At 47.5% G+C, this 72,089-nt stretch overlaps 1 long non-coding RNA gene across 1 annotated transcript; it reads right to left on the bottom strand.

Annotated features, from left to right (window-relative positions):
- Window positions 1-2,045: 2,045 nt before the first annotated feature.
- Window positions 2,046-32,225, bottom strand: LOC119963711. The gene is made up of 3 exons (XR_005460135.1): window positions 32,162-32,225; window positions 3,570-3,660; window positions 2,046-2,147 (listed from the first exon to the last, which is right to left on the bottom strand). It is a non-coding gene; the product is annotated as an uncharacterized LOC119963711 (long non-coding RNA).
- Between the last annotated feature and the right edge of the window lie 39,864 nt (window positions 32,226-72,089).

The raw sequence follows: 72,089 nt of genomic DNA on the forward strand, positions 1-72,089 counted from the left end.
ATGGGGCTCACACTCAACACTCAGAAGACCAAAGTTTTCCATTAGCAAGCTCCAAATATACACAACCTATCCACATTGATTTGGATTCATGATGTGTGCCTGGAAAATGTGGAACATTCCACTATCTTTAAATTTATCTTTCAGAGAAAGCTGACATTGATGAAGAAATCCAGCATCACCTGAAAGCTGTCGGTGTAGCTTTTGGTCACCCAGGGAAGTGACTGAAGATTGCAGGATCAAAACTGAAACAAAACTCATGGGGCTGAATTTTCCGCCGTCTCCCACCACATATCTACTCTGACATCATTTCCGGATGTCCTTTGCCTGCACACTCTTAGGGGTGGGTAATTTATTCATTTCTTTGCCAGGCAGAGATGATGTCTGACTCTTCTCTCATGATCCTTGATCTACATCGAAGCCTTGAAAGAAGTTCAAGGATTTTAAGAAGCGAAGCTATAAGTGTGATGTCCCAGGGGAGGTGAACTACAGATTTTGAATCTGCACTGGATCCTGCAATACCTGCCAGAGAGATAGTTCACATTAGCCTACAGGAGGCTTGCATATATCAACTAAGGCATTGAACTTTGTTAAAGCATTTGAAGCATTCAGTGAGGCTTGGAAGGATGAACATTATACCAGGGAGACTCTTAAACAACATAGCTTAAAATACATTGCAAAATACTTTAGCTCTGAATCAGCTGGGAGGACAGGCATGCCAACATGTGCTCTTGAAGGTGTCAATAGTGCCTGTATCATGGCCATGATCATCCAAAACCAACTCTGCTGGGCTGCCCATATGCTTTGCATGTCAGAGTCCCGACTGCCAAAGCATGTCTCCTTCACCCATCTCAAGAAAGGATCACGAACAAGAGGAAGACTTCAAAGACACTTTAAAGGCTTACCTCAAGAAATGGAAACTAGACGTCCATGCCTGGGAGATCTTTGCTCAGAAGAGATCTACTTGGCGGAACCTCCTGATTGAAGGGTCACAACTCTTCGAGAACAACCCACGGCAAGAGGAGGCCTGAAGAAGGAGGCTGAGAAAGGAATACCCATGACCTAGAGCTGGAAGACCGATCCCAACTTTTGGAAACTCCTGCCACGTGAGTGATTGAAAATGTGGCTCTAGGATCAGGCTCATCAGCCACCCAAAGACCCACAGAGCCTGTGACTAGTAACACGGAGTATCTTAGGTGGACAATCATACTCCTTAGGGAGTGATCACTGCATTCTATCCATTATAGCCCCTTTAATGTAATAACATCCTTATGACAAACCAAAGTTTAAAAAAAATCTTTATTTCACTTTCTGTGACTCCAAACTCACTTTATACAGTAAAGTACCTTTTTAATGGAATTAACAGCCATATGACAAACCAACATTTAGAAACAAATCTTCCTTTCACTTTATTTGCATTTAAACATATTTCAATGCCAAAAACGAATAATATAAAGCATTAACCTATCAAACACAAGGCTCCCGATATCTCCTGCCTCTACTTGATGATCCTGGACCCAGAAATAAAAGTGCAAATAATAAAGTGTAAAAACTGGCCTAACATCGGGGCAAATCAACCATGTTAGTGCTGTCCCTTTAATTTGCATTCAGCCAGTTCAGCGCAGTGCTTCACTCAATGTGTCAAAAAAACCGGGCCGGGCGTTTAAACGCCACGTGCTTACAGTGTGCATGTCTGTGTGTCCGCACTTCCAGGTCATCGCGCCGCACATGTGCAGTGGACCAGCGACTTTAAGTCAGGGATCCAAAAGGAAGTTATGGGTCATTTCTTCGAACACATGTAGATCTTCTGATGTAAGTGCCATTTAGATTTTCAGTAATTGTACCTTGCTTAACCCGCCTATATTCCTTTGTAGCCTCTTTGTGTTCTCCTCACAGTTTACTGTCTCACCTAGATTTTATAGTCAGCAAACTTGGATATATTTTTCTCAGTATCTTAATCGATGTAATTAAAACATTATGGTCTTTTATTAAGTCCAATAAAACATGGTATTCAGCCCAAATGGCTATTATATAATGGTGACGTTAAACTGTGCATATCATCAATCCAAGTAACGACGGACCTACGCCCTCAATAAAGAAAAACTGTAGAGGATTCCTGTGATGTTGCTGAGCCCTCAATAATGGTTACACTGTGGAAAAAGCATAAACACGTATTTATTACCTGCATCATCAGCATGCAGTCACACCATTGTGCGAGCTGCATTACCACATCGATTGCAATGGCTTAAGGGGAGGTCCCAAACATGTTTTTAGGGCCACCACTGGTGGGTAAACATTGCCTTCCAACATCACAATGTTCCAAGAACAGTGAAGACCATACTATCTGTTCGGTTTTCTTTATACTGAATTTATAAAAAGCTGATTATAAAACATTTATACAATTTTTATTCCTGATTAACATGAAGCATGACTACATTGTGTAAATGTCCATACATTTTTGGAGTCCTTCAGATCATCCAATGTTGACACATAGTCACAATGATAGGACTTTGGCCTAGTTAAACCACGAAGGCACACTGTGCCCTTTCATGCTGATGAACGACATGCTTTTTTAAAATTAAGTTATGTGTAAGTACATCTGAAACTGAGCACAGTTTGCGTGAAGTAAACAGGAACATTTTAAGAGTGGAAATGTACCTTACCTTCTGGAGGACATGGGTACTTTCGCTTCATCTAACTGAATCAGATTTCAGTTTATTCTGAGAATGTAGCTAACTTGAATATAATTTGTGATTTATTCTTTGGTATCTCTACTTTTACAATCACAACTTCTACCTGTTTATGAGATGCTTCGGTGACATCAAAGAATGACTGTTACATCCCGCACGGGTCTCATGGGGTAGGGATGACTCACCACCCCATGGAGCTTGCAGGGTATGAACTCCCCCAATAAGGGGGTGGGGGACCCTGAACACGGTTCATGTGACTTTGTACAAATAGAGTCGGCCAGTCAGGCACCGACTAGAGAAGGGAACAACAAGGGACCAGTAGGGAACAACTGGAGCTGTACATAATAGTTAACGTGTTAAATAAAGTAAGTTTTGTTTTTCTCTACAACTCGGTGTGGACTCTTGTTAGCCCTTGCAAAAATGATTATTTTGGTTCATGGAATTGGTGCCTGATGAACACAAGACCTTGAACTTATATAGCACTTTTAACATAGAAATCCTGTTCAGGTCATCGAGTCATTGATGTTTACAGCATGGAAAAGGCCCAACGGCCCAGCTTGTCCATGCTGCTCAGTTTCTAGAGAAAGGAGTGGGGAAGGTAACATTTTTCTTCAGGGTACTTTGGAAGTATTAGTGTGGGGGTGAAAGAGAAGCCATTTCAAAAAATGTTCTGGCTGCAACGTGATAGAGTGCCAAATCACTGAATAGTGCTGAATATGTTCCAGTTTCTGAATGATACATTGCTCTCTACTGATAGAGTCAGCGCCAGCAAAGAGAGTGACGTAATGTGTTTTCTAATGCATGTAGTTTAATATACTAATTTCTCCACATGATATTCCATCTGCAAACTTCCTGTCTACTCACTCGTGGGAGGAACCTTACCATATTTTTTCAAAGTGTCAGGCTCCGACTTCAACCAGCACACAGCTATCCAGCTGCACAGGCCAGTATTCTCTCCAGATCTACAACCTCTCTGCGAAAAAAAAACAGTGAGTGAGGCCTGATAGAGTTGGCACCTGGCTCCACAGAGATTGGGGTGCCATCTTTAAAGGGCAGCCCAATCAGCACAGAAATTGAGGTATCAGGTGCTCCCCCCTCCCCACCACACCTCAATGCCTACAATCATTGGGAGTTCCCCGCTCCCCCACAATCAATCATTGGGCTCCACCTACCCCCAACCCTGGACAATCATCGGGGGTCTCACCCCTCCAGCCATCGTGGACATATTGCTGACACTACCCTCTCTCAGTGCCCGCTCCCCCCACACCGTGTCTGCAAGATCCCCCCTCATTGCCTGCATTCCCGGCCCTACCTCACATAATCTGAACCGTGCCCCTTCCATGGGTTCTCTGCCCCTAGAAGGGCCCCTTGGCACCGGTTGGCACTGCCAGGTTGACACTGCAAGGTTGGCACCGTGCTAACTTGGCAATGCCAACTTGTGACAGGGAGCCTGGATATGTCCCTCTCCACCAGGAGCTATACTCATCCCTTTGTTCCCTCGACTGAATCGTATTCTTAAAAAGCTGTTATAAACCTCACCAATGTTACATTATGAATATTCAGTGAGGGGGATGGGATCATGTAGTGGGGGTACTGGGTAATGATGTTCAAATGTAATTAAATCCACTAAAATGTGACTTTCGCCCTTTGTGGGCATGAACTTGTGACATCACCATCGAGGGGCGAGGAAAATCGGAAAAAGCGATCTCCCTGGAGAGAATATTTAGCTGCTTCATCAATACCCTTCCTTTCAACATAAGGTTAGACGTGGGGATCTCTGCTGATGATTACACTATGTTCATGACCATTCATGGCTCCTGAAGCAGTCCATGTCCAAATGCACCAAGACCTGAGCAATATCCAGACTTGGGTGACAAGTGACAAGTAACATTTACACCACACAAGTGCCAGACAATGACCATTGTCAATAAAAGAGAATCAAACCATTGCCCCATGGCATTCAATGGCATTACCATCATTAAATCCCACTAACCCTAACCCTAATCCTGTGGTTTACCATTGACCAAAAACTGAACTGGGCTAAACAAATACTGTGGCTGCAAGAGCAGGTCAGAGGCTAGGACGGGTGGGCAGCACAGTAGCACAGTGGGTAACAATGTTGCTTCACAGCTCCAGGGTCCAGGTTTGATCCCAGCTTGGGTCACTGTCTGTGTGGAGTCTGCACGTTCTTCCCGTGTCTGCGTGGGTTTCCTCCGGTGCTCCGGTTTCCTCCCACATGTCCCGAAAGACGCGCTGTTCGGTAACTTGACATTCTGAATTCTCTGAATTCACAGTAACTTAATTACAGTGTTAATGTCAACCTACTTCTGACAATAAAGATCATGGGCGGCATTCTCCCCTACCCGGCGTGACGGAGGGTCCCGGAGTAGGGGAGTGGCGCCAACCACTCAGGGGTCGGGCCTCCCCAAATGTGGGGAATTCTCCCCACCTTTGGGGGCCAGCCCCGCGCCGGAGCGGTTTGCACCAGAAGACTGGCGCAAAAAACCAGCGCCCCCGGCAGCGGGGCTGGCCGAAAGGCTTTCGCCGGTCGGCGCATGCGCCGGCAGTGACGTCAGCAGCAGCTGGCCGCTGACGTCACTGCCGGCGCATGCGCGATGTGGGGTTCTCTTTCGCTTCCGCTATGGCGGAGGCCGTGGCGGCCGCGGAGGAAAATAGTGCACCCAGGGCACTGGCCCGGAGTCTGAGCGGGGGGCCCCGATCGCGGGCCAGGCCACCGTGGGGCCACCCCCCGGGGTTTGATCACCCCCGCCCCCCCCCCCAGGACCCCGGACCCACTCGCGCCGCTGATCCCGCCGTTCCAGAGGTGGTTCAAACCTCGGCGGCGGGAGAGGCCTCCCAGCGGCGGGACTTCAGTCCATCCGGGCCAGAGAATCACCGCAGGGGCCTCTCCGATCGGAGTGGCGAGATTCCGCCGCCGCCACTTCCCGGGTGGCGGAGAATCTCTGCCACGGCGGGGGCGGGATTTTAGGCGGCCCCAGGCGATTCTCCGACCTTGCTGGGGGTCGGAGAATTTCGCCCCATTATTGTAAGGAATCCTGTGGTGAGTAACTCACCTCCTGGCTCCCAAAAGCCTGTCCCCCATCTACAAAGCACAAGTCAGGAGTGTAATGGAATACTCCCCACTTGCGTGGATGAGTGAAGCCCCTCCCAAGTCACCCACCACCCTGACTTGGAAATTATTGCCATTTCCTCACTGTTGCTGGGTCAAAATCCTGGAACTCCCTCTTTATCAGCACAGTGGGTGTATGTACATCACATGGACTGCATTGATTCAAGAAGGCAGCTGATAACTATCTTTTCAATGGTAATTAGGGGTGGGCGACCAATATTGGCCCAGTCAGCGAAGCCCACATCCCGTAAAAAATGAAATTTTAAAAATTCCCATTCCGCCCTACAATATATTAGTGGCATGATTTTAAGAGAAAGCAGTTGTATGAATGAAATGTGGTTAGATATATTTGGACTCATCACTGGCCTACACCAGGAGGTTCTTTAATGTTCTACACTTGTCAAGTGATTGTTAAATGCAATATCCTATTTTTTCTAGAATGACATCTATCTACCATACGTCAGCGAACTATATAATTGGTTTAATCTCTTTACGGTCAGAAATTCCTATCCTACTCATAATTTTCCCATGTAGCTTCTTGTTAGCAGTACAGTTAGAATTACTACTCCAGACATCCTGTTAACTATTACTCATAAAGAGCAAGGATTCTGTGACAGATTTTCATGGAACTTTACCAGACACTTTGTGGCTAATAATCTGACCCTTCTGACTACTGCGGTAACAGTAGTTGAACAGCTCTGAAAAGGGTGCAAATATGTTTGAAGCCCTGCACCCAATCAATCCAAATGACGTTGAGATCCGAATATGTTGTCTGAAAGTTTCAGAGGGCTAAACCTCCATCCAGTCCAAACGTGGTCCTTGATGTCTGTGGTGATTGTAGATCTGTATAGATGCAATACAACTGAGCAAGCACAAGAGGGAGCACGAGAGAGCTATAAATACAGAGGAACAGGAAGTGAGGACACAGAAGGGAGAACTGGGAGCAAGACACAGGGAGCAAGACACAGGCAGGCAGCATTTGAGGTAGCTGTAAGTTAAGCTCTGAAGACAGAACAAATTCACAATAAAGCATCTACTCCAACTTTGAGGCTACGAGCTTTATTAAGACACAAGGAACAACACAATGTCAGTATGAATGTAGCTTGGGGGGGTGGGGAAGGCAGGGAGGGGAGAATTTCTTAGTGCCCTGCCTGGATTATACTGGGAACTTGGCATACTCATCTTACTTTCCTCCACTTAAGCTAATTGAAGGAAAACCTGGCAGGTTACTTTGAGATACACTCCAACTGTTAGGTGAACGAGTGTGTAATGGGGTGCATTGCAGGAAATGTTCCTTTACAAATGGTTTGTTTACAAAATTCTAAAAAGGTGTTTTTCATATTGAATCATAGAGCACAGAAGAAGGTCATTCAGCTCATCTTGTCTGTGCTGGCTTTGAATGAGCGACCCAGATAGTCACATATCCCCATTCCTTAAACAAAGCCCTGCAAATTTTCCCTTTTTAACTTTAAAATTGTCTGTCCTTTTGAAAGATGGTATTAGATCTGCGCTCACCATTCTTTTAGGTCGCGCTTCCTGGATAATAACAACTTGCTGCACAAAAATCTCCCCTTCTTCTCCTACATTTGACCATTATCTTATATCTGTTAACATGGATGACCTACAGCTATTAGTTGAAAGTTTCTCCTACTTTAATTCTCCTCATAACAAACTAAGTTATCAAAGTATTTAACTAGATTCGATTCCAGGAGGACCATCCTTTCACAGAGAGTTGTTGAGCTGGGTAATAAATTGCCATCACGTGCACCGAGACAGAATTTGCTGCTCACAAACGAAAGGACAATGAATGAGTTCCTGATTATGGAAATTATTAATACTTGCACATTTGGAGGGTATAACTTAAATTATCCAATTGCACTTGTGTTACTCAGTGACCTGTATTCCTGGAACTTGTCTGAATGTCTTTGAAGGTGATGAGTAAAAACAGTGAGTAGCAGGGCCGATTCAGGATAGTATTCTTTTTTCAATGTACCAGTATCTAAATCATATTCATTCTAGGTTTGAATGTTAAACTTCTTTTGAAACTTATTCTAATGTTCCAACAATAACTTTAATTGATACAGTACTTCAGTCAAAGTAAGTGCACTTCACAGAGAATAATAAAACAAAGAGTATTAATCAGAATGGAAGAAGAACTGCGAGCCAGTGATAGAAGGCACAGGGCAAGATTCACCGATATCATAATCGGCGATTGGGCGGAGAATCCCTTCCAACGCCGAAGTTGGGGGCGGCGCAGGTTTGACGCCGGTTGTCTACCCTCCACCCCCTCCAAAATGGCGTCATCGCGTTGCACATCGCACGCCGTTGGAACAGCGTTGGTGCATCACCTGAAGGCCTTCCCACAATGCTCCGCCCCCATGGGCCAAGTTCCCGACTGTGCATGGGACGTGTGGTCTTAGCGGTCGGGTATCCGGCTTGGCAGCTGCGGACTGTGTCCAGAGCCGCCACAGTCAGCCGTGAGCCGTGCGGCTGGCTGGGTGCTTCCATGAGAACTGGGGGGGGGGGGGGGGGGGGGGGGGGGGGGGGACGGGGGGACGACTGGTGGGGGGTGTCCAGGGCATGGTCAGAGAGGCACTATTTCGAAGGTCAGGTCCGTGCACGGCCGGCACCATGTTTTACAGCGTGACCTCTGCAGGTCGTTGCCGTGCGCATTTGCGGCCACGGACCCGGCCATTCCCCAGCCGTTTATATCATGGGAGCCGGGATTTTTACTCAGCATGGCTGCAAGCCTCTCACCGGTTGTAGCACGTGAATCCAGCCCACAGGCTTTGAAAGTATTCTGCAGGAAGCTGAGGATTTTTGACACAGTGTTCAGTATGTGAACATATAAACATATGGATCAAACCTGCTGCCCCATCAGGTCTATCCTGAGCTGGCCATAATGACAACTTGCAGTTATATCGAGTCATTAATGTCACAAGGTACATTGCAAGCTCACATTATCGGCACTCTGCCTCCCCCACCAAGCCTTCAGAACCCTACAATTTCCTAGGAGTGACAAAAACTCTTAGGTCAATTTAGAAAGCGAATCTGGAAAAATATTTTCAACTGTAGCTGTCGTCTTATATCATGCGATAAATTGGGAGCATTCATCCAGTTTTATAGCTTAGTGATTAATCTCTGGTTTCCAACTGCGTTTTAGGTTAGACAAGACACAAAAGCTTAGAAAAACAGATCTGTGTTCTTGTTACGTCTACAGACCCCAGTTACCTACAGTATCTGACTGCAGGAGTTTTGCTTCAGTGAACACAAAAATTACTGTAATTAAAAATGACCTTTCAGCCTATCCACCGTTATAATTAGGGTGGAGGAGTCTTTTCTGCATCATGAATAATTCTCACAAAAAAGCAACAAGATATAAACACACAAGATGAAGTGAAAAAACAAGAATGCCCATTAATGTTATCATCAAAACATGGACTGAAAGCAGAAGTCAAACTTTTGGTGCAGAAGCAGTTTTACACGATGAAAACGGCAAGCAATTGCAAAGAAGAAAATAAATTTCCATTGAAATTAAGGCTGCGCCTCATTCACATCTGTGTCCAGCTATACAGTTGGCATGGGCAGAAAGAAGCAGTTGGCAGATGTAGACAGGACAAGCCAGAGGCAGCACACCAGCACTCAAGTAAGCCACAGGTCTGGAGGAGGAGGTCGTCAGCAGAAACGCAGTCTTTCCTTGCATGTGGAGGACCTCTCCTGCTACTCCTGGCTCCCACGAGAGATACTTAAATGCTTAAATTATAGGGCATCGCCGATCTGCTGAACAGAATTAGAAAAATGAGATAGGTGACCACGGTGAATTCATGACTTAATCAGCAGTTAAAATATTGCCGGGGTTGGAGTGGCATCAACGGACTGGGATTTGTGTATTAATGAAACTCCTACCTGAGTTAATCAACTGATCTTTCCAACTAAAAAAATGTTGTGGTCACATCAGATAAGATTGAAGCGGCAACAAGGCGATAAGTTGCAGTTTGAGCTGTATTGGTTCTCCATCTTTGCCAGTCGGAGGAGGTAAAAGCACAGCATCATAAAATCATAAACAGAGACGAGGCCATTTGGCCCACTGTGCCTGTGTTGACTATTTGAAAGAACTAACTGATTAAGGGGAAATAGTGGCATGGTGGTAATATCACTGAAACTATCAATCCAGAGGCCCAGGCTAATGTTCTTGGGACACTTGTTCAAAATCCCACCATCGCTGCTGGTAGAATTTAAATGACATTAATATATCTGGAATGTAAAGCTGGTCTCCACAATGAAGATCATTGATTGTTGTAAAAACCCAATTGATTCCCTTTAGGGAAGGATATCTGCCATTGTTATCCTGTCTGGTCTATATGTGACTCCAGGTCAACATCAATGTGGTCGATTCTTAACTGCCCTGTGAAATGGCCGAGCAAGCCATTCAGTTCAAGGACAATTAGGGACTGACAACAAATGCTGGCCCTGCCAGTAACACCCACATCCCATGAACGAATTTTTTAAAAAACCCAATCGCCTAACTCTTTTCCCATAGCCCTACATTTTCTTTATCCGAATTCTCTTTGAAAGTTAATGTTGATTCATTGTTCTAGATCATAATTTAAAAAATCCTCATTTCCTTTCTGTTTTTTTTGCCAATAACTTGAATCCTCTGGATCGGCAATGGAAATTCTTTATTTACGCTTTCAAACTCTTAAAAATTTTGTACAGATTTATTAAGTCTGCCCTGATCTTGCTCTTCTCTGTGGGGAAGAACCACAGCAACACCTACCCAAATTTCATAAAATAAACTGCATTTAATTTTTAGAAATGTTTTTTTTTTGGAGAGTTTATTTTACATGTCAACTCGCGTGCATTTTACAACTAAGAGGTATGTGAATATATCAGCTTTAATTGGTAGCAATTTTAAGATGAGATATTTCTCTTCATTGTGAATCATGGCTTCAATATTTGGTTCAGTGCCAAAATAACATCAGTAGTGCCTGCACACACCTCTCTGCAAGCAGAATGCCATTTTGAGTAGGTCGACACCACAAACATGTAGTTTAGACAGAGTGTGAATTGGGACAGCATCTCATGCTGCTTTCCTGCCAGTGGAGCAAGTTTTAATCATAAGGTTCCAGTTAACACCAGGGCCAGAATTTTATGCTTCTCGGGCGGGCGTACGCCTGACCCGAAAGCATGCAAAATCATTGGACACTCGAGGAATATTTTAGTTGGCAGGCACGTACGCGAGTCGGAAGTGATGCCGCTGACAATCAAGCAGACAATTTAGCCCACCAAGGGGGAAGGCAATCTTATGTGGCCCATCAGCTTTTGCAGTCGGCGTGGTTGGCCAATTGGCCAACAGCCTTTCCATTTCAGCTCCGACTTCCATCCAGGGCGGGCCGAAATGTCCATGGAATAAAATTTAAAACATTGTCTGGGGATTGAGATTTGTGTTTGAATGTGATGCCAAGGCACTCTGCATAGTTTTTCCATTGTTAATGATTCTTTACAGGTCTAGAGCTAGCCAAGGAAGCTCCACAGTGGCTATTCCCCTGAGGGAGAACATTGGAAGTGCCGGCCTGCACACTGCCTTTTCTCAGTGCCCACCCTCTATGACAGCAGTCAGCCTTTTCCAGCGCGCGCCCATTAATTGGCCAGACAATGTGAAATGGCGTTCTGTGGTTGATTGAAGCCAGAAGCACATTTTGCATCCTCTTCCAAGCCGGCTAAGACGTGCACTTGATGGAGACGAATTCAGGCACATCACTTAAATATGCACAGCTGAACAGGAATGATGTCCCCACACAGCATCCTGGTCCTGCTTTGAGGCCATTTTTCATTCGGCCAGGTCAGGGACAAGATCTGCTTGCTCGTGGTGGGTAGCCAATTGAGCAATTGAATCCATTAATGGGCCTTTTAAGGACCTTCTCCCACACTGACTGGAATTTGCCAGTCAGCAAGTGGTAGTGTAGTGAAAGGACGCTGACTTTTGTGGCAGACAAGGGAGGCCAGAGCTTTGTTGCATTATTTACTATTCCCCCCACAGACATAGTCTGGCATCTGTGGCCATTTATATTCTAGAATAATAAAATTGCTGAGTGGAAGCCTCCGTGATGCCAACTCTCTAGCCTACTTGTATTGGGAGACTGCAGCTCTCACATTGTTGGAGGGCCTTCTATCATCCTCCAATATGGAAACACATCTGGCACCATTAATTGGGACCTGGAAATATCCAACCCTGTCCCACCTCAAACCAGAAATCCTGTCCAATGTTAATTTTCGAAAATGCGGAATTGACTCTAGCTCTTCAGAAAGATTTCAACAACCATAAATTGAGTTCCTCAAGTGTTAACCTTGAAAAATTAATAAAAGCCATCCAAGAGAACAATTTACCTCGTCCTGGCTCTTACTGATTTGTCAATTTGTACTCATGTTGTCATTGGAGCCTCTTTGAAACAAATAAAATACAAAAGTCTGAGATGGAATAGATGCTTTGCCAAATGAAAAGAATATCTACACGTATTCTATGTGGATTAATATTATTCTCACAATAATTTAAATATTTAATATTTCATGATTTTATTTGTGCTCATCTAATTGTTCTCCACTGTCACAAGGCACTCTGTTTTAATGAGCATGAGTAACTGAACAAGGACACAGCATTCCACTGATAATTATATGTTCAACAAGGAGGATGTTTCAAGTCTTCAGTGACAATTTTGGATTAAATCAGCATCAACTCGATTGATTTTAGCAGTATCAGACATAGTGAAGCAGTGTAAGCAATTTTGACTTTGGAAAATAATTTGATAAGGGCTCATTAAGCATCTCTTTCATATTTTGTATTAATCTAGAGTACTTTAACAGAAGTGAAAATCAAGAGCAATGTTTAACATGTCATGAGATGTTTTTTGTTTGCAATGTTGTGAAGTAGGGCGGACGGTGGCACAATGGTTAGCACTGCTGCCGCACAACACCATGGATCTGGGTTCAATTCTGGCCTTGGTCACTTTCTGTGTAGAGTTTGCATCTTCTCCCTGTGTCTGCGTGGGATTCCTCCCACAGACCAAAGAAGTGCAGGTTAGGTGGATTGACCATGCTAAAATCGCCTCTCAGTGTCTAGGGATGTGGGGTTACGGGGATAAGGCAGGGGAATGGGCTTAGGTAGGGTGCTCTTTCAGAGGGTCAGTGCAGACTTGATGGGCTGAATGACCTCCTTCTGCACTGTAGATATTCTGTAAGTGCCCAAATTTCCCCTTAGTTGTGCGTAGAGAAACAAATAAGGAATATATTGGAAACAAAGCTCTCTCAATTTATTTTCATACCTTTTTCTTCCCAAGTGATCAAATGCTGCAGAGTTTGTTTCTTAACCTGATTGTATTTTTAAAAATGTTCACTTATTTTTGGATGGCCCCATAAGAATCATTTGCTGATTGACCCCAGGATGAGAGTTGCAATTTTCCTTACTTTTTGCAATAGTCCCCTCAAACCAATGCTTCCGAAACATTCTCCTGGTGTGACTCCATTTTACTGCCTCAGAATCGGTGCGAACCCAACGTGAAAATTTGGGGAGGAGGAGAGTTATTGATCAGGGCCGGGCAGGGGAGGGGTGGGAGTGGAGGTATGTGGGTAGCGGTCCTCAGAGGGAGAGGGTGACCTTCAGTCGTTCAACGGGGAAGGAAAAACAGCAGGATAGTAGCCTTCAATATTTCATTATTAAAGCTCATACAAGGACTGGAGGATGGTTCCGCCTTCTTAAACTGAAATTCTTGCAACAAACATTCCTCATTCTAACCTTGAAAAATAATTATGACTTCCTGATATTTTCCATGTGAATTGTCTCCAAATACTGCTTCATCATACTTAACTTTGTGCTTTCACTGGACAGCACTTGTAGACAAATGAGGAAGTTTTGGCTTTTCTTCAGATGATAGCCTGATTATATTTACAAAAATGTTTCCAAAGGAGTCAGAATTTTATACACACTGAAGCTACTTCCTGGTCCCACCTCTCATCCCAAAACTCCAATCGCAGCATGACCTTCCTCTCCCAATTACTGATCTCCTAATTGGGAGTCCCATTGAATAATGTGAATCTATCATGCATAGAGTTGAAGGTTCATTCCCTTCCCCTCCGCTGCCGATAAACTACCGGTCAGAAAAAAAACACGGGGAGGCGCTTGTCATAATATACACACAAGTATATGATGGTGCACAGACAGACATTGATTGACACACAGGATGACCAATTAACACACAGAACAGAGCAGCCAATCACCAGACAGGACACAGCCACTATAAAGCCAGAGGGCACTAGTTTTCCCGCTCTCTTGGGATGCAGCCTCTGAGACAGCCAGAGCGTGTGAGGAACAACACGAACATCTACCATGTCGTAGCAAGATAGCCTGTTCAGGTTAGCCTCAGGTCTCCAGTCAACTCAGCATAGTGTCAACCCACAGTTCAAGTATGTTTAATAGTTAAGAGTTCAATAAAATAGAGTTGCATTTCTCCAAGTGTTGGAAGCCTGTCTCTCTCACTGCTATGGTAAACGCAGTCCTCGCAGACCCAGCATACCCAACACATCAGCGCTGAGTCTACTTGGGCAAAGTTTATTCCCACGAGACCTTCCGCTTCCCCCCCCCCCCCCCCCCCTGCATAAAGTGAGCTAGAAAAAAAAGGTATGCACACTGCCCCTCACCCTCTCAGCTGATGAATCAGTACTCCTCCTTGTTGAACATTACTTGAAGGAAGCATTGAGGGTGGCATGGGCACAGAAGGTTCACTGGGTGGGGGACTTCAATGGAGATCACCAAGAATGGCTTGTTCGGACCAATACTGACCAAGCTGGCTGGGTCCTAAAGGACATAGCTGATAGATTGGGTCTGCTGCAGGTGGTGAGAAAACCAGGAAGAGGGAAAAACATACATGACCTCAGCCTCACCAATCTGCCTGCCACAGATGCATCTGTGCATAACAGTATTGGTCGGAGCGACCACTGCACAGTCCTTGTGGAGACGAGGTCCTGTCTTCATTTTAAGGATTCCCCCCATTGTGTTGTTTGGCACTACCATGGTGCTAAATGGGATAGATTCAGAACAAATCTAGCAACTCAATTCAAGGCATCATGAGGTGCTGTGGGCCATCAGCAGCGGCAGAATTGTATTCAACCACAATCTACAATCTCATGGCCCGGCTCTATCCCCCACTCAACCATTACCACCAAGCCAGGGGATGAACCCTGGTCCAGTGAAGAGTGCTGGAGAGCATGCCAGGAGCCACATCAGGCATACCAAAAAATGAGGGGTCCACTTGGGAAACTACAACACAGGACTGCTTGTGTGCATAAGCAGCAAGTAATAGACAGAGCTAAGCGATTCCACAATGAACTTATCAGATTTAGGCTCTGTAGTCCTGCACATCCAGCCGTGAATGGTGGTGGACAATTAAACAACTCACTGGAGGAGGAGGCTCCACAAATACCCCCATCCTCAATGATGGAGGAGCCCAGCACATATGTACGAAAGACAAGGCTGAGGCATTCACTACAGTTTTCAGCCAGAAGTGTTGAGTGGATGATCCATCTTGGTCTCCTCCGGAGGTCCCCAGCAACACAGATGTCAGTCTTCAGCCAATACGATTCACTGACGCATAGATACATAGAGAAATGCAGCACAGAACATGCCCTTCAGCCCACGATGTTGTGACAAAATTTGTCCTAGGTTAATCATAGATCATAGAATTTTGGACAAGAAGGGCAATTTCTCATGGCCAATCCACCCAACCTGCACATCTTTGAACTGTGGGAGGAAACCGGAGTACCCGGAGGAAACCCACGTACACACGGGGAGGATGTGCAGACTCCACACAGACAGTGACCCAAGCTGAAATCGAACCTGGGACCCTGGAGCTGTGAAGCAATCATGCTATCCACAATGCTACCGTGCTGCCCTTAAGAACAAATTAATCTACACTCCATTATTCTACCTTAATCCATGTACCTATCCAATAGCTGCTTGAAGGTCCCTAACGTTTCCGACTCAACTACTTCCACAGGCAGTGCATTCCATGCCCCCACTACTCTCTGGGTAAAGAACCTACCTCTGACATCCCCCCTATATCTTCCACCATTTACCTTAAATTTATGTCCCCTTGTAATGGTTTGTTCCACCCGGGGGAAAAGTCTCTGACTGTCTACTCTATCTATTCCCCTGATCATCTTCGATCAAGTCGTCCCTCATCCTTCTCCGTTCTAATGAGAAAAGGCCTAGCTCCCTTAACCTTTCCTCGTAAGACCTACTCTCCATTCCAGGCAACATTCTGGTAAATCTCCTTTGCACCTTTTCCAAAGCTTCCACATCCTTCCTAAAATGAGGTGAACAGAACTGCACACAGTACCCCAAATGTGGCCTTACCAAGGTTTTGTGTAGCTGCATCATCACCTCACGCCTCTTAAATTCAATCCCTCTGCCAATGAACGCTAGCACACCATAGGCCTTCTTCACAGCTCTATCCACTTGAGTGGAAACTTTCAAAGATCTATGAACATAGACCCTAAGACCTCTCTGCTCCCCTACATTGCCAAGAACCCTACCGTTAACCCTGTATTCCGCATTCATATTTGTCCTTCCAAAATGGACAACCTCACACTTGTCAGGGTTAAACTCCATCTGCCACTTCTCAGCCTAGCTCTGCATCCTATCTATGTCTCTTTGCAGCCGACAACAACCCTCCTCACTATCCACAACTCCACCAATCTTCGTTTCATCTACAAATTTACTGACCCACCCTTCAACTCCCTCATCCAAGTCATTAATAAAAATCATAAACAGCAGAGGACCCAGAACTGATCCCTGCGGTACGCTCCAGGCTGAATATTTGCCATCCAACACCACTCTGACTTCTATCGGTTTGCCAGTTCATTATTCAACTGGCCAAATTTCCCACTATCCCATGCCTCCTTACTTTCTGCATAAGCCTACTATGGGGAACCTTATCAAATGCCTTACTAAAATCCATGTACACTACATCCACTGCTTTACCTTCATCCACATGCTTGGTCACCTCCTCAAAGAAGTCAATAAGACTTGTAAGGCAAGACCTACCCTCACAAATCCGTGCTCACATCCCTAATCAAGCAGTGTCTTTCCAGATGCTCAGAAATCCTATCCCTCAGTACCCTTTCCATTACTTTGCCTACCACCGAAGTAAGATTAACTGGCCTGTAATTCCCAGGGTTATCCCTATTCCCTTTTTTGAACAGGGGCACGACATTCGCCACTCTCCAATCCACTGGTACCACCCCTGTTGACAGTGAGGCCAAAAAGATCATTGCCAACGGCTCTGCAATTTCATTTCTTGCTTCACATAGAATCCTTGGATATATCCCGTCAGGCCTGGGGGACTTGTCTATCCTCAAGTCTTTCAAAACGCCCAACACATCTTCCTTCCTAACAAGTATCTCCTCAAGCTTACCAGTCTGTTTCACACTGTCCTCTCCAACAATACGGCCCCTCTCGTTTGTAAATACTGAAGAAAAGTACTCGTTCAAGACCTCTCCTATCTCTTCAGACTCAATGCACAATCTCCCGCTACTGTCCTTGATCGGATCTACCCTCGCTCTAGTCATTCTCATATTTCTCACATATGTGTAAAAGGCCTTGGGGTTTTCCTTGATCCTACCTGCCAAAGATTTTTCATGCCCTCTCTTAGCTCTCCTAATCCCTTTCTTCAGTTCCCTCCTGGCTATCTTGTATCCCTCCAGCGCCCTGTCTGAACCTTGTTTCCTCAGCCTTACATAAGTCTCCTTCTTCCTTTTAACAAGCCATTCAACCTCTCTTGTCAACCATGGTTCCCTCTCTTCCCTGCCTGACAGGGACATACATATCACAGACACGCAGTACCTGTTCCTTGAACAAGTTCCACATTTCACTTGTGCCCTTCCCTGACAGCCTATGTTCCCAACTTATGCACTTCAATTCTTGTCTGACAGCATTGTATTTACCCTTCCCCCAATTGTAAACCTTGCCCTGTTGCACGCACCTATCCCTCTCCATTACAAAAGTGAAAGTCACAGAATTGTGGTCACTACCTCCAAAATGCTCCCCCACTAACAAATCTATCACCTGCCCTGGTTCATTACCAAGTACCAAATCCAATATGGCCTCCCCTCTGGTCGGACAATCTACATACTGTGTTAGAAAAGCTTCCTGGACACACTGCACAAACACTACCCCATCCAAACTATTTGATCTAAAGATTTTCCACTCCATGTTTGGGAAGTTGAAGTCACCCATGACTAATACCTTGTGACTTCTGCACCTTTCCAAAATCTGTTTCCCAATCTGTTCCTCCACATCTCTGCTGCTATTGGGGGGCCTATAGAAAACTCCCAACAAGGTGACTGCTCCTTTCCTATTTCTGACTTCAACCCATACTACCTCAGTAGGCAGATCCTCCTCGAACTGCCTTTCTGCAGCTGTTATACTCTCTCTAATTAACAATGCCACCCACCCCCCCACCTCTTTTACCATCCTCCCTGATCGTGTTGAAACATCTATAACCAGGGACCTCCAACAACCATTTCTGCCCCTCTTCTATCCAAGTTTCCGTAACGGCCACCACATCGTAGTCCCAAGTACCGATCCATGCCTTAAGTTCACCCACCTTATTCCTGATGCTTATTCTGTTGAAATATACACACTTCAACCCATCTCCTTGCCTGCAAGTACTCTCCTTTGTCAGTGTTACCTTCCCCACTGCATCACTACACGCTTTGGCGTCCTGAATATCAGCTTCCTTAGTTGCTGGTTCCCATTCCCCAGCCAAATTAGTTTAAATCCTCCCGAAGCGTACTAGAAAACCTCCCTCCCAGGATATTGGTGCCCCTCTGGTTCAGATGCAACCCGTCCTGCTTGTACAGGTCCCACCTTCCCCAGAATGCGCTCCAATTATCCAAATACCTGAAGTCCTCCCTCCTACACCATTCCTGCAGCCACGTGTTCAACTGCACTCTCTCACTATTCCTAGCCTCACTATCACGTGGCACCGGCAACAAACCAGAGATGACAACTCTGTCTGGCCTGGCCTTTAACTTCCAGCTTAACTCCCTAAACTTGTTTATTACATCCACACCCCTTTTCCTACCTATGTCGTTGGTACCAATGCGCACCACGAGTTCTGGCTGCTCACCCTCCCCCTTCAGGATCCTGAAGACACAATCCAAGACATCCCTGGCCCTGGCACCCGGGAGGCAACATACCTTTCGGGAGTCTCGCTCGCGACCACAGAATCTCCTATCTATTCCCCTAACCATTGAATTTCCTATTACTATTGCTTTTCTATTCTCCCCCCATCCCTTCTGAGCCCCAGAGCCAGACTCAGTGCCAGAGACCTGGCCGCTAGGGCCTTCCCCCGTAGGTCATCCCCCCCAACAGCATCCAAAATGGTATACTTATTTTGAAGGGCAACGGCCACGACGGATCTCTGCATTGTCTGCCTGTTAGTTTTCTTTCCCCTGACTGTAACCCAGCTACTCTTGTCCAGTACCTTGGGTGTGGCTACATCCCTGTAACTCTTCTCGATAGCCCCCTCTGCCTCCCGGATGATCCGAAGTTCATCCAGCTCCAGCTCCAGTTCCCTAACACGGTCTCGCAGCAGCTGGAGTTGGGTGCACTTCCTGCAGGTATAGTCAGTGGGGACACCGGTGGTATCCCTCACCACCCACATCCTACAGGAGGAGCATGCAACTGCCCTAGCCTCCATCCCCTTTTACTTTACAGAATATAGCTGTCCTGTAGACCAACAGGACCTCCGCTCTCTGACTCTGCTTCCAGTCAGCTGCACTCTGTAAACTCCTGGCTCCCTTCTCACTCTTTGCGGAAATGAAATGAAAGGAGCACCTTGCTCCCTCCTCACCTAACTCCCTCAGTCACCAAACTCTCACTGTAGCATTCAAATGCACCAAATTCAGCACTCAGTGCAAACAAAGTCTGCACTGTAGCTGGATCCTTTTTATACTGTGAATCTAGCCTCTGAAAACTGGCCTAATCCAATTAACTAATTAACAAACTCCAGCTGCAAGTACCTACAAGTAGAACATTGTTTAAAGCTGATTGAAAATTCATCTTCTTCTAAACCAAACAGCAAATTTTAAGTTAATGAACTAAATAAAAGAAATACTAGACTTTAGATAAAAATGAACCCTTATACTCCCTCAGTCACCAAACTCTCACTGTAGCACTCAAATGCACCAAGTTCAGCACTCCAGTGCAAAAACTAAACTTTACAAGAAATCATGAAACAGTTGAAGGCAGTGTATACTGCAAAGGCTATTGTTGCACGTTTTACTATGGGCGTAAAACGCGTTTATTGGGGTGTATTAACTTCCAAGTGCTTAACACCGCTAGGCTCTGTCGTATGTATTTATTCAGCTTTAGGAGTCGCCAGTTGCCGTATAGACAACGTCACTAGTATTCCAAGGTCAAGTTCAAAGTAATAAAGACGATACACCGATTAGTAAGGTCCAAACGATAATATTTATTATACAGTTATAATAAATATTCATGCACACACTAAGAGACTAAGCTATGACTAAACTAAAGTAATCAGAATACTTATCTAACAGGAACAGGCAAGGTCAGGGAGCAAGGCCTTCGTCCTGGTCTTGGGCTGCAACCTTCAGCAAGCGTTCTGGTCACTGGGGGTTCTAGCGGGCTTAGTTCGCGTAGCGAGCGTCGTACTGGCACTTACGGTTCGGCGGCTGGTGCTCAACGGCTGGAGTCAGTGGATCTTCAAGTTCTTGGTCAGGGCCGGAGCACGGAATAACAGACCGGACAACACGAGGTCCCTATCTTTTATAGGGGTTCCATTGTCCTTCCCTCTTCTCGGGCGGGCTCTACCTATTGGATCAATTTCTTATCGATACTGGATTAATTCCCCAATGCGAGGGGGTCTCCGTGATGGAGGGGGCGTTTCTTATGTCCTTTTGTTTGGAGGTTTCTGGTGCCTCGATGTCTGGGCCTTGATTAGAATGTGTCCATTCAGAACCAAATGTATCTATTGTGTGGGTGTTCAAGTCTGATCGCCTTATTAGCATGCAAAGCGTTTTGCCATTTGCACCTAGCTAAGGTCTTCTCACCTGAGCCCAAACTGGTTTCTGCTGCTGCAGAATGCAAACTGCTCTTTGCAGACTGCTGTTCTGGCTAAACTGTCTGTTTCCCAGCAGTCTTAGCGCTTGACCTAATTTTGTAGCTCAGCATCCATTTTAGGTGGCTACACTATGGGCCCAGATAATATCCCCACAATATTACTGAAGACTTGTGCTCCATAATTTGCCGCACCCCTAGCCAAGCTGCTCCAGTACAGCTACTACACTGGCATCTACCCGGCAATGTGGAAAGGTGCTCAGATGTGAACTGTACACAAGAAACAGGATAAATCCAACCCAGCCAATTACAGCCCTATCAGTCTACTCTCCATAATCGGCAAGTGATGGAAGGAGTCATCAACAGTGTTAGCAAGCGGCACTTACTCAACAATAACCTGCTCATGGACGCTCAGTTTAGGTTCCACCAGGGTCACTCAGCTCCTGACCTCATAACAGCCTTGGTTCAAACATGGACAAATGAACTGAATGCCAGATGTGAGGTGAGGTTGACTGCCCTTGATATCAAGGCAGCAATGAACCTTAGCTAAACGGGAATTAATGGGAATCAGGGGAGAAACTCTCCACTGGTTGGAGTCATACCTAGCACAAAGGAAGATGGTTGTGGTGGTTGGAGGTCAATCATCTCGACTCCAGGACATCACAGCAGGAGTTCTTCAGGGTGGTGTCTTCGGCCCAATCATCTTCAGCTGCTTCATCAATGACCTTCCTTCCATGATAATGTCAGAAGTTGGATGTTTGCCGATGACTGCACAATGTTCAGCACCATTCGCGACTCCTCAGATAATGAAGCAGTCCATGTCAAAATGCATAAAGACCTGGACAATACCCAGGCTTGAGCTGGCAAGTGGCAAGTTACATTCACGCCACACAAGTACCAGGCAATGACCATCTCTTACAAGAGAGGATCTAACCACCACCCCTTGACATTCAATAGCATTACCATTGCTGAATCCCTCACAATCAACATCTGGGGGGGTTACCATTGATCAGAAACTGAACTGGACTAGCCACATTAATACTGTGGTTACCAGGGCAGGTCAAAGGACAGAAATCCTACGGCGAGTAACTCACCTCCTGACCCCCCCAAAGCCTGTCCACCATCTACAAGGCACAAGTCAGGAGTGTAATGGAATACTCTCCACTTGCCTGGATAAGTGCAGCTCCAACAACACTCAACAAGACTGACACCATCCAGAACAAAGCAGCCCACTTGATTGCTCCCCCTTCCACAAACATTTAAACTCTCCATCACCAACGAACAGTGGCAGCCATGTGTACCATCTACAAGATGCACTGGAGTAACTCACCAAGATTCCTTAGAAAACACCTTCCAAACCCACGACCACTACCACCTAGAAGGACAAGAGCTGCCGATACCTGGGAACCTCACCACCTGCAGGTTCCCCTCCAAATCACCCATCACTCTGGCTTGGACATATATCACAGCTCCTTCACAGTCGCTGGGGCAACATCCTGGAACTCCCTTCCAATAGCATAGTGGATGCACCTACACCTAAAGGACTTCAGCAGTTCAAGAAGGTAGCTCACCACCATCTTCTAAAGGGCAACTAGCGATTGGCAATAAATGCTGGCCTAATCAGCGATGTCCACATCCCATAAATGAACTTTTTAAAAAGGATCTATCTATCGCTCCCCAAAATTCAGCCATCATTGAATCTCCCACTTTCAACATCCTGGGCATTACCATTGACCAGACACTCAACTGGACTAACCATATAAATACTCTGACTACCAGAGCAGTTCAGAGGCGAGGAATCCTGTACCGTGTAACTCACCCCCTGACTCACCAAAGCCTGTCCAAAATCTAGTGTTTCCTCCCTAGTCCAAAGATGTGCAGGTTAAATTTCCCCTTAATGTCCAAAGTTACGTGGGGCAACAGGTTATGGGGTTAGGGTGGAGAGTGTGCCTAGGCTAGGGTGCTCTTTTAGAGGGTTGGTGCAGACTCTTTGGGTCGAATGGACTCCTTCTGCACTGCAGGGACTTTATGATTCTATGACAAAAGAAGTCTGCTGATCTTGGGTGGCTATCTTTTGCAGCCTTTTTGTCCAATATAAAAAAAATATAAAATTGGTTTGAAATTCAGAGTATGACAGGCCAGTATTCGACATGTCCCTGGGTATCTTAAAGAAACCCACTTCAAAGCCACATTTTTACACTTTAGATGTGTAGCGGCCTCCGTGGATCATTGATATAAATAATTCAATTCATTCCTGTTCCTTCCCTGGCAAAAATGGTGGGTATCAGGTTCGAGTGTGGGACTTCCAGAATCCGGGCTGCAGTGCCACTTGGCTAAGGGCCCTTCTGTCTTTCTGAAAATTCAGGCCAGTGGCAAATTTAACAACCATAGATCTTAACCTCTGCCTTCATCTTGTTCTGCTTTTTTTTGTTGTGTTTGTTTTGCTGAATTGTTTTTATCATTATCCCTTCACCTCAATCTTTATTTCTTTAACCATTATCACTCTTAAACTCCAGGGAATCTCTTGCCGTTCAATCCAGCCTGCCCTCCATCCTATCATCCTTTGTTTTTCCTGCCCTCCTCTACGAGCTTAACAACCCTTACATTTCTCTCTTTCCTTGTTGCTGATGATAGGTCATTGACTTGAAACATTAATGGTGTTTCTCTCCACAGACCCTGCTGGGCCTGCTGAGTAGTTCCAAAATCTTTTGTTCTTATCTCAGCTGAAGCTATTGTTTACAAGCCAGTACTTAGAAAAATGGTGGAATTAAGTGGTTACAGGTTTTCCTCTTAATAATTAGGTTGATTGATCAGTTAAGGCTTGTTGTTGGTGTTTATTTAATGTGGCTATGATTACCGGTAATTTATTTTCCAATTATTTTCTTTTCTCTCTCCCTTTCTCGACACCACGGTGCCCCTAATTTCCTCACCTGTGCAACCATGATTCATCTCTGAGTTACACAAGGAGCATCAGGAGACTATTTTTCATGAGGTGCAGTGCAGCTGATCTAGACCTTCAAGTACCTTCCTCCCCCAAATACACTTGTGAGCAGTGGTCACTGAATGAGCTTTTTTAATCTTTATTCTTTCCTGGGATATGGCGTCGCTGGCTGGGCCAGCATTGATTGCCCGCCTGTAATTGCACTTGAACTGAATGGCTTAGATTTCATAGAATTTACTGTGCAGAAGGAGGCCTTCGGCTCATCGAGTCTGCACCAACCCTTGGAAAGAGCACTTCAACCCCGTGACCCTGTATCTCCACCAACCTTTTGGACACTAAGGGATAATTTAGCATGGTCAATCCACCTAACGTGCACATCTTTGGGCTGTGGGAGAAAACTGGAGCACCCAGAGGAAACCCACGCAGACACGGGGAGGAAGTGCAAACTCTAGACAGACAGTGACCCGAGACCGGAATTGAACCCAGGACCTTGGAGCTGTGAGGCAACAGTGCTAATCATTTCAGAGGACAGTTAAGAGTCTACCACATTGCTGTGGGCCTGAAGTCACATCTAGGTCAGACCAGGTAAGGTTGGCAGATTTCCTTCCCTGAAGGACATTAGTGAATCAGATGGGTTGTAAAGACAACTGATAATTTCATGTTCACCATTACTGAGAATAGCATCATAATCTAGATTTATTAACTGAACTTAAATTCCACCAGCTGCCATGGTGGTATTTGAACCCATGTCCCCAGAGCATTAACCTGGGCCTCTGAATTACTAGCCCAGTGACATTACTGCCATGCCACCACCTCCACTATCAAAGCAGGAAACTTAGCTGATTTTTATCCTTGATAGCACAGCATTGAATAGATCAACTGTGAGCGGACTTGTGGCACCCAGCTGAGAATAGCTAACTTTGGACTTCAACTGTATTGAATGTAAAACATTCTTGATACGTATTGTGCAATATTACACTGGATTCTGCATTTAACACTGAGACGCTGGCGGTCACTTAGGATTAATTAATACCCAAAATGCAATTTACAGCAATAATAGCTGCAAAGTACCCATTCAATTAAGCACTCTGGATGATTAAACAACTTTACAGTGAGCAGAATTTCCAAAATGTATTCATCGAGTTGCGATTGTGTTTCATTATTGAGGGTGCATCGGTGACATACCAAAATAAAAAGAAACATTATATCAAATACATGCTATTAGCCAGAAGCTGTGGCCACTGCACATACAGAGAGGGAATTGTTGGCATGCTACCTATGATACTCCACCCACTAAGATAATGACTGAAGGATTATGGCAGTATGCTGGCCCTGAGATGTGCAGCCTTGCAGCTAAATGATGGCAGTGTGCTTTTGTAAAATTGGCCCTGTGGTGATATGCATCACTGTAAATACACAAGGAGTTCATGTAAATACACGTACTAGATAGACACTAGAGGGAGCACTAGAGAAATGACACACAGACATTCAACCAATAGGTCAGTAAGATAAGACAAGACCAATGGGCATTCATGATACACACAGAGGTGACACTACCACATGGGGACATTACACCAACCCATATAAAAGGACACAGCACACATGATCTTCCTCTTTCCAGTGGAGACTCTCAGTGAGTACACAGGGTTGATTTGAAACACATTACACCCACCACCTGGATTGTAGCAGACTGGTTTGTCAGTCTGAGTAGCTATAGCAGGATTATCAGGAGAGTTGAATCCAAGTAGGAGAATTGTTAACAGTTTAATAAATATATTAAAGCTATCTCCTAGTCTGAATCTTCCTTTGTCAGAGTGCACATCAAGGAAGCAGCTTATGCTACGTCAAGAGCATAACAAAACAGGCCCTATTATACTTGCCAAAAACAGGTATAATGCTAAAAAAATGCTAAAAATCGGTTTCATTATTCAATTACGCAGCATTTTTTTTACATTAAAACTGTGAAATGCCTTAAATCCTTAAGTTTGTTTTTAACCTCCTATAATTAATGGACTTTCAAAGAAAGGAAGAATTTGCATTTTGATATACTTTCACAACTTGAGACCTTCACAAAGTGTTTAAGATCTGTTGAGTGTTAAATATTGACTAGAACATAGACAACACTTTCCTGCTGTTTTTCAAATTGTGCAATGGGATTATTTGAAGGCTGTTTAGGCTGAACAGATTACGCGCTGAAGAGAGAAACAGATGACGAAGATGGGGGTCTAAAGTTGCAAAATTGGTTTGGCCTGTGGTTAACACAGGACAGTAACCTGGTAAAGGATCTTGATGCCTGAGCTAGTCATGGTTATCCAGAGGATCATTAAGGGTCTGACTGAAAATTCAGTTGCCTGCTAGCATTCATTAAAGAGTCTGTGGTCCATTTGGGTGGATATTGCTTTACTGAGCAACCTTTCCAAACAGTGGCCAGCTGAACAGGAATAAAGTCATTGCAGATGATTTTCAGTATTTTGCCTTTTACTGTTCACTTAGTGCTCAAGATCTTGTTATAACCCCCACAGGGACGACCGATTAATGGGGCAGCTCAGTAGCACCGTGGCTAGCTCTGTGACTTCGCAGTGCCAGAGTCCCAGGTTCAATTCCCTGCTGGGTCACTGTCAGTGTGGAGTCTACACATTCTCCTCTTGTCTACATGGGTTTACTCTGGGTGCTCCGGTTTCCTCCCACAGTCCAAAGACGTGCAGGTTAGGTGGATTGGCCATGCTAAATTGCCCTTAGTGTCCAAAAGGGTTAGGAGGGCTTATGGGGGTATTGGGTTACGGGGATAGGGTGAAAGTGAGGGCTTAAGTGGGTCGGTGCAGACACAATGGGCCGAATGGCCTCCTTCTGCACTGGATGTTCTATGTTCTACCTCCCTGTGAACCTCGTGGAGTATGAACTCTCTGGCTGAGGGGCGGAGGCCCATCAGCGTGCTAGTTAATTCATTACCATAAAATCTGGTCTAGGTAGGAGCTGAGCTGCAGAGTAGTCCCGGTAGGGACTTGGACTGTTGCATGTAAATACTTTCCGTTTGGAAATAAACCATTTTGTTTCTCTCCTTTCCAGACTCTGCCTTGACTATTATTTGGCGATGAGGGTGGTGTTCAAATCCATGCATGCAAAGAGGAGCAGATGTCTTCCTACACTTTCTTTCTTCAGAGGGACCTACAGATTTTGGGGCAGGGGGAGAGGTGGAGAGATGTTATAGCCTCCCTGAGACCCAAGGAGACAGCCCGATTAATATTCCCGTGAGCCTCGTGGAGTACGAGCTCTCCCACTGAAGGGCGGAGGCCCTTGATAACCTCAGGAGAATGGGGCCACTTTTGGACACGCCACATCAGAGGAACCATATACCAGCCACCTCATCCTTGCACATGGTGGCCTGTGGGTTTCTCCAAGATGGAGACCCAGGCATCTGAGGATTCCAACGGTGACCATTCACCAGCGGTACCCCGCAGACATCGCAGAAATGACGTTCGTCAACACACTACACACTCCCTGACCCAGCCCCGCAGCCACTGGAGGTGCAGCTGCAGACAAAAAGGAGCAGACATCCCACCTTTCTTCACAATAAGGTTTGTACTGTTTTGAAAGTGCCACTCTTTGGCAGACACGATGCATTCGATGCAAGTGTAGAGAACTTGAATCAGTATGTGAAGCGTATGTGCTATTTTTTTAAGGTGAATGCTATTGCGCGGTCATTCTTCTGACTGCCTGTGGGACCCACATTTCCAGAGTCATAAAGAGCATACCATACTCCACGGCCCCAGATTCCAAGACATTCGAAGAGCTAGTGGCGCTCGTGACAAACCATTATGACATCAAGCCATCGATCATTGTGCAGAGGTAACGAATTAGTACAGCTAAGAACCCCAGGGGAGTCCGTTCCGAGTTTTTGGCGTGATTGAGGAAACTGGCTGAGTTTTGCGACTATGGGCCATCCTTAACCAAGGTGATACGGGATTTCCTCCTATGTGATGTAAATAATACAGTGACCCAGCAGAAATTATTGGCCGAGCCGTTTCTGGACTTAAAAAATTTGGTTGAGATCTCCCTCTCATGAGAGAGCGCAGAGAAGGGAGTCCAGGAACTCCAGGGAATATAAGGGATGGAGGTACACACTGTAGGATGCTCTCCCATTCTGGCAAAAAATAGTCCCTAAGACTTGGATCCCCAGAACCCCACCATGGCCTGAAGAACTTCGCGACCAGGCCCGTTAGCCAAGAGCCATTGAAATCAGGCGGGACACCTCCTGGAATCAATGGAGGATAACGCAAGGTGGTGCGGCACTTGTGGCAGAGAAACCACAGGGCTAGGCAACCACAGGTCAGCCAGCAAAGCTGCTACCCTACCCGAGGACAATGTCAACCCAGAGCCAAGACCCTCCACTTGGAACAGCCTGATGATGTGTGCAATGACATTGCATTACCGCACCACGAGTTTCCCACATCAGGATTACTGTCCTAGAGAATGGCCACCTGTTAGACCTGGATTTGGACACAAGGGTCATGGTTTCAGTAATAGGGAGGGAGACCTTCGAGAAAATCAGGGCTGGAGTTCAAGAGCTGGGTTTGCAGTCATCAAGGCAAAGCTAACAACATATACGGAGGAACCCCTATCTATAGCAGGCACAACAATGACTCCAGTTATTTATGGGCAGCAAACCGTCAGGTTACCATTGATAATAGTGCGGGGGCCCTGGACTGGGTCTGCTGAGTCCTCATTGGCTGCAACGCCTTCAGTTGAACTGGCAACAAATCTTCCGGATGGGCACCGGAGGACTTTACGAAGTCTTGGGGAAGTACGCAAAGGTGTTCCAGTAAGGCCTGCACAAAATTAATGGGGTTGTGGCCATGATATATGTGGACCCTGAGGCCAGCTAATATACTCTTGGGATCACCCAGTACTCCTTTGCGTTGCTGGCTAAAATCGACTTGGAGGGGAATCTCCAGGTGGTGGGGTTCCCAGGTATCTGCTGCTCTTGTTCTAGATGGTAGTGGTCATGGGTTTGGAAGGTGTACCCTTGGTGAGTTCCTACAGTGCATCTTGTAGGTGGTACACAGATACCACTGTTCATCGGTGGTGAAGGATTTGAATGCTTGGGAAAGGAGGAGCAATCAAGCAGGTTGCTTTGTCCTGGATGGTATCGAGCTTCGTGAGTGTTATTGGAGCTGCATTCATCCAGGAAAGTTGAGAGTATTCCATTACACTCCTAGCTGGTGCCTTGTGGACAGGTTTTGAGGAGTTAGGAGGTGAGTTACTCGAGGCAGGATTCCTAGCCTTTGACGTGCTGTTGTGCCTAAACCACAGTGTGTCTTAATACAGTGGACAAATGACTACAAGTTTGTTTCATACAATAGTACAGTATTTATTGATGTTCACACAATGTCAAAGTTATTCAATCACACACAGACATAAGTTAAACTACAAAGCTAGTATATACAAGACCTTAACTTAACTTTCAAGTGACTGACAGGTACCGGGCAGATATGGCCTTTATCTGGGACCCGCAGTCGTGTAGTCTTGATGGTCAGTTCCTGGTCGTCATTGTCCTTGGCTCTAATCCTTCCATCGGTAGCGTAAGTAGTCTTTTTCTTCATCCGGTGAAGGGTCACCGTTGTTCGTTGTTAGCGTGAGAGCGGTTGCGGGGTTGCGCAGCGTCTTTTTATCCCTGGGACTTTTGCGCCCTTTTGGGCAGTCCCAGGTGAGCTTCCAATCAATCGATCAGGGCTCGATCACCCTGATCGATTGGGTCCAATCAAGACCCGCCACCTTGATAGCAGGGCATGTACTTACCGGTCATGTCCGTTGGTGTCCAAGGCACGTAGGCTTTTCCAAATTAGGAAACAGATGCTACTGATTCTCCTACATTCTGGTGATTTTCATTTCAGCCCATTGTCCTGGGATGGCCTCTTGATGGCCTTTTTCCTACATTATTTGCAAAGTCTGGGCTGCAGCCTTTGTTTATTTGGAGCTGCAGCCTGTTTGTCCTTGAACTTGGCTGCTTTTCCCAGTGTCCTTTGCTAGACACCATTTTAGGTGACAGTAGTGATACGGTTAGTCCAGTTCAGTTTCTGATCAATGGTAACCCCCCCCCCCCCAGATGTTGATCATGGGGATTCAGCGATGGTAATACCATTGAATGTCAAGGGGTGGTGGTGGTTAGATCCTTTCTTGTCGGAGATAGTCATTGCCTGGCACTGATGTGGCATGAATGTAACTTACCACTTGTCAGCCCAAGCCTGGAAATTGGTCCAGTCTTGCTGCATTTGGACATGGACTGCTTCATTATCTGATGAGTCGTGAATGGTGTTGAAAGTTATGCAGTCATCCACAAACATCACCACTTCTTACCTTATGATGGAAGGGAGGTCATTGATGAAGCAGCTGAAGATGGTTGCGTCTAGGACACTACCCTGAGGAACTCCTGCAGTGATATCCTGGAGCTGAGGAGATTGACTTCCAATCACCACAACCATCTTCCTTTGTGCCAGGTATGACTCCAACCAGGGGAGAGATTTCCCTCCTGATTCCCATTGACTCCAGTTTAACTCGGGCTCATTGATGCTATACTCGGTCAAATGTTGCCTTGATGTCACGGGAAGTCACTCTCACCTCACCTTTGGCATTCAGCTGTTTTGTCCATATTTCGACCAAGCCTGTAATGAATTCAGGAGCGGAGTGTCCCTGGCAGAACCCAAACTGAGTGTCCTGCGAGCAGGTTATTGCTGAGTAAGTGCCGCTTGACAGCACTGTTGATGACTCCTTCCATCACATTGCTGATGATGGAGAGTAGACTGATTGGGCAAAAATTGGCCGGGTTGGATTTGTCCTGCTTGTTGTGTACAGGACACACATGGGCAATTTTTCACATTGCCGGGTAGATGCCAGTATTGTAGCTGTACTGGAACAGCTTGGCTAAAGATGCAGCAAGTTCTGGAGCACAGATCTTCAGTACTATTGCTGGGATATTGTCAGGGTCCACAGCCTTTGCAGTATACAGTGATACCTCGTGGAGTGAATCGTATTGGCTAAAGACTGGCATCTGTGATGCTGGGAACCTCTGGAGGAGACTGAGATGCATCATCTGTTCGGCACTTCTGGCTGAAGATTGTTGAAAATCCTCAGTCTTGTCTTTTGCACAGATGTGCTGGGCTCTGTAGTGATCTCTATGTGCATGTACATAAGGGGTTAATGGCACCAGGTGATCACTAGAGGGCCGGACCAAAAGGGTATAAAAGCAACCGCATTGTGCCTCTCTCTCGCTCCTTTGGATGTACTGTGACCAGGACAGGATTATCAGATTAGCTCAGATGGTTAGTGTCGTCAAGCATTGTTACTGTAGTTAGACCTTGTTAACCTTATCACTGGTATCAGTGTTAAAGTAAAAAACTCACGCAATTATTGTTATAGTTACTCAATAAACCTTTTGTTACTACTGGACGAGTTTGAGTCTTCTCCATCGAGATTCAGAAGACCGCATCAGTAACCAAGGTTTGAGCAACACATATTACACTCCGTAGTATATCAAAACACACAAAGAAGTGTAATAAAAGATGATACAGGAATGTAATAAAGGATGGTACCAGGATTGTTGGCTTTAAAAGAACTTGTTAGATTAGGTTAGACAAAAAGAAAGAAAACAAAGTACCGACTGCTTGACTGTGGAAGACTTCGCTGCATTTGGATCCTCGATGACTGAACGATACGATGGACCACGTTCAAGGTACATGGCAGCTGAAAACTAACGGTAACTTAAGCAATAACTGGAAAATGTTTATGCAAAAGTTCCAAGTATATCTGGCAGTTAATGATTTAAACATGGCCTCTGAAAAAAGGAAAATAGCACTGCTACTCGCAATAGCAGGACATGAAGCTATAGAAATCTATAACTCCTTTAATTTCTTGGAAGGTGAAGACAAAACTAAATTTAAAGTGATTATCGCAAAATCTGAAGAACACTGTAAAAGTCAGTCTGGAGAGATGCTGGAAAGATTTAACTTTCGTCATAGGTGCCAGAGAAACAGAGAGCCCATCACTAATTTTATTCCAGACCTCAAGTTAATGACACAAGGTGGTAATTTTGCTGATTTCAGAGACTCAATAATAATGGATCAATTAATTAATGGACTATCTGACAAACATTTGAGGGAAGAACTTTCACAAAAAAAGTATCTAACTCTAGAAATCGCGATTAAACTATGCATGAACAGAAAAAGAATCAGTATCTAAAAGACAAAATCCGGACAAATGGCTCAAATACTTACCACGAGGTGAAGGCAGTATCTCACTCGATGCAGAAGCATATTTTAAATGGCAGCCATCTTGAGCGAGAGCGTTCCAGCAAGTGCACACATGCGCACGTCTCAAAAAGATGTAAAACGGCAAAATATGGTTCCGCGCATGCGCGGGAAGCCGTGTATGCACAGTAAAGGAAAATCGAATTGCGCATGCCCAATTGATTCCTACGCTTTATGTCACAAGCGTCATGATGTCAGAAGACTCAGACCACGCCCACTTAAAGCAACACTGCCCGAAAATTAAAAATAAGAGTTTTAAAGCTACAGAACCCAATTTGTTTACCTCAAAAGACAGAACAATGCCTGAACTTCAACCAGCAATTGAAAATAACATCCGCAGCACCCTGAAACAAGCAGTTTGCACCACCCAAATTGAAGCGCACAATGATAAATCCGAAACCAAAGAAGATGATTTGTTCATTGAACATGAAGAACACAATAACAAATCCGAAACAAAAAGAGATGATTTGTATATTGAAGAATACTACTCAGACATGGCTGTGTTATTCGAATATGATGATCACAGCATCAGCAACACGGTTGAAAAGCTCAATACGACTCTACTCATGGTAGATGAATTCAATACCATGATGTAATGGCAGATTGTCGATGCATTGTGATCTGGGGCTGGTTTAGCTCACTGGGCTAAATCGCTGGCTTTTAAAGCAGGCCAGCAGCACGTTTCGATTCCCGTACCAGCCTCCCCGGACAGGCGCCGGAATGTGGCGACTAAGGGCTTTTCACAGTAACTTCATTGAAGCCTACTCGTGACAATAAGCGATTTTCATTTTCATTTCATTTTTCATACATTGGATGACAGCAACTTGTCAATCAGAAGAAAACAACGCCACATAGAGAGTACTGACCGACGCCGTTGAGAGAGCACTGATCGTCTCCACAGAGAGAACACTGCATGACTCCACACAGACAGTGATGGAAGTCTCCTCTGAGAGATTGTTGACAGATTCCAGAATGGAAGCAAATAAAGATTCCAGAGCGACAACCATGTGTGATGAAGACTATGAAGGTCTATCCACCTTATTTGAGCCATGAGAAGAAGACTATGAAAGTCTACCCAGCTCATTTAATCAACAAGAAGACAATGAATGTCTACCCACTGTATGTGAGCATAGTGACAATGTGATCACAATCGACATATAAGATGTGCAAGATCACAGCAAGACTGACAGATCTCAGGTAATCTATACAGAAGCACTCAACGATCAAAGTAAAACCATTCATCAGTCCAGTGAGACCACGTCAATTAAAACCTCATTTACTCTAAACTATCCACAAAAAAATGAAATCTTGAAGATTTTGACTCCAGAAGAGGAACACCAAGAAACCAAAGATGATTCAAATGAGCCTGAAATGACTCCAAAAGAGGAGCATCAAGAGATCACAGATGAAGCAGATCAACCAGAAATGACTCCAGAAGAGGAGCACCAAGGAATCAAAGAGGAATCAAATCAACCACAAATGACTGGTGTCACCAAGATCAATGTAACATCAGATCATTCTCACAGACCTCAATTCAAAAAGCTCAATGAATCATCAGATACCACAAAGGACACTGATACCAATAACTTTGAGAATGACTCAAATTATCCACAAGGAACAGTCATTGAGCACAACACGAATAACAAAAACTACAACACAAAGCACAATAGAAACAACAAGCATGACAAAAACAACAATAACAACAAAAACAACAACAAGATGCACAACAAATCCAACAACAGAAACAACAAGCACGACAAAAAACAACAACAATGACAACGAATTTTGCAAATTCATATCTGCCCCACAACAAACAAGCAAACCAGGTTTCAAGGCAGATAACATACAGAATCAATACCGCAAGCACAGGGAAAAGTCCAGTCAGACAACAAAAATGTAACACAGAATTGCTACCACAAGCATAGAAAAAAAGTCTAAATCAGAAAACAAAGTGATTCAACCATTTAAAAACCTCATGATGGCTTGTTGGGTCTGAACCACAAGCAAACGGAAAAAAAAACCTAAGAGACGAAATGTATTAACATTTGACTGATTAACTCATTGATTTTATATAATGCATTTGCAAACTACATCCATTATGTTTGTTCAATTTTCTTTACAACATACAGAAAATATGTAACACAAGTAAAAAAGGGGGCTGTAGTGGCCTCTATGTGCATATCCATAAGGGGTTAATGTGTAATCAGTAGCGCCAGATGATCACTAGAGGGCCGGACCAAAAGGATATAAAAGCAACTCCATTGTGCCTCTCTCTCGCTCCTTTGGATGTACTGTGACCAGGACAGGAGTATCAGATTGCTCAGATGATTAGTGTAGTTTAAGCATAGTTACTGTAGTTAGATCTTGTTAACCTTATCACTGGTGTCAGTGTTAAAGTAAAGAACTCACAATTATTATTATGGTTACTCAATAAACCTCTTGTTACTACTGGATGAGTTTGAGTCTTCTTCATCGAGATTCAGAAGACCTCATCAGTAACCAAGGTTTGAGTAACGCATATTACACTCCGTAGTATATCAAAACACACAAAGAAGTGTGATAAAAGATGATACAGGAGTGTAATAAAAGAGCCTCCATTATTGAAAATGGGGATATTTGTGGAGCCTCTTCCACCAGTGAATTAGATAGATAGATAGAGAAATACAGCGCAGAACAGGCCCTTCGGCCCACGATGTTGTGCCGAACTTTTGTCCTAGGTTAATCATAGAATTTTGGATATTAAGGGCAATTTTTCATGGCCAATCCACCCAACCTGCACATCTTTGGACTGTGGGAGGAAACCGGAGCACCCGGAGGAAACCCACGCACACATGGGGAGGATGTGCAGACGCCACACAGACAGTGACCTAAGTCAAAATCGAACTTGGGACCCTGGAGCTGTGAAGCAATTGTGCTATCCACAATGCTACCGTGCTGCCCTTAAGAACAAATTAATCTACACTCCATTATTCTACCATAATCCATGTACCTATCCAATAGCCGCGTGAAGGTCCCTAACGTTTCCGACTCAACTACTTCCACAGGCAGTGCATTCCATGCCCCCTCTACTCTCTGGGTAAAGAACCTACCTCTGACATTCCCTCTATATCTTCCACCATTTATCTTAAATTTATGTCCCCTTGTAATGGTGTGTTCCCCCGGGGAAAAAGTCTCTGACTGTCTACTCTATCTATTCCCCTGATCATCTTATAAACCTTTATCAAGTCGCCCCTCATCCTTCTCCATTCTAATGAGAAAAGGCCTAGCACCCTCAACCTTTCCTCGTATGACCTACTCTCCATTCCAGGCAACATCCTGGTAAATCTCCTTTGCACCTTTTCCAAAGCTTCCACATCCTTCCTAAAATGAGGCGACCAGAACTGCACACAGTATTCCAAATGTAGCCTGACCAAGGTTTTGTACAGCTGCATCATCACCTCACGTCTCTTAAATTCAATCCCTCTGCTAATGAACGCTAGCACACCATAGGCCTTCTTCACAGCTCTATCCACTTGAGTGGCAACTTTCAAAAATTTATGAACATAGACCCCAAGATCTCTCTGCTCCTCCACATTGTCAAGAACCCTACCGTTAACCCTGTATTCCGCATTCATATTTGTCCTTCCAAAATGGACAACCTCACACTTGATTGTTTAATCGTTCACCACCGTTCACATCTGGTGTGGCAGGACTACAGAACATCGATCTGGTGCGCTCGTTGTGGAATCATTCAGTTCTGTCTATTACTTGCTGTTTATGCTGTTTGGCACGCAAGTAGTCCTGTGTTGTTGCTTCACCAGGTTGACATCTAATTTTTTGGTATGCCTGATGTTGATTCTGGCATGCTCTTCTGCACTCTTCATTGAACCAGGGTTTATCCGCTGGCTTAGTGATAATGGTAGAGTGGGGGATATGCTGGACCATGAATTTGTGGATTGTGGTTGAATTTAATTGTGCTGCTGCTGATGTCCCACAATGCCTCATGGATGCCCAGTCTTGTGTTGCAAGATCTATTCGAAGTAACCCACTTCTACCGATAGTGTCATGGACACATACAATTGCACCAGGCAGATTGGAAAGAATGAGGTTGAGTATGTTTTTCCCTCTTGTTGGTTCTCTAACCACCTGCTGCAGTTCCAATCCAGTAGCCATGTCCTTTAGGATTCGGCCAGCTTGGCTGACTGGCAGAAGGCAGAGAGTGGGGATAAAGGGATCTTTTTCAGGATGGCAGCTGGTGACTAGTGGTGTGCCTCAGGAGTCAGTGCTGGGACCACAACTTTTCACAATATACATTAACAATTTGGAAGAAGGAACTGAAGACACTATTGCTAAGTTTGCAGATGATACAAAGAAATGTCGAGGTACAGGTAGTATTGAGGAAGCAGGGGGCTGCAGAAGGACTTGCACACGTTAGGAGAGTCGGCAAAGAAGTGACAGATGGAATACACTGTGGAAAAGTTTGAGGTTATTCACTTTAGAAGGAGGAATGGAGGCATAGACTATTTTCTAAATGGGAAGATGCTTAGGAAATCAGAAGCACAAAGGGACTTGGGAGTCCTTGTTCAAGATTCTCTTAAGGTTAACGTGCAGGTTCACTTGGCAGTTAGGAAAGCAAATGCAATGTTAGCATTCATGTTGAGAGGGCTAGAATACAAGAGCAAGGATGTACCTCTGAGGCTGTATAAGGTTCTAGTCAAATCTCATTTGGAGTATTGTGAGCAGTTTTGGGCCTTGTGAATGAGGAAGAATGTGTTGGGCTTGGAAAGGGCCCAGTGGAGGTTCACAAGAATGATCCCTAGAATGAAGAGCTTGTCGTATGAGGAACGGTTGAAGACTCTGGGTCTCTACTCATTGGAGTTTAGAAGGATGAGGGGGAATCGTATTGAAACTTATATGATACTGTGAGGCCTGGAAAGAGTGAACGTGGACAGGATGTTTACACTAGTAGGAAAAACTAGAACCAGAGGGCAGAATATCAGACTAAAGGGATGATACTTTAAAACAGAGATGAGGAGGAATTTCTTCAGCCAGAGGGCGATGAATCTGTGGAATTCTTTGCCGCAGAAGTCTGTGGAGGCCAAATCACTGAGTGTGTTTAAGACTGCGATGGTAGGTTCTTGATTAATAAGGGGATCAGGGATTATGGGGAGAAGGCAGGAGAATGGGGATGAGAAAAATATCAGCCATGATTGAATGGCGGTGCAGACTTGGTGTGCTGAGTATTCTAATCCTTCTCCTATGTCTTAGAACAAAGAAAAGTACAGCAAAGGAAAAGGCACTTCGGCCCTCCAAGCCTGCACCGACCATGCTGCCCGTCTAAACTAAAATCTTCTACATTTCCAGGTTCTGTATCCCTCTATTCCCATCCTGTTCATGTATTTGTCAAGATGCCCCTTAAATGTCACTATCATCCCTGCTTCTACCACCTCCTCCGGCAGCGCGTTCGAGGAACCCACTACCCTCTGTGTAAAAAAACTTGCCTCGTACATTCCTTCTACTTTCCTTGTATTCCGCACAGGCTTTGTCCGTTCCCAGCCTTCTAGCCGTGACAAATGCCTGCTTTTCTTTTTGACGAGGCCTACAATATCTCTCGTTTCCAAGGTTTCTGAAATTTGCTGTATTTATCCTTCTTCCTCACAGGAACATGCTGGTCCCGAGTTCCTTTCAACTGACATTTGAAAGCCTCCCACATGTCCTGGGCGCGATTCTCCGCCCCCCACGACGGGTCAAAGAACAGCGGGAGGGCCTTCCCGACATTTTTCCTGACCTCCCGCTATTCTCCCCCCCCCCCCCCCCCACAGCCGCCCCCCGACACGAATCGCTGCTCGCCGTTTTTTTACAGCAAGCAGCGATTCTTCCCTATCCGATGGGCCGATTTCCCAGGCTTTTACGGCCGTTTTCACGAATTTAAACACACCTGCTATCACAGTTCATGAAAACGGCCGCAAAGTGCCGTTCTGCACAACCATGCCACCGATTGGCACGGCCGCACCACGGCCGTGCCAAGGGTGGCATGGGCCCGCGATCGGTGGGCACTGATCGCGGGCAGCGGGTCCGATTCCCGCGCACTCTTTGTCCCTCCGCCGCCCCGCAGGATCAGTCCGCGGGGCGGCTGAGGGGCATGACTGACCGCGCATGCGCGGGTTTGATGCATATGCGTGATGACGTCATCCGCGCATGCACGGGTTGGAGCCGTCCAACACGCGCATGCGCGGCTGACGTCATCGTGCGCGTCAGCCGCTGTCAGTCTTGGCGGCCGGGCTTAGCAAACGTTCACTAAGCCCGCGCTGCCGTTCTTCCCGGGGCCACGATGCTAGCCCCGACCGGGGGGATGAATCGGGTCCCGGGAGGGGGCGCGGAGGCTGCCATGAAACATGGCCGGTTTCACAGCAGCCTTTACGACTCTCCGCATTTGCGGAGAATCGCGCCCCAGATGTTGATTTACCCTCAAACATCCATCCCCAATCTAGGATCTTCAGTTCCCGCCTAATATTGTTATAATTAGCCTTCCCCCAATTTGGCACATTCACCCTAGAACCACTCTTATCCTTGTCAACCAGCACTTTAAAACTTACTGAATTGTGATCACTGTTCCCAAAATCCTTTTCCTACTAAAACTTCCACCATCTGGCCAGGCTCATTCCCCAATATCAGGTTCAGTAAAGTCCCTTCCCTAGTTGGACTATGTACATATTGTTTTAAGAAGCCCTCCTGGATGCTCCTTACAAACTCTGCCCTAGCACAAAGTGAGTACCAGTCAATATTGGGGAAGTCAAAGTCTCCCATCACAATAACCCTGTTGCTTTTACTCCTTTCCAAAATCTGTCTACCTATCTGCTCCTTTATCTCCCGCTGGCTGTTGGGAGGCCTATAGTAAACCCCAATATTGTGACTGCACCCTTCTTATTCCTGATCTCTACCCATATAGCCTTGCTGCCCTCTGAGGTGTCCTCCCGCAGTACAGCTGTACTGACCAGTAGTGCAACTCCGCCACCCCTTTTACACCCCCCCTCTGTCCCACCTGAAACATCTAAATCCTGGAAAGTTTAGCTGCCAATCCTGTCCTTCCCTCAACTAGGTCTCTCTGATGGCAGCAACATCATAGTTCCAAGTACTAATCCATGCTCTAAGTTCATCTGCCTTATCTGTTATACTTCTTGCATTAAAACATATCCACTTCATGCCACCAGTCCCGTTGTTTTCAGCAACATCTCCCTATCTGCTCTTCCTCAAAGCTACACTGGCCCTATTCCCTAGTTCTCCCTCACTTTTTTGACCTTCTGACCTATTGCTCCAGTACCCACCCCCCTCCCATACTTGTTTAAACCCTCCCGTGTGACACTAGCAAACCTCTTCTGGTGTGTGCTAGTACTACCGAGCTACTCATGGTGATGAACATTGAAGTCCCCCACCCAGAGAATATTCTGCGCCCTTGACACCCTCAGTGCTTCCTCTGAGTGGTGTCTAACATGGAGGAGTACTGATTCACCAGTTGATGGTGGCCAGTATGTGGTAATCAGCAAGCGGTTTTCTTGCCCATCTTTAACCTGAAGCCATGAGGCTTTATGTGGTCCAGAGTGAATGTTCAGGACCCCCAGGGGAACTCCCACCCGACTGTATAACACTGTGCCACCACCTCTGCTGGGTCTGTCCTGCCGGTGAAACAGGGCAGACCCAGGAATGGTGATAGTGGTGTCTGGGACATTGTTTGTACGGTATGACTCTGTGACTATGACTATATCAGGCTGTTGATCAACTAGTCTGTGAGACGGCTCTCCCAACTTTTGGCACAAGCCCCCAGATGTTAGTAAGGAGGAGTTTGCAGGGTTGGCAGGGCTGGGTTTGCTACTGTCGTTTCTGGTGCCTGGTTCAATGCCGGGTGGTCTGTCCGGTTTCATTTCTTTTTTGTGTTTTCATAGCGGTTGATTACAACTGAATGGCTTGCTAGGCCATTTTTTAAAATTATAATCTTTATTGTCACAAGCAAGCTTACATTTACACTGCAATGATGATACTGTGAAAAGCCCTAAGTTGCCACATCCCGGCACCTTATCGGGTACACTGAGGGATAATTCAGAATGTCCAATTCACCTGACAGCATGTCTTTCGGGACTTGTGGGAGGAAATCAGAGCACCCGGAGGAAACCCACGCTGACATGGGGAGAATGTGCAGACTCCGCACAGACAGTCACCCAAGCCGGGAATCAAACTGGGGACACTGGAGCTGTGAAGCAACATTGCTACCCACTGTGTTACCATGCTGCCCATATTCCAGAGGGCATATAAGAGTCAACCACATTGCTGAGGGTCTGGAGTCACATGTAGGCCAGACCAGGTAAGGATGGCAGATTTCTTTCCCTCAAGGACGTACGTGAGCCACTAGTGGAATGTGGAGTTGTTCTACATTTCAGCAGGAGGTTAGCCAATTGGTGTTTCATAATAGGTTTGAACATGCGTGCAACACTGGTTTCTTGAGTATTTATATTTATCTATGGAAACAAATCTTTCAGCTGTTCCATTGATGCTGAACGGTAATGTCAAGGATATGTTTGATACTGTTTCCTTCATGAAAATTTGGAATGGAGAAGAACAAAGTTGAGGGCAGTTATCTGAGATAAGCTCCTCAGGTAATCCATGACAAGCAAAAATGGACTGTAACCCATGCATAGGGCACAATTCAACTAAACGCACAGTGCATTTGTGCTTCCTGGCGCTCTCAGCGATAAAAACCACATGGCTATAAAACGGCACTCACGTTAAATAAGGGGCCTCAGCGGGGAATGTGCGGCCAAGGTCGGATGTAGCCCTGTTTTCTGGACCGAGGAGCTCCGCTCACTGGAACTCCTCAGTATAGTGAGAGATTGGGACAACCTGACCCCCCAAATGGCATCCTGACCCCCCCCCCCCCAGCCCCAATGCACCTTTGGAGGGTCCCCAGTGCCCTCCACACCACTTCCACGCAGGGCACCCCCAGTCAGCTCACCACCGCGCACAAAATACAATCTTGGCAGTGCCAAACTGACTTCCTGGCAGTGACCCTGCCTGCTGTCAGTGCCACCTGGGAACCTTGGTAGTGGCAGGCTTGCACCAAGGTGGCACTGCCAGTGTACCAGGCTGGCAGTGCTAGGGTGTTCAGGCAGCACCAGCAGTTCACCATCACCCTGCCCAAAGGGCATGCACCTGAGGCCTCTGTTGCTCGATATGCTTTCCCTTAATCTGGGGGGCACCAGCTCTGGCACTGGCTGGGGGTGGGGGGCTCCAGATGGACCGACCCCATCTCCGACAGGTCACAAGACGACATGTATGATTAGACAGCAGGCCAGGGTGGCGGGGGAGGGGGGAGGGGAGGGAGGTTGTGGGGGGGGGGGATGATGGGGGGGGGAGGGGGTGGAGGGAATGTGGGGGGGGCACACAAGTGTCATGGGGACCCGCAACTAAGCAGGGTCTCACTTGCTTGCCCGCTTCCGAACTCTGCCTCGGCGGTTGTGTGCGGCCTTCTGCTGGGGTGGGGGGAGGAACACAAACAGCGAAACCTTTAGACATTATGATGCAAGTAGCCCAGGAGTTGGGTAAATGGTGGCCTCAGTGGTCAGGGCAGCCCGCCATGGCAGCTGGCATGTGGGACAGGGTGGGGGTTCGGTCACCCCCCAGAGGCGAGGGGCTGGGTTACGTGTGTGTGTGGGGGGGAGGGGGGGGGTTGGGTTAGTGCTAGGGGCACAGAGCAGCCAACTCACCCTGGCTGCCCTGAGGATGTTGTGGAGTTTCTTCCTGCATTGCATGCCAGTCCGGATGACATTGCCCACGGCGTTGACTGCCTATGCCACCTGTACCCAGGCACGGCGAATGGCGACCCCTGAGGCCTTCCTCCTGGGCCGCGGTACAGGGTCATCCTCCTCCTCTCCAAGGCATCCATGAGGATGTCTAGTTCAGCATCCCTGAACCGTGGCTCTGCTCTCCTTCCAGCCACCTTGTTGGCTGGGACAGTATGTGTGGGGGCGATGGATCGTTTAAGTGTGGCTGCGGTGTGTGAGCCTCATGTGCGCCAATCACGGACACAACTAATTCCGTACCATTTTGCATTGAATTGGTTGTGTTCCATATGGCGATGGTGCTAGCCCATTTAAAGTAGCTGAATCAGTGCAGCTGTTACGCTGTTGTTTCTTTTGTAAAACTCCACTGTTTGCACGCCGGCATTGGCACATAGTCTCAAAATCAGAGAATCCAGCCCAATGTGTGTGCATAAAGGGATCAATTATAACTTTCTTAGAAATTAAGAAATACTGGTCCATGTTATCTGGCAACCATGAGTTTCAAGGCATTACCAACAGGAAGGGAATTCAGAAAGTAGCCATGTAGCTGGTAGACACAAAGGAGAGCTGCAGAAATAAAGGAGAATGACAAACAGAAGAGTTGGAGGATGAAGATGATCCGTGCACAGATGCAGACACAATAAGAAAGCAGATAGGGATGGAAACAATTCCTGTGAGGAGAAGAAGCAAATCACCCCGAGGAAGAGGTCAGATGTTTGGGTGGCAGCAAAGAAGAGAGGAGGTCTTATAGGTAATCTGCGAGCTGGCTAAAAAGGCCTAAAACCTGGAAAGTTGCATGAATATCTTGAAGATGCTATAGAGCTGGGTTCTTTCTGAGTAGCGGCCAAATTGGGAACTAGATATTATTGGTTTGTCAGCTGGAAAGGAAATCTCGAATGGGCCCCATCATCTCCTCCTCCCTTGGGGTGCCCGATGGCCCCCGGGCTACTCCATGGGACAGGGGTGCGAGTGGGGCCATCCCCCGAGGCCTCTCCGCCATCAGGACTATCATGACCGAGGGGGAGAGGGTAAGTAGAAGTGTGCCCTACTGATGATAATTGTGTCCGTGAAATTTTAAGCTGCCCATGAACACTGTTGTTGCATAGGACTCCTTACCAAACCTGTATGAATAAAGAACAGCATATTGTAGAAATGTGTAGCTATGTAGTGCCACATTTGAGCATGGAGTGATGCAGGTGCTTGTGCTCCGGTAAGGTGGTGGTTGACCGTTTAAAGTGAAATTGACCTTTTCAATTGAAAATTATTTGCCTGTTAATTCACATTAAACTTACATGGATTCTGAGGCCTGTTAACTTAAAAGCTAGGAAAACTGGAATCGAGATGGTAATTTCTTCACTTGGGAGTGCCATGAATCTGCACGGAGACAGCAGTAGACAGTATTCATAGGGCCTCAATTGGTATGCATCTCTCCCGGTGATGAAGTTGCAACAGCAGTTTAGATAATAATAAAGTGTGAATAGATTTTGAGGAGAAACAGATTATGGATGATTGGAAAGTTCCCTGAGATATGCATATGTTAATGTATAGTCAAGGAAGTTGATAGACAGCCAACAGAGGCAGTTACCATCTAGCAGTCTCAGAGAGCAGACAGACCAGTTTCCAGCCTTGAAGCCTGAAGGCCAAGTTTATAGCAAACAAGCTTCTAAGTCTTAGAGGCAAAACAGTGCGGAATACCTTTGTAACAGCACTTTTAAAATATCTTCGCTGGATCAGGAAAAAGACGATCCCCAGATTTGAGTATCACCCCTGCATGGTGTGGTAACAATAGCTGATTATTCAATTTGGATGATGTTTGGGGAATAGCGGGAGTCTTACAGAGTATCTTAGGTATACTTTGTAACAAGGTGTACGTCCTATATCAACTGCATGTGTTTAATAATTCATGCACCTTAATTGCACCAAAGTAGAATAGTCCTGTTTGTGTGTATTTGCCTTTTCTTTACTTTAATAGTCTTTTAATAATTGTTGCATGATGACTGGGCTATTTATTCTCAATGGGGTTTCTCTTATCTCCTCACACCAAAACAAAATATTACTAGACGCTCTCATGAACCGGTGCCCAAGTTGGGATACCCTTGCAGACAACATCAGCATGCTTCCTGACAGGTGTAATTCAGTAATTTTGGTTGTTTTGCCTATGGTTCCCCCTCAGGGTTGGTAACACACTCCTGTTAACATGACAAATCCGTACAATGACTGTGGAATGGTTTCAGTTCCATGTCTGTTCAGGTCAAACTCTCTCCAATCATCCAAAATCTGCTTGTAGTCTCTTCAACAGACGGTCTTTCTGAGCTCCAGCTGCAATTTCAGCCACTGGGAATTCAAAAGTCATCATCTACTGCCCCTGTTGTGAAGATTCCTCCTTCACAGTCCTGTGGCAAATGAGACTGTGGGTCAGCAAGAACATTCTCTACCTAATTGCAATATTCAATGTTGTATTCATGCTGAGAAAAATACAGCCACAGCTACTTCCTTGACATCATTCTACTTCAGATTGCACAGCCTCTCATCTGATCATTAGCCCTTGTTAACACTTTTGAAGATTCTCTTTCTCTATTGCAGTCATGATCAGCAAATCATCCTGATTGCACAAGCAAAGTGCAACACTCCTTGCAAAATGTTATCTTTTGCTGAGTGAAAGATTTTTGGAGAAGACGTCAAACTTTAGGCAGCTTCAGATCCTGCCTAGTGCCAGTCCACATTTGTTAGAGTGTAAAATGTCATCAGGAGTCTCAGAATTTGCCTGTATGTATTCCCTGACGACTTTTCAAATCCTGCCATCCTAAACGATTTGACCATGCTTTCAGTAAAAGGTATGTCACTGAATTTGCTCTTGTATGTTTCTCTACTCCTCATGGAACAACCTTCAGCCAAATTGACGTGCACGTTGTTATGACATCCAGGGTGGTCAATTCCAGCGACACTTGATCCGAAGTTGCAACACAATTGAAATTAAGTATTAATTCTTAGACAATGCTGAAAGTCGTTGGTCTTTGGCTGCCCAATAACTACAGTCACCAAGTTTGTAAATTTAAACATAATTAATTTTTATTAATGACAACTATAATTAAATAGGCAGCTAATACAACTGGTTATCTATTACCTAATTCCCTATTCCCCCCCAACTCACTCCATCCACTACACACACATAAGACAGACAAACTCAGAGGGGAAAGAGAGGTGTAACAAAAATACAAAAAGTAAAAGGATAAAAGTCTCTTTTTCAGGTGAACGTCTTCCAGTACATCTTTCTTCAGTCTAGGCCTCCAATTGGATGAGATCCTTGCTTTCAGTCTGCGATGATTTTCACTGTAGATTCGTTTGATTTTGATTTTGATTCGATTTGATTTATTGTCAAATGTACCTATGGTGATATGCACCACTGTAAATACAGAAGGGGTTAATGTAAATACACGTAGATGGGCTAGACACTAGAGGGAGTACCAGAGACATGACACATCGACATTCAACCAATAGGTCAGCAGGATAGGACACAACCAATGGGCATTCACAACACACACAGAGGTGACACTACCACAGGAGGGCATTACACCAACCCATATAAAAGGACAGAGCACACATGATCTTCCTCTTTCCAGTGGAGACTCTTCGTGAGTACACAGAGTTGATTTTAAACACATCACACCCACCATGTGGATTGTAGCAGACTGGTTCGTCAGTCTGAATAGCTACAGCAGGACTAACAGGAGAGTCGAATCCAAGTAGGAGAATTGTTAACAGTTTAATAAATGTGTTAAGGCTATCTCCAAGTCTGAACCTTCCTTTGTCAGAGTGCACATCAAGGAAGCAGCTTACGCTACGTCAAGAGCATTTACAAAACTGTACCGAAGTACAGTGAAAATTATTTTTCTGCGGCCGAGGGATCGTACACAGTATGTACATAGTAGACAAAAAGAATAATCAACAGAGTACATTGATAAATGGTACATCAACAAACAGTGATTGGTTACAGTGTTGCGGAACAAGAGCCCAAACAAAGCAAATACATGAGCATGAGCAGCATAGGGCGTCATGAATAGTGTTCTTACAGGGAACAGATCAGTCCAAGTGGGAGCCGTTGAGGAGTCTTGTAGCTGTGGGGAAGAAGCTGTTCCTATGTCTGATGTGCTGGTCTTCAGAATTCTGTACCTTCTGCCTGATGGAAGGGTCTGGAAGAAGGCAATGCCTGGGTGGGAGGGGTCTCTGATAATGCTGCCTGCCTTCCTGAGGCAGCGGGAGGTGTATACAAAATCATTGTGGGGGTGGCAAGCTTGTGTGATGTGTTGGGTTGAGTTCACCGTACTCTGCAGTTTCTTGCGATCTTGGACCGAACAGTTGACATACCAGGCTGTGATGCAGCCGGATAGGATGCTCTCTATGGCACATCTGTAGAAGTTGGTGAGAGTCAATGCAGACATGCCAATTTCTTTAGCTTCTGTAGGAAGTAGAGACGTTGTTGGGCCTTCTTGACTGTTGCATCAACGTGAGTGGACCAGGACAGACTGTTGGTGATGGTGACCCCCAGAAACTTAAAGCTATTGACCATCTCCACTTCAGAGCCATTGATGCAGACGGGGGTGTGTGTGCCGTGTTACTTCCTGAAGTCGATGATTAGTTCCTTGGTCTTTCCGACATTTAGAGAGAGGTTGTTTTTGGTACACCAAGCAACCAAGTGATTTATCTCCCTCCTGTAGCCTGATTCGTCGTTGTTTAAGATACGGCCCACCACAGTCGTATCATCTGCAAATGTATAGATTGAGTTGGAGTTGAATCTTGCCACACAGTCATGTGTGTATAGGGAGTACAGTAGAGGACTGAGCACACATCCTTGTAAGGCCCCTGTGTTGAGGACTAATGTGGAGGAGGTGCTGTTACCAATCCTGACTGCGGTCTGTTGGTGAGGATCTCAAGACTTCTTTGCAGATTCAGAAACAGCAGGCAGGAAACATTTTTGGAGAGAGAGAGAAAAAAAACTCATAGCCTCTTCTCTGTGTCCAGGACCTTCTCTCTTCTCTTCCTGAGCCTTTTCACAACCTTCACCTGGATTACCGCAATCACTGTCTGTTGCCGGACAGAAGACGGACTTTGGCTAATCCATTGGCCACCGGCCAACCAATTGAACTGAATCCCTCTGATGTCTCAGGTGCCAGAAAGTCTGAGTTCTTCTGTTCACTGTATACTATTTTGCAACTTTAGAGTTCCTCACTTCTTCTGTTCGACTTAAAGGTATATGTCCATTAAATATCCATGCATCAATAATGATTTACAACAAAGTAAAAGAAATGGGAAGGGCCCTTACAATGTTGATGTTCTGTTAATTTATCAATACATTTGAACAAAAGTTTCTATCTTTTGGGTGATCACAATTTCCATAAATATTGCACAGCCCTAGCTTTTCTTTGCTTAAGCGCCTTGGACTAATTTCAAGATTGTGAACCCATGTAATATTTTCCGTTATCATTCAAAAGCTTTCCTATTCCGCTTTGGTCTTTGATTGGCAGGCAGCTACAATTTGGCCTCTCTTTTGGCAACAGTAGCCTCTTGTGACTGGGGAACGCCCCTTTCCGACAGGGGGCATCCTCCCTTAAGGCCCAGTGACTTTATCTTCCGAGATTCTGATTGACCACCTCGTGACCCCCCCCCCCCCCCCCCTCTTCCTTTTAGCATCTGGATGAAACCCGTCGGTCCTCTAGGTTGTCCCATTTCAAATGTAACTACTTTTGTTGTGGCTGTCCATAGTACAGATATATAGAACATACAGTGCAGAAGGAGGCTATTCGGACCATCGAGTCTACACCGACCCACTTAAGCCCTCACTTCCACCCTATCCCTGTAACCCAATAACCCCTCCTAACCTTTTTTGGTCACTAAGGGCAATTGATCATGGCCAATCCACCTAACCTGCATGTCTTTGGGCTGTGGGAGGAAACCGGAGCACCCGGAGGAAACCCACACAGACATGGGTAGAACGTGCAGACTCCGCGCAGACAGTGACCCAGTGGGGAATCAAACCTGGGACTCTGGCGCTGTGAAGCCACAGTGCTATCCACTTGTGCTACCGTGCTGCCACATTAACCTACAAATTAACCTAAGTAACCTAACCCAGACCAATATGATTGGTAGTTGAATCAGATGTACACTGCAGCAGCCTATTCGATTTAGTGAGGCCAAGCAGTGTCAGGAACATAGAGGTTCAGAACAAACTAAAATCTCCACCATTTGAGCATGTAGGGCACTGGGAACCAGTTGTGCATTACGGTCTCTAATGCCATTAACTACGATATTTTACCACTTGTTGTCAAAGTCTATTGTCAAAGCCTTGTTGTCAAAGTCTGTTGCATATTATGAGTAAGTTGCCAAGAAGGACAGACATCAGGATGGCTCATTCACATGGATAATGATGTCACTGCGCATTGCCCATGTTCATGAATTATTACAACTTGAAAGTTTGACTGACGGAGGTGGATGTCTGGAGGATCAGAGATTTAGGCGTGTCAGGCAATATGCCAGCCAGAATGGTCCAATTTAGCTCTTTGACCAATCTTTGCTCATCTGACCTATTATTTTCTTGTTTTGGTGTCAGTTCTACCTAACCATCTTCCTGTGAAGGACCTTGGTAAATGCTCCTACATTCAAGGTGCGAGATCAATATAAGTTGCTGTTGTGAGCTGAAGCAAGTATTATTTGGCATTTGTCGATGTCAATCTGGCTGTTATTGAAATTGTGCAGTAGGCTTGTGTGTGTCTCATTAATGTAGGAGCTGTGAATAGAACTGAACACTGTGGAATCATCACAGAAAAACCCTACTCCTGAATGTATAATGGATGGAGTGCATTGATGAAACAGCTGAAGATAGCTGGGCCAATGATGCTTCTCTAGAGAACCTGCACTGACGTCTGGGTGCTGTGGTGACTGGCCTCCGACAGCCACAGCATCTTCCATTGTGTCAGATGTGACTCCAGCTAATGGAGCATTTTCCCGTTGACATTATTCACTTCATTGCCCTCCGCTCCCCCCTTGACCTGCCCAATTTAAACTGGAAAACCAGAAAGGAAGATACCCGCATTGAATTCTGTATCATCATTAAACATGAAACAGGAACATACTGGGCGAGATTCTCCGGACTCACGACGGTTCGGAGAATAGCGGGCGTCGGAAATTTTTACAGCGACGCTGTTCCGACGCCCTCCCGCTATTCTCCGAACCCCGCAAAATGTCGGAGTCGCCATTCCCGACAAACGCCTCTTTCCCGCCTCTGACACGACCAGAATCGCCACTGATAGCCCCCCCCGCTATTCACCGGCCCGGATGGGCCGAAGTCCCGACGTCATGGCGCCCTGTTTGCATGTCGTGAAACACACATGCTTTTTAAATTCGTCAACCAGTCGGCCTGGCTGACGACTGCTTGGAGGAGGTCAGGGCACCACTCTGCGCACCGCTCAGCGCACCGCTCAGCGCACCGCTCGAGTCTGGCCACAGCGGGGAAGGCATCCCTGAGAACGGGAGGGGGTCCAGAGTGGGGGGAGTGTGGGGCGACGGGGGAGGCAGTGGGGGAGACGGAGGAGGTAGTGGGGGAGACGGGGGAGGCAGTGGGGGAGACGGGGGAGGCAGTGGGGGAGACGGGGGAGGCAGCGGGGGGCGACGGGGGAGGCAGTGGGGGGCGAAGGGGGAGGCAGTGGGGGGGACGGGGGAGGTAGTGGGGGAGACGGGGGAGGCAGTGGGGGAGACGGGGGAGGCAGTGGGGGAGACGGGGGAGGCAGTGGGGGAGACGGGGGAGGTAGTGGGGGAGACGGGGGAGGCAGTGGGGGAGACGGGGGAGGCAGTGGGGGGCGAAGGGGAAGGCAGTGGGGGGCGACGGAGGGGGGGGGGTTAGGTAGAGAGTGAGCCGTCCAACCCCGTAACAAAATGTCTGCCAGCATGCCATGGTGTGCTGGTGACGAGGACACGGCCGCTGGTTCCCCTGTGGCTTCCGGACACAGGCCACTGACGCACCCGTGAGGAGGCCATAGTTTACTGGCCGTTGGATGCAGAAAGTGACCAGGGGTTAGGCTGACCGCGTGTCAGCAGCGCGACCAGGCCACCGGGACACACTGGTATCCCATGGCTGGCGGCTGCCGAGGTGTCGACTAACCTCCGTCTAACATGTCCCGTTTCTCTGCCCCCCACCACCCTTCTGTAGGTTAGCACGATGTATGGGAACAGAACGGCTATGTTCTGCGCAGTAGTTGGGGCCGCACTACTGGATTTGGAGATGCAGAAGCATCCACACCCACAACCCGCAGTGGCTGCAGGGCCAGCTGCAGCAGCAGAGGGAAGGGCCGAGGAGTTGCCAGTCGTCGAGCAGCATGGGGGGGGAGGGGAGGAGGAGGAGGAGGAGGAGGAGGAAGAGGAAGAGGAGAGAGTGAGGGTGCAGCCACGGCGCCAGAGGCGACGACCAAAGCCGAGGGTGTACCGTGTCCGGGTCTCTTTCCTAACAATGCCGGACATCACCTGCAGGAGAAGACTCCGGCTGAGTAGGCAGACGGTGATACATATCTGCCAACTCCTGTCGCACCTCGCCCCACGTGGAACGGGGGGAGGACACGCGATCCCGGTTGCCATCAAGGTGACGGTCGCTCTGAACTTCTATGCTACCGGCTCCTTCCAGTCTCCGAGCGGGGACGTCTCCGGGATCTCCCAGTCATCGGTGCACAGGTGCATCCGGGATGTGACCGACGCCCTCTATGCCATCGCGGACCGCTACATCACCTTTCCCGAGGACCAAGCAAGTCAAGACTCACGAGCCCGTGGATTTGCCAGTGTGGCCGGGATACCGAGGGTTCAGGGGTCAATCGACTGTGTTCACGTCCCCATGCGCCCGCCTGCTGTGGACAAGGAAGTGTTCACAAACAGGAGGGGGACATACTCCATTAATGTCCAGGTGGTATGCGACCCCCACATGAGGTTCATGAACGTCTGTGCAAGGTTCCCAGGGAGTGTGCATGACTCCTACATACTAGCGCAGTCGTTCATCCCTGCGATGTTTGAGGGACGTCCCCCCCGGCTGAGGGGCTGGTTGCTAGGTGACAGGGGTTATCCGCTGAGGTCTTGGCTGATGATGCCTATACGGAGGCCTCAGACCAATGCGGAAACACGATACAACGAGGCCCATGCAGCAACCAGGGGTGTGGTGGAGCGCTGCCTTGGCCTCCTGAAGATGAGATTCAGGTGCCTGGACCGCTCCGGAGGGGCCCTGCAGTACCAGGCCGACAGGGTCGCTCGCATTGTAGTGGTCTGCTGTGCGCTGCACAACATCGCAATGCAGAGGGGAGATGACCTGTTGCAGGAGGCGGAGGGAGAAGCTAGTGGCAGTGGTGCCAGCACAGAGGAGGAGGAGGAGGAGGAGGAGGAGGAGGAGGCTGGCGGAGTGGCGGGCGCAGAACGCAGACACGACACAGGTGCTGGTGATGTCCAGGAGGCGGCACGACGGACCCGGCAAGGACGGCGGGCACGCGACGCCCTGGTGGCAGCACGGTTCACGCATCGCATGTGACGTCCCCGATGAACACCAAACCACCACCTGCATCGCTAGTCATGCAGAGGGTCACCACACAACTGCCACCACCACAACCCCCCCCCCCCCCCCACCCCCTCAGTGTACACTGCTCCACTTCGACATGACGCTTATCACTGGGTACAGACGGAATGGCACAACATTGATGGCTGTGTCAGCGGGTGTGATCAGTGCCATGTGGAATGATGACAGCCCGCTCTGCGAAGAGCTGTGAGCTCAGAATCGTTAGAGAGAGTCTGACCATGGCAATAGCTGAACCATCCACCTTGGTGGCCGCTGAGTTCGTCACTGACACTCCATCACGTGCCCGCGTGGGCTAGCTGTGGGAGGGGGTAGGGGCAGGGACTGCACACCCGGCACCGAGGTTTCACCACCCGTCACCCCCAGCGACACTCGGTCACCATCTCGATTCCTGTGGCTGTGGAACAATCACACGGTATTACAAGTAAGGTGGAACAGTGCGTTTAATATTAACAATTATTTACAGGTGCCCTAGCCCCTACAACTAAACTGTGCCCTTCACCCGTGCCAACTTACTCAGTGTCTATCTTAGTTGCCTTACGGGCCCTACCACTACGTCTAAGTGAATCCCCAGATGATACAGCAGGAGTGGAGGAGGATTGCTGCGAATCGCCCCCCTCGACTCGTTTCTCCTTGGCTATGCGTTTCCTGGGGCGACCCGGCCTTGATGGGCCAGGCTGCTCTGCGGGCGTCTCGGGTGACATTGTGCCACCCTGCTCTGCCTGCTGCCCACCCGATGCACCAGGGATGGGACGGGGGGAGGCCGAGAATTCCGGGACGTCCCGGAGTTTATCAACCCACCCGCACAGCCGATGCCTCAGGAAACCCAGGGAAACAATGGCGGGAGGATGGCAGCCTTCCTGGCTCTGCAGACGCTGTTAGAGGAGTCGAACCGCGTCCAAGAGCAGGGAGTGGTGCCGCTCATGGCAGAGACCCAGTCCGACACCGCACGGGTGGCATCCGCGGTGGAGGCAATGGGTCAGGTTATGCAAGACGTTGGGGTTAATGTGCACCCGTCATCCTCGGCCCTGGACAGGGTTGCCCTCTCACAGGCAGCAATGTGCCAGAGCCAAAACGACATTGCCGGCGCCCTGCTGGCCATGGCACAGTCCCAGCAGTCGATAACACAGTCGCAGCAGTCGGTCGCGGAGACCATCAACCGCCTGACACATGTGCTGGATGGCCTCCTCCTCCTCCTCCTCCTCCTCCTCCGCTGGTTGATGCCGGCGAATGAGGAGGTAGAGGTCGGCGTTGGGGGGGGGGGGGACGTCACAGAAGAGAGGGCACGGCTGTGGCTGGGGGGTGAAGTTGCGACTGTTGGTAGCTGATGCCCTCCCAGGGCCGGGGGTGCTTGGCGGTGCCGAGGGGGACTGCCGGTGAGGGGACGGGGGGTGCCGGAGAGGGGACTGGGGGAGGTGGTGTATGCAGTAAGGGGACCGGGGGGGTAGGGTGGGTGGGTGGTGCCGGTGAGGGAGCCAGGGTGCTAGGGGTGCCGGGGAGGAGACCGGGGGGGGGGGGGGGGGGGGGGGGGGGTAAGGGGACCAGGGATGCCGGTGAGGGGACCGTGGGTGCTGGTGAGGGGGCCGGGGGAGCCGGGGAGGAGACTGTGGAGGTGGCCTTGTTGGGTGCCAGCTGGCAGCAGTGGCGACCATGCAGACCTGGTTGCGGAGGTGGGTATGTAAAATGATGATATGTCGTCTACCCCCACCCCCTGCAGACCGTTATATTTGGGCATCACCCCACGATGTTGGCCGCTGTGGCAGGGGGCCGCTGTCCTGCATGTAGCCTTATGAGACCTGGAGCAGGGACGTGCCAGGGACGTGGCGGAGGCTGCACAAAGGAGTACGCCGCAGAGGGGCAGTTGGCAGCCGCACAGACTGGAGGGCTGCCCACCCGACAGGATGATGATGAGGAGGAGGAGGTGGTGGTGCCACGGCAACAGAGGTGCCCGATGAGGCCCCGTGTGTACCGGCGTCGCACAACGTACCAGGAACCTCAGGGACCGGGCATGCAGGATGAGACTCAGGATTATGCTGGAAACAGTCGCCCATATCTGCCACCTGATGGCATACCTGGCACCACGTGGGACTGGGGATGGACACCCTCTCTCTGTGGCCATCAAGGTGACGGTCGCCTTCAACTTCTATGCCACGGGGTGGAGGTGTGGACTTGGGTAGGGTGCTTTTTCCAAGAGCCGGTGCAGGCTCGATGGGCCGAATGGCCTCCCTCTGCACTGTAAATTCTAGGATTTTATGAACTGCTGCCTGCTCGTATTGAAAGCTCTAGCTTTTAATTCTATTTAAAATCTTGTGTGGAACTTATCTTTTAGGAATAATAGGCAAATAACTGGGTTCTGACACAAAACCAGATGGCATTGATACTGTTTATGACAGCTGCCTTATAATATTTATTTTTCCCATTACCCAATTCTAAGTAAACATGCCCATGTTTGCGAAGGAATGAGAGATAATATTGTTGATTGGACCAAAACAAACAGCAGCCTGTGGACCCAGTTTTCCCAAATTCTTCAGTTAATCAGATTCCAGCCATGTTGCACCACGGTTCCATCTGGAGCTTGTTGATAAAGTCAGAGTCCCTGATGACCTCTAATTTATCTTTGATTCTGACATCAATTGACTGATGGGTGTCTCCACTAGTCCTTTTGAATACAACAGTTAGAAAGGAAAAACCAAGGTGGGAAACAGAAAACTCAAAATAATTTCTTGTGAAGAAAACTCAACACAGTGTTAAACATTCCTTTGTCTGTTATTTTTAATGAAGGCGCCAATCCATATAAAATAAACATTTCTTAATATACAAGGCAGATATGTGTACAAAATATTCATGTGTCAACATTGCAAATAGAAGTGTAAAGCTTTGCCCTCAGAATACAAAGGGCAAGAAATGGGAGTAACAGCATTAACCGCGGAAAAATGGGTATTGTGAAGCAAACTGCATTTAGAGGTAACAAGTAGGGCATAAAAACAGTCAGCTTCAGACAGCAATCAGTCAGGATCTTTGGATATTAAGCTAGCTCCGATGTTCAGCTAGCTTACAGGTAGGTCCTGCAGAGATTTGTGGAGAGTATTGAATCACTGTAATTCTTTCAAGTGATAAGTTTCTGTGGGAAGCTATCTTCACTTATAGAAGACACGCTGCTAATTATGTTATTTGCTTTCAAATCCCTCCATGGTCTCACACCTTCCTATCTCTGAAATCATCATCCTAATGTTCCTCTGCAATATCTGCACTCATCTAATTCTGGCCTCTTCAGTACACCCATTGGTGACCAGAACATCAGTTGTCTGATTTCTATTCTCTAGAATGCCCTCCCTGCACCAAAATACCTCCCTACCTTGCAAATACGCAAAGTGCAAAAAATGGGCAGTAAGCAAATTAGTCTTGAAATTACTGACCACAGTTACACATTGATCACCGCAGTATCAATAGCAATAATTTGGCTTCTATCTTTTTGTTTAAGATCCTTCCAGCACTAAAGGATTAAACTGTCAGTATAGATGACCTTTGCTCTTTGAACCAGGTGATAATCATGTCAGAACAGTTTTGTGAGTCTATTCCAGCAGACCTCTTGAGCGCTGATCTTTTTCCTGATATATTTCCAGCTCTGGCAGATGTGGGAAATAACAATTACAATTCATGCCACTTCCCCTCATGTCCACAGTGCCAGAGATTTCTGCTGGGAATTTTCATCAGCCAAACAATTACTTCAACTCTATTTAACTCTTTTGCAGAAGGTCTCTGGAGTCTGTACTCTGCTGAACAGGACGTTTGAAAAGTTATCAGCTGCTCTCACCTCTGTAGTGCTGTTACTTTTTAAATGTATTCTAGTTGCAATTCATGTCTGATTGTGGCTTAGATAGAGGATTATGCCTTTGTATGCTTCTTCACATTCTGCACTGTGTTGACAATGAAAATGAAATGAAATGAAAAAATGAAATGAAAATCGCTTATTGTCACGAGTAGGCTTCAAATGAAGTTACTGTGAAAAGCCCCTAGTCGCCACATTCCGGCGCCTGTTCGGGGAGGCTGGTACGGGAATCGAACCGTGTTGCTGACCTGCTTGGTCTGCTTTCAAAGCCAGCAATTTAGCCCTGTGCTAAACAGCCCCTGAAGCTCATGATTTAGCACATTGACTGAATATTGTAAAATCATGTAATTAGCAGCTCTCTTCTGTATCCTGAATGTATCCCCTGAATTGCTCACCAAATGTAGGCTGGGAATTTCCATCCCCCCCCCCCCACAGCAGGTTTTCCAGTGGTGGAGGTGGGTCGCCATTGGCCACCAGTGAGGTTGTCCGGTTCTACCGAAGGCAATGGCCATTTGCGTTGCTCACCAGCCACGTCACCAGGGAACTCATCGGCCAATGACGACCTACCTCTATCGCCGGAAACTCACGACCGTAGTTTCTAGTTGGTGCTTCTCTGACATTACTGGCATCTCTGAAAATTCTTACTGACTTATGTTTTCTTTTGGTCCAACAATGACGCTTATTACCCGATCCCATTAATCCCAATCCAAAACCTGAGGCAAACTGTAACAGCCGTATGTTTGTACAGTAAATATGTACCTGTGTGGCATTATTGTGCAAGGATTGTTCTCCATCTACAATATTCACGAGTCCTAAGTTTAAAATAACTCTGAATTAGTTCGAAACCAATGTGTACAACTGAGAAATGATGCCGCTAAAAATAAATATTTTACAGTTTGATTAAAATGTAATCAATTTTTTAAAATAATGTGATTCGATTCAACATTTTAACTTTGTAGTTATAAACATAATGTTAACATGTACAACATTTTCTATGTTCGTGTTCCGGAATCTAATGCTAAGTTGTTATTAAAATATGCACAATAAAGTTTACAGCAAATTACTTGGTAATCAGCAAATCACTATCACTCAAATTGGATTATATTTAATGTAGTTAAACTACTGTATCCTCTAGATTTGTTCATGGGTTATCCTGACAAAACCACATTGTTGTCTTGAGAATGTGGTGAGGCTTCTAATTCCGTTATGTCGCAATTGTATTTACAACTAACTTTGCTAAGAATCTTGGTAAGAGGGGAGGCAGTGCCGTAGTGGTATTGTTGTTGGACTAGTAATCCAAAGACCCAGGTTAATGTGCTGGGGACTTGGGTTCGAATCCCACCATGTCAGATGGTGAAATTTGAATTCAATAAAAAATCTGGAATTAAAAGCCATGAATACATTGTTGGTTGTCATAAAAACCCATCTGGTTCGCTAATGCTCTTTAGGGAAGGAAATCTGTCATCCTTACCTGCCCTAGCTTACATGTGACTCCAGATCCACAATGTTAAATGCTGGTCCCGCCAGCGATGACCAAAATAAAAAGGAAACCACAATAGTGACTAAGTCCCTGAGTGACTAAGTTACTTGCCACTTGTCAGCCCAAGCCTGAATTGTCCAGGTCTTACTGCATTTTCATGTGGACTATTTTCGTGTCCGAAGAGTCCCTTTCCCCAAATTACATTAGTACAATGGAATTTCAACAACATCAAGAATATCATTTCACCTTTAATGCATCACAAGGTCCTTCCCAAACCAGACAAAAAATGAATGCTAAGAAAGAAAAAATATTGAAAGAGTGACAAAAATGTGGTCAAGGAGGTGAGTTTTTAAAATGTTTCCAAAGTAAGAGAAGGAAAGGGTATTTAGACAGGAAAGAGAAGGAAGGGTTTTTCGGCAGGAAATTCCAGAGCACGTGACCTAAATGTCGGCATGTCTGGCCACTATGTGAGACAAAGGGAGAGAGTTGCATAAATGACTGTTCAGAAGGAAGGTGAGTACGATTTGGTGTAGGTCAGAACCTGGACAGCAGAGATTTGGATAAACTTGTTTTTTTACTGAGTGTAGGTTAGGAGTCAGCCAGAGTACACTGGCAGGCTCTGGTGGTTGGAAATTGATTTCTCCATCAAGTGTCAGTAAGCTGCCTATGGGGGGGGGGGGGGGAGGCACAGCCAATATTGACACCTTGCCTCAATTATTAAGATGAAGCCTGAGTGCTTTTTAGTTTCAGAGGTCGCTGGCTCTGCAACAGGCCAGGTTGCCTTTGAAAAAATTCTATACCTTAGAACAGGGGTGGGCAAACTACGGCCCGCGGGCCGCATGCGGCCCGCCAAAGGAATTTCTGCGGCCCTCCAAGTCATTAAAAAAAAAAAAAAAATTTTTTTTAAAAATTTTTTTTTTTTTTTTAATAATTTTTTTTTAAGGTTAATGGGGGGCTGTTGGGTTACTTACTAGTATAGGGTGGATAGGTTGACTTGAGTAGGATGATCATTGCTCGGCACAACGTCGAGGGCCAAGGGCCTGTTCTGTGCTGTACTGTTCTATGTTCTATATAAGGCGCCCAGAATCATAACCGGGTGAAGTAATTATTTTACTTAATATACTATGCGGCCCTTTGTGAATTGTGAATTTCTGAATGTGGCCCTTGCACGGAAAAGTTTGCCCACCCCTGCCTTAGAACTTCAGTAAAGACAACATCGAGCAGCAATCAACAAAGGGAAGCATTTTTAAAACTACAGCCAAAATAATAGAATATAAGATCATTTTTAAAAGTTCATTTTTGGGGATGTGGAATTCGCTGGCTAGGACAGCAGTTGTTGCGCATCCCTAATTGCCCTTGAGAAGGTGGCGGTAAACTACCTTCTTGAACCACTGCAGTTCATGTGATGTGGGTACAACCACAGTGCTGTCTGGGAGGGAGTTTCAAGATTTTGACCCAGAGAAGCAACGGTGATATTGTTCTAAGTCTGGATGGTGTGTGACTTGGAGGGAAACCTCCAGGTGGTGGTGTTCCCATGTATCTGCTGCCCTCATCCTTCTAGATGGTGGTGGTCATAGATTTGGAAAGTGCTGCCTAAGGAGCCTTGGAGAGTTCCTGCAGTACATCTTGTAGATGGTACACACTGCTGCTACTGTGTGCCGGTGGTGGAGGGAGTGAATGTTTATGGACGGGGTGCCAGTCAAGCGGTCTGCTTTGTCCGAGGTGGTATTGAGCTTCTTGAGTGTTGTTGGAGCTGCACTCATCCAAGCAAGTGGGGAGTATTCCATCACACTGCTGACTTGTGCCTTGCAGGTGGTGGACTGGCTTTGGGGAGTCAGGAGGTGAGTTACTCGCTGCAGGATTCCTAGCCTCTACTCTGATGTTGTAGACACATTATTTATATGCCTATCTCCAGGATGTTGATAATGGGAGATTCAGCAATGGTAACGCCATTGGATATCAAGCGACGATAGTTTGATTCTCTATTATTGAAGATGGTCATTTCTTGGCACTTGTGTGGCGTGAATGTTACTTGCCACTTGTCAGCCCAAGCCTGAATTGTCCAGGTCTTACTGCATTTTCACATGGACTACTTTAGTGTCTGAGGAGTCATTAATGGTGCTGAATATTGTGTAATCATCAACGAACTTCTCATATCTGACTTTATGATGGCAGAAAGGTCATTGATGAAGCAGCTGAAGATGGTTGGGCCTAGGACACTACCCTGTGGAACTGCTGCAGTGATGTACCAGGACTGAGGTGACTGAACTCACACAACCACAGCTATCTTCCTTTGTGCAAGATATGACTCCAACCAGTGGAAGGTTTTCCCCCTGATTCCCTTTGACTCCAGTTTTGCAGGAGCTCCTTGATGCCAAACATGATCAAATGCTACCTTGATGTCAAGGGCAGTTACTCTCACCTCACCTCTGGCGTTAAGCTCTTTTGCCCATGTGCGTAATGAGGTCAGGAGCTGAGTGACCCTGCAGAATCCAAACTGAGTGTCAGTAAGCCAGTTATTGCTAAGTGCCACTTGATAGCATTGTTAATAACTCCTTCCATCACTTTACTGATGATTGAGAGTCGACAGCTAGGGCGGTAATTGGCTGGTTTGGATTTGTCCTGCCTTTTGTGTGCAGGGTATACATGGGTAATCTTCCGCATTGCCGGGTAGATGCCAATGTTGTAACTGTACTGGAACAGCTTGGCTTGGGGTCGCAGAAAGTTCTTAAGTACAAATCTTCAGTACTATTGCCAGAATATTGTCAGGGCCCATAGCCTTTGAAGTATCCGATGCCATCAGCCATTTCTTAATATTACATGGGGTGAATCAAATTGGCTGAAAACTGGCATCTGTGATACTAGGGATCTCTGGAGGAGACTGAGATTGACCATTCACTCAGCACTTTTGGCTGAAGATCGTTGCGAATGCCTCAGCCTTGTCTTTTGCACTGATGTGCTGGGCTCTTCCATCATTGAGAATGGGGATATTTGTGGAGCTTCCTCCTCCAGTGAGTTATTAAATTGTCCACCACTATTTGTGACTGGATGTGGCAGGACTGCAGAATTTCGATCTGATGCGTTGGTTGTGGGATCGCTTAGCTCTGGCTATCACTTGCTGCTTATGGTGTTTGGCGCACAAGTGGTCCTGTGTTGTAGCTTCACCAGTTTGACACCTTATTTTTTTGTATACCTAGTGCTGCACCTGACATGCCCTCCTGTAGTCTTCATTGATCAGGATTGATCCTCCGGCTTCGTGTTGATGGGAGAGTGTGGGATATGCCTGGCCATGAGGTTACATATTGTGGCTCAGTACGATTCTGCTGCTCATAGCCCACAGTGCCTCATAGATGTCCAGTCTTGAGTTGTTAGATCTGTCCTGAATCTATACCAGTTAGCACTATGGTAATGCCACACTTATGGTCTTATAGATAAATTCTTGATGTCACGAGGAATTAAGGGCTACGGGGAGAATGCTGGTAGGTGGAGTTGAAATGCCCATCAGCGATGATTGAATGGCGGAGTGGACTCGATGGGCCGAATGGCCTTACTTCCACTCCTATGTCTTATGGTCTTATGGTCTTAAAATGATAATGGTATCCTGAATGCGAAGACAGGGCTTTCTCTCCACAAGGACAGTGTGGTGGTGATTCAGTTTCCTCCATCTGCCAGGGTGGGATCTGAACCCAGGTCCCTAGAGTATTACCCTGGGTCTCTAGATGACCAGTCCAGTGAGAATACCACTATGCCCCTCAATGGGGGTAATGTTCCAACTGTATAACACTGTGATCGGACTGCATGTTGAATATAGTGTCCTATTCTGGTCACCATGATACAGATTTAAAAAAAAAAAAATTTAACGTACCCAATTCATTTGTCCAATTAAGGGGCAATTTAGCGTGGCCAATCCACCTACCCTGCACATCTTTGGGTTGTGGGGGGCTGCACTTACCAAGATACAAATATTGACGTGTGATGAATGGAAGAAATTGGTATAGATATTGGGCTAGATTCTCCGATTTTGAGGCTATGTCCTGACGCCGGCATGGGAACGGGGGCGTTTTCCGACTGATAATTCAGCGCAAAACGGCCACTGATCCTCCGTTTGGCTGGGGGCTAGCAGCTGAGCAGCGTAGAACACCCGGCTCTAGCTGCCGATCTGGCCCGGAGAATTCTGGGTCCGTGGCTGCGCATGTGCACAGCGGCAGCCTGCAGCAGCTGCGCCATGCAACATGGCATCGGCTGCAGGCATACCCGGCCTGCAAAATAGTGCCCCCCTTTGGCCAGCTCACAGGCCCCCGGCCACCCCCCAATCAGTGCCCCCAGCCCTTGCCAAAGTCCCCCGGCACGCGGATGCCGCCCCCCCCCCCACTGACTGTGGCCGCGCTGGACTGAGTCCGCAGCTGCCACGCCGAGTTCCCGACGTGACGGTCGTCGTCGAGAACTTGGCCAGTCGGAGCAGAGCACCGAGGGCTGGGCCTCAGGCCATGTCCTGAGGCCATCGATATGGTGTGCAGCGTACTCCTAGAGTACAAAGCTTTGGAGGGGGTGGAGCATTGTGAAAGCGGCACCCAGTGCTCCGAAAGCTAGTGTTTGAAACAAACCTGTTGGACTTTAACGTGGTGTTGTAAGACTTCTTACTGTGCTCACCCCAGTCCAACGCCGTCATCTCCACATCATCAGAATATTATCAGGGCTGCAAGCGGTTAGATTATGAGAAATGATTGCAAAAACCAAACTTCTATTCCCTGGAATACAGTGCGTTAAGAGAGATTTGATTGATATTTGTATGATTTTGAAAGGAATTGCTGGATATTTGTTTTTGCTGATGCGGGTAGTCTAGTACAAGGGGAAATAATCTTCAAATCAGAGGCAGGCCATTCAGGAGAGAAGGTCAGAAACACCTTTTCACATACAAGGTTGTAGATGTGTGACACTCACTTTCACAAAACACAACTATGGTGGCTCAACTAGTAATTCTAAGTCCAAGGTGAATGAGGCCTTCCACTCAGTAATATTTTAACATCTGAATTTTAAAAATGGTCACAGTTTCTGTTGTGGTGGGGGAACCCCTCCATATTGCAGCCTATGGCTCGGGTTGTGGCCAGCCAAGTATGCAGGAGAGCCTCAAAGCATTCCTGATACACTGACATCCCACCCCTCTCCGCCACCCTGGTCTATAACCAGGAGGCCATCTCCAGGCCAACACTACAGTCGGCCTCTATTCATTAGCTTTAATTGAACTGTTACGTGCCTTAACTGGATACTCACAGCTTTCAGGTGGGTATAGATTTCCATGCCCACCATCCCCATACTTGGTCCTGCATCAGTGTGTAAATTCAGCCCATCGTTTCTCCATCCACTCTATTGAATTCCTTAATAATCCTGAAGACTTCCATCGGGTCACCCCCTCAATCGTCTCTTTCCAGGAAACGAGACGCAGCCAATCCCACCTTTCCTGAAATCTGTAGCCTCTTAGTTCTAGCTGACGTAAGTAACAGACCAACATGAGTTATGATCATTATTAATGGATCAATCATTAACCGGCCTATTTTAAATTTCTGAGGTTGTACTTTGCTAGCTCAGCCACAGATCAAAGTTCCAGTTTGTGAATCCTGTCACACTCGGAATAATCATCAAGGCTCCACCATATTTGGCATGATTTTTATAACTGGTGTGATTTCTTTTTGCAAACTTCTCTACAGTGACAGCTGAAAATATTCATATTTCGCCCTTGGTTCATTTACATTTGGCCCTACTTTGTGACTGTGTCCCATCGCTTTCTTTTCAGAAATGTAATGTGGAAAATCCAGTGTTATTTTTTCAGGGAGCTTCTGAAAGGTTGCTTGTGCCATTACACCAAAAAATGTCACAGAATCTTATATTCATAATGGTTCTTCATCATGCAATTATATTCAACGTTTATAGGAATGGCCTGCATTCTGCGATGATTGGGATTGTAGTTTTGGCATATTAGAACAACTCTGCATGATAAACCAAATAGTCCAGCTATTATAAAGTTATATTCCTGCCAACCTAAACAGCACATGAACAATGATGTGCTGCGACTGAACTGTTGGGTATTTGTGTTAGTTTGCCTATTTAAAAAAAATATGATAAGAACAGATTAGTATGTCGTTGGTATTATAATAATTCAATGTATAATATTTAAGAAAAAAAACTTTCATTAACTTCTGTGGCTCATTTGGTCGAGTCGACAATCCTTTTGGTACAGAATGTGACAGGTTAGGGAAGGTCTAGCTCTGATTATCAATCTGTGTTATGTTAACTGATCGCAGCAAAGTATCAATACAAATGCTGAAATCAACCTACAAGGGAGAAGGAAAGAAATCAATGAAGGTTCTCAATTCTGTTATCCAGTGATGTGTGTCAGAACCATCATCAGGATACCATATGAAGGCATGATCAGCATTGTCAATCAAAAGGTAGTCCTGCCTGCAGCCTGCAAGGAGAGCATTTTAAAATCCTTTGTTATGCAACCTGTCATTGTAATTGAACATTTATTTGCAGCAAATTCAGTGTCAGTACTTTCCATTGGTTAAGTGTATTTTTTAAAAACTCATTCATGGGATATGGGTGGAAGTGGCTAGGCCAGCATTTATTACACATCGCTTATTTTTATTTATTTATTTTTTAAATTTAGAGTGCCCAATTTAGTTTTTCCAATCAAGGGGCAATTTAGCATGGCCAATCCACCTACCCTGCACATCTTTGGGCTGTGGGGGCGAAACCCACGCAAACACAGGGAGAATGTGCAAACTCCACACGGACAGTGACCCAGAGCCGGGATCGAACCTGGGACCTCGGCACCGTGAGGCAGCAGTGCTAACCACTGTGCCGCCGTGCTGCCCTGCCCATCCCTTATTGCCCTTGTGGTGATGAGCTGCCTTCTTGAACTACTGCAGTCCATGTGTTGAGGGAACATGTTAAATTCAGGATTCACGACAAGGATACACATTGATTCGATTAACCGTAATTAAATGTGCAACAGGCAAGATAAAATTACAAGAAAGTACCAATGTTCTTGTGGTGGCTCGAGGCAATACCAGGGAGACTGCCAGTATAACAGAACAAGGGTGTATTGATAACAAGCAAAGCTAAACTATACACAGGCACAGAGTCTCTAAACAGGCCTTCACTCTCTGGTTCCAGGATCCACTCTGCCCGGCACCCTGCTGCCAGGGCTCTACGTTTTTTACCCATTCGTCGAGATTTGAGCGTTCACGTGCCTGGGGCCCGAGCCAGTCATGTGGACTGCAAGGGCCCGCCCCTTAAAGGGACCACACTATAACATCACTTGCCTCCCTTAATTCCCTCAATAACATACTTACAGAACAGTTTATGCACAGTAACTATGCACAATAAAAGGGCTGAGGAACACAAGGGGACAGAACCGATAACAGTTCATCACAATGTCAATCTCTGTGGGGACTTTCTGGATCTCGTGGACTGCCTTAGTCCCCAACTGGCTCCTCCAACTCTGAGGTAGCAACCTTGTTGTCTGTGCTAGATTGTACCTGAGATTTCACCATCACAGCAGGGTTATTCCCTTCTCTTGGTCAATGACAGCGTCTCCTTAGATTTCTTAGATTCCCTCTGTTCTGACTCCACCACACGAAAAGTTGTGGTCCCAGCACTGACCCCTGGGGCACACCACTAGTCACCGGCTATCATCCTGAAAAAGATGTGTTTATCCACACTCTCTGCCTTCTGCCAGTCAGCCAATCCTCTATCCGTGCCATGATCTTACCCTTAACACCATGGGCTCATAATTTATTTAACAATCTCCTATGCGGCACCTTGTCAAAGGCCTTCTGGAAATCTAAATAAATCACATCCACTGGTTCTCCTTTGTCGAACTTCCTTGCTACTTCCTCAAAGAACTCTAACAGATTTGTCAGACATGACCTCCGCTTAATGAAGCCGTGCTGACTCAGTCCTATTTTATCATGCACTTTCAAGTACTCCGCGATTACAACTTTAATAATGCACTCTAAAATGTTACCAATGACTGAAGTCAAGCTTACCGGCCTATACATTCCCATCTTATGCCTCCCTCCCTTCTTAAACAGTGATGTTACATTAGCCACTTTCCAGTCCTCTGGGACCCCTCCTGCCTCCAATGATTCCTGAAAGATCACCACGGTGCCTCCGCAATCACCTCAGCTATCTCTTTTAGAACCCTGGGGTGTAGTCCATACGGTCCAGGTGATTCATCCACCTTCAGACCTTTCAGTTTCTCCAGAACCTTCTCCTTAGTGATGGTCACTGCATTCACCGTTGCCCCTGATTCTCCTGGAGCTCTGGCATATCACTGGTGTATTCCACACTGAAGTCTGATGCAAAGTAACTATTCAGTTCCCCTGTCATTTCTTTGTTTACGATTATTACTTCTCCAATCACATTTTCTCGTGGTCCAATGTCTATTTTTGCCTCTCTTACCTTTTATATATTGAAAAAAACTCTTCCTATCTTCCTTTATATTTCTATCTAGATTGCACTCATATTTCATTTTCTCTCCCACTTATTTTTTAGTTATCCTCTGCTCGCTTTTAAAGGCTTCCCAAACCTCTGGCTTCCCACTAATGCTCGCCACTTTGTATGCTTTTTCTTGTTGCTTTTATGCTGCCCTTGACTGCCCTCATCAGCCATGGATGCCTTGTCCTCCCCTTAGCATGTTTCCTCCTCCTCAGGATGAATTTCTGTTGTGCTTCCCGAATATCACCCAAAACTCCTGCCATTGCTGCCCCACTGTCTTCCCTGTTAGGATCCTTTTCCAATCAACTCTGGCCAGTTCCTCTCTCATGTCTTTGTAGTTACCCTTATTTAATTGTAATACCGTTACATCTGATTGCAGCTTCTCCCACTCAAACTGCAGGGTAAATTCTACCTGCTCCCTAAGGGTTCCTTCACCTTAAGCTCCCTAATCAACTCTGCCTTTCACTAGGACCCATATCCTTGGATATTTAGATCCAAGCCCTGATCCCCTTGCAGCCACATATCTGTGAAGCCCACAACATCGTACCGGCCAATTTCAATGTGCGCAACAAGCTCATTTACCTTGTTCAGTATACTGCGCACGTTTAGGTACAACACCCTCAGTCCTGCATTGACCACCTCCCTTCTCACCTTTTTTGCTCTACCTGATGGTGATGTTGTTTTTTTATTTTGGTTCTCTATTTCCCCTTCAGTTATTATACATTCTAGGCTAACATTCTGGTTCCCACCCCCCTGCCATGCTCGTTTAAATCCTCCCGAGTGACTCTGGAAAACCTCCCAACCAGGGTATCAGTGCCCCTCCTGTCTCCTTTATTTGAAACATGTTGGGCAGGATTCTCCGTTGCCCGACGCTGATATCCGGAACGGCGATCGGGCGGAGTACAGCTCCCGACGCTGATATTCAGAACGGCGATCGGGCGGAGTACAGCTCCCGATGCTGATATCCGGAACGGCGATCGGGCGGAGTACAGCTCCCGATGCTGATATCCGGAACGGCGATCGGGCGGAGTACAGCTCCCGACGCTGATATTCGGAACGGCGATCGGGCGGAGTACAGCTCCCGATGCTGATATCCGGAACGGCGATCGGGCGGAGTACAGCTCCCGACGCTGATATCCGGAACGGCGATCGGGCGGAGTACAGCTCCCGACGCTGATATTCGGAACGGCGATCGGGCGGAGGTACAGCTCCCGATGCTGATATCCGGAACGGCGATCGGGCGGAGTACAGCTCCCGATGCTGATATCCGGAACGGCGATCGGGCGGAGTACAGCTCCCGACGCTGATATCCGGAACGGCAATCGGGCGGAGTACAGCTCCCGATGCTGATATCCGGAACGGCGATCGGGCGGAGTACAGCTCCCGACGCTGATATCCGGAACGGCGATCGGGCGGAGTACAGCTCCCTACGCTGATATCCGGAATGCCGATCGGGCGGAGTACAGCTCCCGATGCTGATATCCGGAACGGCGATCGGGCGGAGTACAGCTCCCGACGCTGATATCCGGAACGGCGATCGGGCGGAGTACAGCTCCCGACGCTGATATCCGGAACGGCGATCGGGCGGAGTACAGCTCCCGACGCTGATATCCGGAACGGCGATCGGGCGGAGTACAGCTCCCGATGCTGATATCCGGAACGGCGATCGGGCGGAGTACAGCTCCCGACGCTGATATTCGGAACGGCGATCGGGCGGAGTACAGCTCCCGACGCTGATATCCGGAACGGCGATCGGGCGGAGTACAGCTCCCGACGCTGATATCCGGAACGGCGATCGGGCGGAGTACAGCTCCCGATGCTGATATCCGGAACGGCGATCGGGCGGAGTACAGCTCCCGACGCTGATATCCGGAACGGCGATCCGCCGGAGTACAGCTCCCGATGCTGATATCCGGAACGGCAATCGGGCGGAGTACAGCTCCCGACGCTGATATCCGGAACGGCGATCGGGCGGAGTACAGCTCCCGATGCTGATATCCGGAACGGCGATCGGGCGGAGTACAGCTCCCGACGCTGAAATCGCGGCAGGTGCTGGTTTGAATGCGGGTCACGATGCTGCGCCCCCTCCTGAGACAGCATAACGGACAGTCTTCAGCACCGCTATACTTCGTCAACAGTTGTGCCGCTAGCTGGGGGGCGTTTGCCAAGGCTGAGGGGAATACTGGGGGTTGGCCAGGAGGTGGGCTGTGGGATCGGGGTGAGTGGATATGCAGTCAAGCATAACCGGCGTCATTTTTTGGGTGCAATCAGTGCGTATGTCGGGAGTGTATAGTGTACGGTTGGTTGCAGACTGTCAGCCCTGCTCGTGTCCATCACGGTCCCGGTGAAACCCCCACTATTTTTCATATGTTCTGCGGGTGTTCCACATGGCACCAGTGCTAACTGCTCACCGGTAGAAGACTCGGTGCGGCTGTGGCACCGATTTTTCTGACGTGGAACCCCACGGATCCTCCATTGGCATCAGCACTTCGACGCAGGAATGGATGAACATGCCGAGTTGCAGTCCCCCATGCCACGGGCGGAATTCTCCGCCAGGCCCGACGCCGTCGTGAAACCCGGAGAGGTTCACGACGGCGTTGGAGGCCGCTCCTGGCCCCCTATTCTCCCCCCGCCGGGGGGCTAGGAGGACCGTGCCGTGAATCTCGGCCGCCGGGCCTTGTTGCTGTTGTCAAGGTCCGGCGCGCCGAGAATGACACGGCCGACGCGCCTAATGATGTCAGCCGTGCATGCGCGGGTTGGCCGGCTCCAACCCGCGTATGCGCAGTAGCGGGCTTCCCCTCCGTTGCCCCGCAAGACGTGGCGGCTTGATGGTGCGCACCACACAGCTGATCTGGTACATCAGGTGAAGGGAGGAACTCCCGAATGAGGAGACGGTCGGAAGACAGGCCGATCCCAGGAACTAGCTGCTATCCAGACGGGTATTGGGCTTCGATCGGGAAGATGAAGTCAGCGAGCCAGAGATTATATCAGGGGTTGTCAGCACCTGCAGGGGTGGTTGGAGGAGTCTTATAATAATAAGCTTTATTGCCACAAGTAGGCATAAATTAACACTGCAATGAAGTTACTGTGAAAAGCCTCTAGTCACCATATTCCCGGCCTGTTTGGGTACACAAAGGGAGAATGTAGAAGTCCAAATTACCTAACAGCATGCCTTTGGGACTCGTGGGAGGAAATCAAAGCTCCTGGAGGAAAACCACACGGACACAGGGAGAATGTGCAGACTCCCCACAGTCAGTGATCCAATCTGGGAATCGAGCCTGGGACCCTTGCACAGTGAAGCAACAGTGCTAATCACTGTGCTACCGTGCCGCCGCATGCAGGGGCAGGAAGTGGCGCCAACCATGTGTGCCACCCAGGCCAACACCACACGGGTGGCATTCGCGGTGGAGGCATTGGGGGTGAAGGTTTTGGCCATGGATCAGCATGTCCAGGGCCTGGGGTATTCTGTACAGGTGCTTGCCAAGTCCCAGGACAGGGTTGCCACTCCACGGGCAGCCATGTTCCAGAGCCACCTGGAAATTGCAGCGGCGCTCCTGAGTGTGGCTCAGTCACAGCCAGTCATGGCTTGTAACATTGATGGAATTGCCCAGTAGCTGGCCTACGTGGCGCAGACACAGAGGGAGATGGTTCAGTTACTGGCAGATGTGTCACAGGCCCAGAATGTGATGGCATAGCCACAGTGTGATGTGGTACAGTCCCATAAGGAGATGGTCCATACTCTATACTCCATGGCCACGAGCATGCAGGCCCTGTTTGAGACGAGAGCGGACCTCCAGGATTGGCAGCGCCAGGTGGCGGAGGAGCCTCAGGGGTTAGCTCCGCTCGCACCTCCATCCCTTGAAGTAGCCCTGGGGCTACCGAGCAACCCGAGGGAGGAGGAGATTATGGGGCCCATGCTGGTGATCCCCGCAGGGATGTGTCGGAACACCGCAACACATCAGACTCCGCCCCCCTCCCCCCACTCCTGTCCCTGATGCATCTGGTGGGCAGCGGGCAGAACAGCGCAGCACCACGCCACCTGGGACGCCCGAGCAGCAGCTGGGCCCATCCAGGCTCATTTGCCCCAGAAGATGTCTGCTTTGTGACCCAGGTCACAGGGCGGGAATCTGCTGACCACCAGCTCCTGACCTGCCAGGAAGATCGCCACTACACTGCTTTTGAAGCAGCCGGCCGACCAAATGGTGGACAAGTATGGGCTGCGGGCTACATACCCATACTTGGACAATGTTACCATCTGCGGCCATGATCAGCAGGACCACGACGCCAACCCTCAGAGGTTCCTCCAAATAGCCCAATCCCTCAACCTCACAGATAATAAGGAGAAGTGTGTTCTCCACACAACCCGGCTAGCCATCCTCGGCAATGTCGTGGAAAACGGAGTCCTAGGGCCCGACCCCAACCGCATGCGCCCCCTCACGGAATCCCCCTTCCCACAGTCTCAAGGCCCTCAAATGATGCCTGGGGTATTCTCCTACTATGCCCAGTGTGTCCCCAACTATGTGGACAAAGCCCGCCCACTTATTAAAACCAGTACATTTCCCCTGATGGCTGAGGCCCGGTCGGCCTTCAGCCGCATCAAGGCCGATATCACTAAGGCCGCAATGCACGCGGTGGACAAGTCCGTCCTCTTCCAGGTAGAGAGCGATGCATCAGACATCGCACTGGCCGTCACACTCATCCAGGCGGGCAGGCCGGTAGCCTTCTTCTCTAGAACCCTCCATGCTTCTGAAATCCGACACTCCTCGGTTGAGAAGGAAGCACAAGCCACAGTGGAAGCTGTGCGGCACTGGAGGCACTACCTAGCCGGTAGGAGGTTCACCCTCATCACCTATCAGCGGTTGGTTGCCTTTATGTTTGACAACGCACAATGGGGCAAAATTAAAAATGACAAAATCTTGAGGTGGAGGAACTCTCCACCTACAATTACGATATCAAGTATCGTCCTGGGGAACTCAACGAGCCCTCAAATGCCCTGTCCCACGGCACATTCACCAGCGCGCAAGATGACCGACTTCGGGCTATCCACGATCACCTCTGTCACCCGGGGTTCACCTGGCTTACCCACTTCATTAAGGCCAGCAATCTGCCCTACTCCACCGAGGAGGTCAGGGCCATTACCAGGGACTGCCAAGTCTGCGCAGAGTGTAAACCACGTTTCTATCGGCCAGACAAGGCTCAACTGGTAAAGGCCTCCCGGCCCTTTGAGGGCCTCAGTATTGACTTCAAAGGGCCCCTCCCCTCTACCAACCGTAATATATACTTCCTGACATCATTGACGAGTACTCCCGCTTCCCCTTCGCTGTCCCCTGCCCCGACATGACCTCGGCCACTGTTATAAAGGCACTGCACAGCACCTTCATACTGTTTGGTTTCCCTGTGTATGTCCACAGTGACCAGGGCACATTGTTCATGAGCGATAAGCTACGTCAGTAACTGCTCAGTAAAGGCATTGACTCGAGTAGGACTACGAGCTATAACCTGCAGGGAAACGGGCAGGCGGAGAGGGAGACCGCGACGGTATGGGAGGCTGTCCTTCTTGTGCTCTGGTCTAGAAGTCTCCCGATTCCCCCGCTGGCAGGAGGTCCTCCCCCCTCCACTCCATCAGATCGCTCCTCTGCACAGCCACGAATGAGACCCCTCATGACCGTTTGTTTGTCTTCCCTAGGAAATCCATCTCCGGGGTCTCGCTTCCATCCTGGCTGACAACTCCGGGACCTGTCCTTCTCTGGGAGCATACGAGGAGCCATAAGACCGACCCCCTGGTCGAGAGGGTCCAGCTTCTGCACGCCAACCCCCAGTACGTCTACGTCGCGCACCAGGACGGACGGCAAGATACGGCCTCCCTACGGGACCTGGCGCCAGTTGGTTCCCCTGCCAACACTCCCCCCCCCCCCACAGCCTATCACCACCCCCCGCGGCCCTTATGCCCCCTGGGTCTCCTGTATTGTCCTGCGCCTGCACTGCTGCCACCCACCACCCCCTTGGCTATCCCCACTCATCAACCATCTCTGACACACCAGATTGAAACTCCAGACAACACGCCCCGGAGTCACCATCTGCAACAACCGTGCCCGCCACGCCTCCAGAGCTGAGGAGGTCCAAATGAACGATCCGGCCTCCAGACAGACTGAATATTTGATGACCCCACGTCACCCCCACCGGACTTGATTTTTTTTTTAACAGAGGGTGAAAGTGGTGAATGTATTCACATGAATATGAACTGTCTGTATAGTCCTTGGCCTGTTGGGCTGCCGGCTCTCCATCCTGGGCAGCTGCCTCCTGTTCCTCTGGAGCACGCTCTGCTGCTGCATGTTCTGCTACTGCAGATTCCTCCTCCTCGAGCTCGTACAGCCACGACAAGCAGGCAACTTGGCGGTGACAAGCAGGAAGGTCACCATTGCTGGTTGTATTCCAATACCCACTGTATGCAGGGGGTGCAAGAACGACATGTTATCATGGTGCATACCGCCGTGCCCAAACAGGTCCACCGCACTACACATTGGCCCCAGTTGGCACTGCGATTGACCCACCATTCCCTACTCCCCCCATCCCCTCACCCCTGGCACCGTGGGTGCTTGGCACTGGCACTGTGGCAACTCTGGCCTTGGCACCCGTCCCTGCCACCAGGTGTATCGTCGGCAGTGCTGCCCTTGCTAGCAGTG

The sequence above is a fragment of the Scyliorhinus canicula genome, chromosome 3 (genome assembly GCF_902713615.1).
Source record: "Scyliorhinus canicula chromosome 3, sScyCan1.1, whole genome shotgun sequence".
NCBI classification, from domain to species: domain Eukaryota; kingdom Metazoa; phylum Chordata; class Chondrichthyes; order Carcharhiniformes; family Scyliorhinidae; genus Scyliorhinus; species Scyliorhinus canicula.